Source organism: Ptychodera flava, chromosome 14 (assembly GCF_041260155.1).
Source record: "Ptychodera flava strain L36383 chromosome 14, AS_Pfla_20210202, whole genome shotgun sequence".
Taxonomy (NCBI): Eukaryota; Metazoa; Hemichordata; class Enteropneusta; family Ptychoderidae; genus Ptychodera; species Ptychodera flava.
This window is the reverse complement of record NC_091941.1, coordinates 13771574-13834358: the sequence shown is the minus strand read 5'-3', so window position 1 is coordinate 13834358 and position 62785 is coordinate 13771574. Positions and strand designations below refer to the sequence as shown.

Genomic DNA, 62785 nt, shown 5'->3' with positions numbered 1-62785 from the left:
GTTGATGTGTTATCCTGCAAAGTTTATTTCAAATTGTCTATATTCATGTTTGAATCGAAGAAAGTGATATTATATTGTTCACCTCTAGAAGTTGGCTGTCCCTAGCGCTGAATTCCCTCAACTACGCTATCAAGGGATGTTTATTGGGACAGAGACAATCCAAAACAACATAAAAAGACGTTTCTACACCGACCTACCGGACGACGCGCTCCCAACCGCCTTCTCTTCGCTCCCTCCTCTTCGCACCCTGAGATCTGAGTCCGGCAAACTGCCTAAACGCAACCGAATCATTTAGATGTAGCCGGCCTGCTCAACTGCCAGACCTTTTCAAAGCTGTCTGAACTTGTTTTTGTTTGTTTGTTGATGTTGTTGTTGTTGTTGTTGTTGTTGTTGTTGTTGTTGTTTTGGGTGTTTGCGAACAGCTTTTTGGCTACCCCTGCTCCATGCAAACAAAAATAAGGTCAGTACCAAAACTGAAAACTATACTGAGTTTTTTCATATGCATCTTTACACGTGTCTATTCAGATAAGTCGAATCAGCAGGCCTACGCTTTCTTCACTTTACCTCGCGGCCTCGCTCATGAAAATGACAGCGCGATACTCACGTAGAACGCATAGCCGTAGGATCAGATGTATGAACGGTAGTATAAATATTCTGATCATGAAGTTGAAGTAAATGCCAGCATCTTTCTTGATGTGAGAATTACCATTGCATCTAAACATCCCATGCATTTTGTTGTTTTCAATGATAGCTAGTTTTTTTTACTGTAACTTAAGAGGAAGCGGTCATCTTGAACACAGAATAATTTTCTCGATAAGCTTATGTCGTGACCACGCCTAGTATTACTGACCTAGCCACGCCTCCAAAAATATTTGTGTTCATGCATCAGTCAATCTTGAACATGTAGAGACAGACAGGCTTGCTTTCACATATTTCAGGTTCTTGTTATGACTAATCAAACAGTTAACAAATCAGCAAGTCACTGTGTTCCGAAGCCAAGCCTGTCCTATAGGCTATATCAAACATAACATGCTATTAAGATTGTTTTAACAACTGCAAATCGAAACTACTCAATGATTGTTTTCATTGAAAGTTTTACATCATTGCACAACATCAAAGAAGAGTGCATACAGGGAATAACTCTTCTTTAAAATACTTCATAGCACCTTAGGTTATAAAGTAAATATATCGGGCCTTGCCCTTGACATGTGTTTCGACGATAACAATCAACAGCGGCTCCTTTCTTTCGCTATCCTTTTTGATAAATATGGATACTAAAATACGATAGTAAAATATAAGAATAAAAATTCTATGTAAATGAAAATCTGTGTTAAATGGTGAGTTTATTGCATTTACTTAAAACGAGACATCGTTTCGGGCGATTTTTCTAGGGTTGTGCATATAGGCCTAGGGGATATGATGATGATGTTACAGTACAGGAAGTAGGCCTACAGTCTGTAGCCTACAGTATGGAGTTAAAAGCCATAGCCTAAGTTAGGTTTCGTTTGCTGTGCGAGTTTTTCAATCACGACCCCGGCCCTAGGAACAAATGCGCCAGCGTGGTCGAGCTTGTACATGGGCATTGTTCTTGTTGTTCTGTTGGATTTCTCTGTCCTTGTAATTCATTGTATTTGTAATCCCGTGTCATATAAATGCGAAAGTCGGGACATCCGGGGTCAGGGTAGGATTGTTGCCTAACAGGTTGTTGTTCCCCCAGTCATCCGGCGTAGATATCGTCAATGCAGTTCAAAAGCAGCATGATCTTCGCGGATATTTGCTTTATACACAGTTGGAATATGTGATGTGATTAAACATATTCAGTTAGTCTGAAGTCCGCGACGCTATTGTAATAATAATGTCTTCACCCAAGGTTATTGGGCCTATTGTCAAACATTGGGCGCGGTGCTTTTCGTACCTGATGTGCCAGTTTGCACACATTTATACATCCGCTGAGAGTAAACTATTTGTAGTGCGCCCAGTAAAACTAAGATTCAACCTTCTACGCTTGTAGCAATAATGCTAATATAATTATATAGGCAATTCTTAAAGTTTTGTTTCTCCTTAGTCGCGTTAAAATGTTCAGCTTTTGGTAAAATGCGATTTCATGTTTTAGTGAAAGTTTGTTGTGGCGGATGGATATGTAAACAGTTCAAGCAGTGAATGATCACTTCCACCTTGTCAGAGACGAAGGAGGTAATACAGTGTCGACCTGCCGAAGCTCTGTCTCAATTGTCATACATTTGTGAAAGTGACTTCAACAGAATGGGTCTGAAATTATTCTTTTGTGCAGTTCTTGTCATAGGTGAGTGTGCACGTCGAAAGTAATAACTCAGTCACTATGTTCGAGCGGTGTTGTCGTCAAGTTTTTGAAACCCTCCCTGTATATTGGAGACATGGAGTGTGAATGTCGCAGTCGCAACTTCGCAGACATTATATAAACATGCGCGGAAGGGGAAAGTCAGAGAACATCAGCTAGGACAAATTCAATCTGAATTGGCGTTTACTGTAATTTTGTTTAGCAGGCACCGTAGTGTCTGAAACTTCTTGACAAACTCGAGGGGCGTCTTCTACTTACACGAATGTAAACGCCATAAAAGCATGTACCAACAAACATCATTGTGTACAGAACTTTAATGGCACAGACCTTTCACCCTTAAAATAGGGTCTATACCCACGTAATAGCTGCAGTACTGTAGCTCAAGGTTTTGCCTTTATGAGGGGCGGACGACCCGACCATCCGTGCCATCCACATACCCAGCTTTTTTGTTCTCAGCTGAGTAAAGTTGCAAGATCTCTGCCCAAAAATCTGCATGAGAACTCATTCACTCTCCTAAAAAGTGTTTGGTGATTTTCATGTTGGCCTCCATTATTATTAAAACTAAGTTGTAACTGTTAATGCGACAATTTCTTTCAAAACTATACCATTTTGTATTCAAAATGACAAATTAATCGCTTTAATGCCAATCACTGACACACTTTTTGAGAGAGTCATTTAGGTTGTTCACCTTGCAGACGTTGAGCCCCATGTGAAACTCGAAATCTGGCAACATACCAGTGTTTTGTCAAAATCAGAGAGTCTAAGGTGAATGAAGTGTATGAGTTGTTCTCATTATGTTTTTCTGTTTGTGATTCCAGGGTATTGTGACGCCTCTACCAAGGAATGGCTACCAAATGTGAATTATGATAATCCGGATAACTGGAATGTGAAACGTCTTCCATGCGCAAATGACCGCGTCATGTTAACTGGCCCAGTATGTATCTTTGCTAGGCTTTCACATTGTGGTCACTATATTGGCAGTAGTTTTTTACACTGCAGAGTTCAGGATGTCACATATTCTTTACAGGGGTGTTTGAGAAGCCATCTGGAACAGCTTTATTAGTAAGAGATATGATAATAGTGTGCATGATTTCTGATAACTGTTATTTATGTACAATCATAGTTGATATGGAGTTTTGCTGTGTAAGTTAACACTAATGTATTAATGATTTTGATATTTCTTTAACAGTTTTTGTGCTGTCTGCTTCTTTTCAACAGGAGAATTCTGTCGTTTCTGTGTTTCTTCAAAGCAATTCAACTATGAGAGAAATTATCCTACCTATGGACGGAGTGGTAACCATGCAGAGTGATATGGTTTTGAGTTTTTCTGATGCCAATGAAGACCCCTCTTGTCCAGGAGAAGGTAATTCATGTCAACATCCAGTCAAATAAGCGCTGTGTACACATATTATAACACAAATATAACACAAACACTGTTTGTGTTATATTTACCAAATCAATGTGACATACATTCTTTGATTCTGCCTCAATTAATCAAAACACAAAAAACTCACAAAAAATTTGTTTTAAAGGTAATCACTTTCTCAAATAATTTGCTAAAAGTATGCCCAATTTTTTTATTAAACTTTCTGATTATATTTTCTTCCAAAATAAATTCTGTTGATTTTATGTCATCTCTTCAGTGCCCACCAATATATGCCTTTAATTTTTGTCTTTTTCCAGAGATATCAGAGATGCAAAAGAGACATTCAACAAAATTCAAGTTGGTAAAAATAGGATTAATCAATTCATTATTTTTGTCAATGTGCCTGTCCAAATCATAAAAATAAGAGTATCCTAAAGTCCATTTTCAATATTTTTCTGATCAATAATTTTGTAATATTGACAATCAGGTTTTTTATAATACATTAAATTTATATTTATTGTGACATTGCAAGTCTGTAAGAAGGGTATTCTGTACATATGTATTACAGATGTTGAATTCATCCGTTCAAATGCCAAGGATTGGTTTGATCCTGATAACTGGAAAGATTCTGAGAGTGCACCATTGCTAGAAACTGAACGGGTACCATGTTCATATGACGACGTGGTATTCCCCAGAGACAGTCGTTACTACGTACAGCTTGACATGGATACCTCTGTTACATCAATGATATTTGCAGGCCAGGTATGTGAGTCTTTGTCTTTTCAATATTTTGTGTTCAAGAGCATGTCAGTGTTATAATGATCGCCAGAAGTATAATTATTTTGAAACTGATCGGCTTTTCATATATATGTATGTGCTGTAACTACATAAGCTGGTATGGAAATTCAGCTGTCAACTACACTTTTACTAGATTTTATTTGGATTTACTTGTTATTTTTCAAAAGTTTCAAAACTAATTTGCAGTTTTAAGATGTCAACCATTGTTTAGTCAAATATTTACCTCTACAATTCAAAACTTCTGTTCCAAACTTTGTGACAGTTGTGTTTCGACCATGGTGTTGTTTGTTTAATATTTCAGACCTGCATGTACATCCTGTGAATCAGGTGAAACTGAACACCTGTAATTTTCACCACATCTTGGAAAACACAGCTGGCCAATTTACCTGACAATGCATAATTGGCATATTCTTTCGCTTTGAAAATATATTTTTCTCTATGGTTATGAAAATGTAAAGTTATTTCCTGAAAAACAGAGGAGAGAAGCCCCTCAGAATTCCCTTGCGTGCAACCAAGATTGATCACATGTCTCGTTCGGTAATCTTTACAGTAACATCATGAAGGCATATAGGCTTTGAATATGATGTCAATATGAATGTATTCAAAGAACACAAAGGGCTACCTATGATAAATGAATGAAAAATTATTCAAATTGCTGTGGTATAATTTCTTGCACAGAGTTACTCTACAGATGAGTTCAAGACATTTCTATCAAGCGTTGATGGTCGGCGGCAGTTTACCTTGGATCTCTGGTCGTGCTCCTAGTGTGGCTATCAGAGGATGTCTGGATATTACCGGCTGTCCGTGTGGAAATGATGGACAGGTATGGAAAGTGACATACAGACCAATTCTGTGTTTTTGTTAAAGTTGAGCTTTCGTTCATCATTTATGTGGTAAAACAATCATTAATGTAGAAATGTGCCTTGGGGACAGATATTCAGACTCAAATTTCATTATTCTTTTCTGATCTACCGCTTGTGGGGGCTCTTTTAAAGCTCTTGGCAAAAGAAAGACTTTCACTGTCTTAGTTTTTTTCGAAAATTGAAAATTGAATTTTTCCCCCAAAGAGTTAACTCAGGAATACGTTGGGAAATTTGTTTCCGTAGTTCCAAACTTTGCAAGGTGACCCCCGATTTTATTGATGATCTGGTAAGAGAATGGTTGAAAGTTTCGTTTGGGAAAATTTGAGCAAAAGTTTTAAGTCTTTCACTTTCAAGGTGTATACACTACCTTAAATCTAAATATTGTTCATTTTACCGGCCGTCACAGTGCAAAGAAAGATTAGTTTTCTAGAGTACAAATTTATTGATAGAATTCAATAGGCTCATTAGATTTATTTATTGATTTGTTATTTACTTTGTACTCACTATGGTTCTACTACAGATAAAGAATCGAATCTGTCAGAACACACAGTGTTATGAGCCGATCTGTAAGAGTGCAATCATACCAGTGGATGGCTGCTGCCAAATGTGTGGTAAGGATTTGCAATGATTGATATGTCAAATGAAATCTAGTTGTCACAGTCCTCCATATGTAATTTCACTCAAAGTTGAAATTTCTCCTAAATACCGAGTTTTATTAATCAAGTAAATAATTTTCTGAAAGAAAGAGTGAACTCTATAAAAAATTTTTATTCCGCAAAATAAATGGGAAAATTGTTAGAAAAGCAATCATCATGATTTACCTGGACTGCAAGGAGCCTGTCCTCTTTCTTTGCTTGAGATTACTGTGAGGCATTGAATTTGTAGATACATGTGTGTGCTGCTCAATACTGCAATTGTGCTTATTCTCAAGTGGCCTTTTTTCATTAATTTATGTGTCAATTGGTCTGAGCGGTAAACTAGTGTGGAATTGTTTGCACTTCTTGAGCGTGCCCAGCCACAGTACCAGTACATCATAACTCACAGAGTACCTCAGATGGACCTCAGACATATTTCTGTTTCTTTCCTGTGATGATGGACTATCACTACTCGAACAGTATAGATACATTCTGTTTCATTTTTTGAGGGGCAAAGACTGATGAACATTTTTGCTTGCAGGTTGTGCGCTGACCATGCTCTATGATAAAGATAAATTCAATTTAGAACAGTTCAAGAACACGATCAATGGTAACTATGGTAACAAGGTATGGCAATTACCTATCTTTGATGTGTTATGTAAAAATTGATAATTTGCAATTTGTTCAGTGATGAACATTGGGTAAAGTCCAGCAGAAAGGAATTTCCAGTTTATAGGTGTTGGCAATTGGCAATATTTGCCATTCTTGTACACATAGCATATCCTCACGTATTCTGACTTCATATGTACAATAGTTACATAGATGAGAGTAGAATTATTATCACCAAAGTACTTCTGAAAATCACAGACTGCTTCATGTTTAATGCATAGATTCAGATAAATAACTTTCTATTATTAATCCTTCTGGATGAAGGCTTTCTGCGGAGGAGGGGGGATAAAGAGTAATATTGGTTCCATCAAAAGGGATATATTCACTAACAAGTTTAACCCTTTCCCTGCCAGATAGTATCACTTCCCCATCAACCAACTCAGTGAAAAGCGATATCACGCCAAAACCAAACGTATTTCCACCCATTTGGCTTGGTCTGTTCCAGTAGCTTTTTAGTCCATGAAAATCATGTGTACATGTCAGGATATGATTTCTGGGGCCTCCAAATGTTCAAGTTTTTATTAAAATGCACCAAATGGGACATATTGTGCTTTGCTAGATTCAATGAACTTGACCTGATAGTGGAATATGATGAACTTCGCAGGAAAAGGGTTAACCGTTCTAGATGTGCAAAGATATGAAACTTTTTATTTTTGTGGTGAATCTTCAATATATATTGATATCTTGTTCTGGATCCAAACAACCGGTGTCTACCTTAATTCTTACAATTCACGTCTCCACTTCCTGAACAGGACTCGTACAGGGAAGTCAAGATGTCCACATCAAAGACAAGTGAAGACAAAATTCAGTTTGTGGCTACAGATGATCATGATGGCCAAAAGGCTGGTGAACTGTGCATTGCTCTGCAGAAAGACATTGTGGAAAGTATGTGTTTGTGTGTACAGTATAGTTATATGCTTTCATGATGCCACAGGTGTTTTGAACAGATGAAATAATTTATGTTGACATAAAACCATTCTTACCATATTGCCTTAAGATATCAAAATTCACTTTCAGGCATTACAACGCTAACCTCTTTGATGACAGACTGAATGAAATGGAAAAAGAATATTGCTGAGTCAACACTTTTTCTGACATAGTCGTGGAGAAACTCCAATTGTCACAAAACACATTTAAATTCTGTTTGCTAAACTATGTTTAAAGATTTTGTAGAAAATAGCAATATGCTATGGGTTTCATAATTTTTGTGATCCGTATAAACCATCTGAAAATAACTTGGCAGGTCATCATGAAATAGGTTGTAGTCAGTACAAAGTAGACATGAAAATCTAATCTGCTCATAAATATTCCTTTTAACAACTTGTGAGCTCAGCAATGTCACAGATTTGTATGTAGTTTTCTTCGAAATCATTAGTTTTTGCTTACTACTGGATGACGTTTTGCTTTCACTTTAATGTTGCAGTTAGGCCCAGGTGGCTCAGACAGTTGACTGGAAACACTGCAGTCTGATACATCACAATAATTAATTTCTTCAGCAGTCTCACTTATGGAGGGACTCTGGTTTAGTCTGTTTTGAGGGATCATTCATTTCTGTGACATTTTCCTAAACCTTCACTGTAAATGGTGGTATATATAGGGCTTCCCACATTTCTATTTGTAGTCCAAAATCAACACCTGGTGGTTTGTGAACTCAAAAAGTATGTGAATTTCAAACCCTACATAGTGAAATTTACTGGATACTGATCATGTATATGTTCAGAACTACCATAAATGCACAGTGGACTTTTTCAACAAAACAGTGACGGGGGCTATCATACAATGTTGAGTGGAATGACTTTCATGCTCTATTATATTCATTGTTTTGTATCTTCCAGATATGGCAAGATATGGGATCACCAATGTAACATCGACTGCATCAGGACCTGGCACAGACAAACAAACAGGTAAAAAGAAATATGTCAAAACAAATCAAATCTTGTAGCTCTTGACCAACCTGGAGTCTCATGGATAGTTAGTGTCCCAAGAAATTGGCATGTTGGATAACTATCAAGCAGATATATAGTTTTGACCATAGAATCCAATATCACTTTGCAAGACTTATATTTAGTAATCATGTGACACCATTTCATGCAATTATTACGAAAAGAGGACAGTGTATATATACATTGATGGCTATTCCATCTTGATTTCCAGGTTCCATACCTCTAGAGACAGGAATGATTGCCGGAATTGTGGTTGCTGTGTTAGTTGTTCTTGCTTTGATAATGGTCATTGCACTAATGTATAGGCGTGGGTAAGTTTCTTGTGTGTGTTGAAGTACTGGCTTTCCATTTGAATTTACCTGAAAACATTTGCTGACATCACCACAAAAGTTTCCATAAACTCTTATCATAAAGTGAATTGTACCGCTGTCCTCGTAGCCTGCTAATTTGATTTCAATGTACCTTTACACTACTTCAATGGAAAAATCAGAATGGATATGTTTCACTGGTTTTCTATTATTGGCTGTCATTATCATACAAGACTGACACACATTTATAACCAAAATAGAGTTGATACATTCTATGACCTTGTTGTTACACATGTTACACATGTGATATTCATCCATTCTACCCCTGTTTTTTGGACTTTTCACTATGGATTGATATAATTTTTATTTGTCGTTAGACATTGTGGAAGATGGCCGAAAAATAAACCACTGGGCATGGAAATGGAACTTGGTTCAGCAGAATTCATCAACCATCCAACTGATCCTGCGGCAGTGCTCCGTGGCTTTGATAATCCAATGTACGACACCCCTCCACATGTAAGTAGTACCAGTACGATATGCGGTACTCATTTCTTGCCTTTGGAAAAGTTTATGTTATTTGAATTATACATTTGCATAAACTTTTTACAAGCAGTGTGAGTACATCGTGGTCTTATGACCGATAGCCACATTTCATGCTGAAACAGCTGATTATGAATGATTTCATCTATTGGTGCCAAAGGCATTATGGAATATTTGTTAATGCTGAACCACAAGTTTTCAAAATATTCAAAGACCCCAGTTGGTGCAGTCAGTGTTAGCTGTATGTAGAATCATTGAGTCTTCATTATTTGTAAAACCAACAGCAATCAGTTATTAGAAGAGAAAATCAAACCTCCCCAAATCCACTGCAGATAAACATGGCCAGATATTCAGATATGATCAGAGGCTTTTCCTTAGAATCTTAATTTCTTCCTCTCTGTCATTGGAAAACAGAGTAATGGAGCAGAAATAGCCACCAAGCATAACCCAATCTACTCATCTGCCGGGGTGTTGGATGAAGAGTATGACGGTACTCTGAGGGGGTTTTCAAACCCTGTTGACATAGAGACAGCATTTGCAACTAGTCTTGATGATGACGATATGGACTTGAGACTCAAGAAGCCAATAGATGACAGTACAGCCTGATTCTGTCTCATACAAGAGTGTACCAGATAAAGTACGTATGAATTACATTTTACATCACAGTTCTCTGTTCTTTACACTCCCCATACAACAAAATCTATGACTGTTGTATTATTATTCAGCAAACAGGGTATAAAACTTGTCATACTTTGTGAAATAATTACAAATTAAATTGTCATTGTCATAAATTAATTAGTTCAGTAACGGTTCAATATTAAACAGTCCATTGCATTTTCAATCTTAGTTCCTTGGATGCCTTCTGTTTTTATGATTCAAAATTTCACAAGGATGGAATTTTGTATGATTGCTGAAAGATTTTTAGTAATCTCATATATGTGTTTTGTTTTCTGTATTTCAGTTGGAGAAGAACTGCAGAGGAAAATTTCAAGACAGGACCATTGAATAGAAAGAATATACATTATGATCAGAATATTGCATGTCTGTTAGAAGACCATAGGCATTTCTAGGGCTCAATTGCAAGCTCCCCTCACGACAATACAAATCAAGCTGTTGCTGATTTTTGATTTTACAGTTACTCTGCAATTAAATTTTTTGGCCACTTGCAAAATCGAAGTCTATCATTTTGAAATGAAATCTATCTTTGATTACTTTGCTGAATTTCAGTGTACACAGAGCCTAGCGTTCATGAGTCCAGTTTCATATATTTTCCCCTGAAAGTAACGTGTATTTTGAAAAATACTGCAAACTGAAAAAGTCGTCTTTGAATTCGGTGTTTGTAACATAGTGCCACCATACCACTCTGTAAAGTGGATAGTCTTGATTTGTTGAATAAAGGCCATGGCAATATATGAAATTAATTTCATATCTATATATCCTTATTACAGAAACATTCAAGATGTTGAATTAAATGCAGGATCATTTGTTACAATTATAACCTTCTAAATGCCTGGTGTGAGAACAATGAACTTCAATGTAACACAAAGGAAAATATTGTATAAAAACCTATAAAGTCAGTGTCATCATATTCTCAAGATCATTACTTGAATGAATTTCCTTTGTAATTCATTTCGTAACAGCTGATTACCACTTTAATCCACAGCCCATCACTATTACGCTATTCATGGTATATTGTCTAAACAAAAGATGTCACAAACTAGCGGACAAATTATGCCGTAATCTTAGATGTTTTAATCTGCATGGTACTTAAAACACAAATGACATTTTAAAAATGAAAATAAAGCTCATGTTACAAGCAGTAATTGTCTCATTCAGTCTGTCTTTGTACGTCATTTGGATTAATGTTTTTTATTCTTTTTATAGCCTTGCACTCTTGGCATATCAAATGTGGTGACGGCATTTGCCTGGATTTTTGTCCATTGATAATAAATGTTAAAGTTGTCTACTGCCTGCGAATAGAAACAGGCATAAGTTATAAATAATTTCAGTATGTCTAGTTTGCCTTTCTTAAAGAATGGCGGATTACAGGTCAACTTCTACAGAAAAATTTTTTGAGATTATGACTCGGCATAGAGATACCATGACAGCCCTCTGGCTGTACTGTACCTCCATGACCCTAGGTACATGTTTTTGCACATCTTCATCATCAGTCCACAATTATTCATGTCATGGCAATCTACTTCTCTCTGGGATCATAACCAAAACTGGTCTCAAGCACCAAGTACACTTTGATCATGGCAGTAACTGACTATGATGGATTACCAGTCTCAGCCATTTGTTAGTATATTCATTGCATATCTACAGTGTTTCTGTAAGGGAAGCTGCATCAATCCAGAGGGCAAAGATTCAGATCTCCTTTTTTGGGTGGGCTGAGTCCAGTGAATTTGCAGTTTCACAGTTTCATTGGTCTGGTGACTTGGTGAATACTTATAAACTTGCATGACATAGAATAATACTGGACTTGCAATTCTAGATCGTGAAACCACAGATTGTATCAGGTTACTAGTATCCCAGGGCATCCAAATACTGAATACAATTGTCTACCTATCATAGATGTATCTGTATTCCCCGGGGTTATCTTTATTTATGGTAGTACACGCCTCAAAATTTCTTAAACGAAACTTTCAACCATTCTCTTACCAAATCAACAATAAAAATGCGATGGTGCAAATTTTGATCTTTAGAAACAATTACCCAACATTTTGCGATACTTAAAATTCAAAATGGCAGCCATCCATGTGTTTAACTCTCTGGGAAAAAATGAAATTTTGGATTTTCGAAAACTAAGACGGTGAAAATTTTTCTTTCTCAAAGAGTTTTATAATGAGCACCCATAAGTGCTAGATCAGAAAAGAACTTGAAATTTGAGTCCAAACATCTGTTGCTGAGGCACGTTCTACCTTAAATATATCTGTGCAGCACATATCAGTATTGAATAGACATTTACCCAGGAACAGTACGTAACTTGACTCACTCCAGTTGTCTACAGTCAATGATCACTCTTTGTCAGTGTTCCCCTATAAAAGTAAAGGGTGCTTTGTACTGGCTGCTCAGCTTTATGCAAGTTACTTCCAGTGAGATGGGAGAGTGTTTCACGGCTGTCTACTACTAGCCCATGCGAGACAAAATATTCACACAAATGTAATCCGGCTCATTTGAAAATTAACACTGCTGTGTGCTGCACCTCAAGAAAAAGTTGAGGTGGCAACAAACATGCTTGGAGCATCATACCTTTGGAGCAAACTTGTTTTTGTTACCTGGTAACAAAATAAATGGATGGTACGGTGTTGAGAACAATATCTACTGTCTGAGTTTTACCACAACTCGAGCAACAAGTCTTTGAACAAGAAAGGATTTGAATTTGCTCAACCACTAATGTGTGAAAAGGTACCATTTACCGTAGCATCATTCTTTTTGAGCCAGAGCTACATTTCTGTTCCACAGAGCTTCACAAAATCATACAAATAGAAAGCTACAACTTTTGTTTTGCTGAATACTTACATGACCTCAGAAGGAACCAAAAACTTCAGCTAATCCATAAGAAATGTTAGTTTATTATGGTCATAGTTCTTGCATCACTGAATAAGATTTTTACTGATAAAACAACTTTCTATGACAGTGTAGACAAAAATGCCATATTGAGCAATACTGTAGATCTAGGGAATCACAATAAAAGAATGAATGCTTGATGACACATTACAGGGCCAGTAATGCTAACTTTTGATAATTTGTTAATTGGTTTTTTTGTATACCAAGTGCAGGTCCTTATTATTCTCCCAAAAGAATGTTGAAATACCCACTATTTAGCTTGTTAACACAGCGTGTGTACCGTTATGTGTAAAATGCACTGTTATTATTTACATTTGACTTCTATTCCAGACAAGAATTCACTGGTCAACATTAACAATAAAATTTATAACATGTACAGACTGAGTTGACCAGCTGAATACTGCATATATCAACATGCTTTGGAGAGCAGAACAAGAAATTATGGTTGACATTAAAAACAAAAATAGATAAAAAGATCATCAAATGTTAGCATTACCAGCCCTTCAATAATGAATTATTTCGTAATTGATATCAATGTGTTTTTGGCATCAAACTGTGGAGAGTCTACATGACTGATACAGATTGTTTTATCTTGAGGAAATGCAGAACACTTAACAAGATCAACACCTGAATTTTTATAGTTTTGCAAGGAATTTTTTGGTGTGGTTGTCTGTTGTTTTAATTATAAAAGTCAAAAAATTCAACTTTGTTAGTTCCTGGCAATAAGTTTTACATGAATTCATGCAACAATTACAGTAATTTACCCTCGCTCTAACGACCGCTAGTAGTACGAATTATCGGTCATGACATATGTACAGTGTGTCCCCCGAGAAACTAGTCTGGATTCGAATTCCCTCATTTGAACGTACACCTTAGTTTTATGAACGTTTTCTCTGTCCCCAAGCATGGTCATTAGAGCAAGGGTTTACTATACTACTATTGCCCATGTTTGAAAATACACTAAACACAACGTATCACACTAAAATAAACACAACTTGAAAGACAAAAAAATGCTACTAAAATGCATCACTACTATTGGTGACATTAAAAACCAGATCCTTGAAACAGGAAAAAAAACGCTATCTACAAATGGTAAACAATTGTTATTGACCTGAGAATTTCTACATCAAAGATGGACTTATACCAGGGAAGTTTTTAAATATTGCGTCATTTCACTGAAACAAAAAAGTACCACAACAAGAAATTTCTTACTCAAATGATAAAACCACAAAAGTCCCTCTGTTGCAGGTTTTCTATGAAAAAGAGTAAATTGCATTTAACAAAAAAATTTACATCACTGAGAAAGTACATGCCAGTTAGCAATGCATAATAATAACCGTGTACATCACAATTTAAGAGAATACTATAGCCTGTTTTTGACGTACATCTTAAATACCCTGACATTAACTAACTACTATTACTTACTTGTATATGCTACAAGGTCAATACCTAGAAGACAACTTACAAAATTTGATTGAAATACTATAATTGGAGGATCATTTCTTGTTTTTACATAATTATCTGCTATCACAATCACATCAAATAACTTCATACAATTCACTTTTTTCTCATTTTATTTTACAGACTGAACAGTATCTGTTATAGTAAAATCAATAACTATGATAAAATAATTACGGCTTTTTTCCTAAAACAGAGAGAGCCACACAACTTCATGGAAAGTTTTCCATCGCAATTAGCTACATTTGATGTATATTTTCTCTGTGGGAGTAATCACAGCATGGAAGGTGACTGTATCTTTGACGATAAACTGCGATGGCAGGGACGTACCAAACATCTTGATGTGATGGAAGTTGTAATCTGTCACTGTGAACGCCGTCGTGTGGTGAACTTTCTTGAACATACTTCCATTCCTCTTGCCGTAGAACACGGCCATCAGGCGGACTGATCTCTCTTCCTGTTCTGGTCCCGGATTGGACACTTCCAAGATCGGCTCTCTGTTGCTGACTCCAAGTCTGTCCGTCCTGCCACCCATGGCGACAGACACAAACCAATCCCAGGTGAGTGTCCTAGACGGACCGTTCGAGGAATAGGCAGGAAACACCTTGACGTACCGATTGTTGTCGTGGTGTCTCCTGGAGTAGTTGGGAAGGGTGAACTTACATGAGTAGCCGTGATAGTAATGCCTTGGTGTCACTTTCCGAAGTGACCAGTTGGGGTTGGTGATAGCGGTTGCATGGAATTTGTAACTGCTGTTGATTTCATCCTTCATTTCCGGGTAGCAGGCATTGATGGCTTCGTCCTTCTCGATCGTGTCGAGCTGTTCCCCAGTCATCATGGGATAGCGTATGTGCGGCAGCATGATGCCTAGATTAGACTTGATGTCATCCGATGAACAAGACCTGTCGTACGCAAATGCCCAATCCTTGACACTTTTGAACAGTGTGTACTCGTCTGGTATGTGGACATACGACGACTGCAAGACCTTGACAAACTGGTCGATGTTCATATTGAGAAACTTCTTCGAATCTATGAGCAGGTCAATGTTCTGTTGCATGAAGGTAAAGCACTCCTCCGACAACCTGGTCAGTGTGAACTTGGTCGCATACTTGTCCCAGCCAATGACATTGTCACAGTTCAGTTCGTTGCACATGTAATCTATGCATAACTTTGAAAGCCTCTGCACCATGTACTTGTCCGCCAGTGTTCTCAGTGGGATGACGATGTCATCCGAGATGTAAATGCAATTGGTGTAGAGGAACTTCAAGAAATCTGGAAACACTGGCTCACAGATGTAATCCTCTTCCAATTCTATCTCCTGTGTTGTGCTTTCAGCCCAAGTGCTGCCGGTCAGCATTGTGCGGAATACATCACTACTACTGACAAGGATCAGCTTGTGTGCGTGGTAGCGCTGCTCTCCCACCTTCAGGATGAGGTCACTCAGCTCCGGGTTGTTGCAGTAGTTGCCGATCTGGGCGAGGAAGTCGTTGGGATCCCCGGTGCGAGAGGTACCGTAGGTTTCATCATCATCCACGTCAGTGGTAGGAGGAGCAGATGCGGTGTACGCTGAGTGGTCTGGATGGAAACAAGATGAGCTGGCCATTTTCTGTGTGACAAGTGCAAAGTGAAATGAATGGGTAATCCTGTGTGTGGGGGATTACTTCAAATTCTGATAGACTGAAGACTTGATGAACTACCATGTAATGTTCTGTCTTTTCAAAGGCACAATAATGTTAATCTTCTAATTGCGGGGTTCAAAGCTCATGTCTTCCAGACTGACTGGAAAGGAACCTTGAAAGCCGCACTTTTCAATCCCTGGTTCTCGCATTAGTGGAGTCTCCTCCCAGTCAAACACATGGCCAGTACGATGTTTGATTTCTATAACATTAATTACACAAACTGATTTCAATCTTTTGTCACTTTTTGCTAATCCTGTAAACAGAGCTTATATAACCGTTTGATTGACGGTCGGTTCAAATTGCCAACGGTCATTTATTCCCCACCACCACACTCGAATTTCCTTAAAAAACGTCTTCCAGTCACGTTAGAATATGAATATAACCACTGAGTTCGATCGGCAGCAGTTTCGCGCTGACCGCTTGGCAGTCTGTCAGCGTTTTTGCGGTCGGAAAAAACTAAAAAGTGGAATTTTCTGGAGCATGTGCCCTCATGTTACCTGTTTGGTGTCCACTTACACAATGAACGCCGCCATAGGTTGGCCCCCTTTTAAAGGGAGGCTCCGCCTTTAAAAGAGCCATGCGATTTATAATAAGAATAAAAGATTAGGAGCAGCGTTATCATCATCATTACTTATGAGGCTTACATCATTATGTGGAGTAAAAAAAATTACCAATCAAAAATTTTGTTTAATTTTTTGCATATAACATTTCATATTACCCATCCAATATCAACCAATTTGGAGTGGTTACTGTTAAAGGTTAAGTTCACCAAGGCTGGTTTTTATACATGTGGTAGTTTTGTGGTCACTTATTCCCAAAAAGCAATTTTCGCCATTTATAACTCACACGATTTTTCATACAAATGGATAACAATAGTGGTGGAAGTTGCTGTTTAGGGCTTCATCTACTTAATGTATTTTGAATCATGGGAAAGAGCGCCAAACTTGGTGCTTTCTTTACGTGATATGGCAGGCCACAGGGACCATCTTCCGATGGGTATGGCATTGCCACTCACGTTCACACCAGGCCTTGTGTGTTTGCAGAACTATTGTTTATGTTATACAAATACACAAAGCCTAGCATAAACATCTAAAAGCCTAAAATAAGTAATTATCAGTAGTGTCACTTGGAAAAAATCCCTATGGTCAAAAACTGACGGAGTGGAGTGCAAATTAGCTAAGTCAACTGGCTAGTAAAAGGGACCATTGTGTGTTTTTGGAACCTCCAAAATTCTCCCTGGCTGGCAATCAGGACAACAAGTCCCCCCTCCCCTCACACACAGTCATATGGCCAAAATTTAAAGCCAACAATATTTAACTAATTTAACTACAATTTTGATGTAACAGAAGTTTTTTCAGTACTTTTGCTCTTTGTATCAACTTCAATCTCTTGCTTTTACATCTTTTGTGTTGAAATATTCAGTATTCAGCTTATCAACATCTTTTTTGTGTTCAAATATTCATACAGGTCCATGTCAACAATGAGGGTACAACTACAAGATTAATGTAAAACAGAGCTGCATACACTGCTGTGAGGATATTCATGCTGTACCACAGGTGTGCAACAGGGCCTGGGATGGTACCACTCAATTTTTAAAATACACAACTATATATATAGAATCTCAATGCATGATAGTTGTCCAAAAATTTTGCTTGTCTTGTACCTCTACGCATACTTGTTCCTTGTAATAATTAAGGTCTCTGTGTTGGTTTTCCTATGAAAATTCAAAGGTTCTACTCCACAGTAAAAAGGATGCGCAGTTTTCTACATACTCAGTATGATCACAAGGTCACATGATGGCGGTACACACAAACCAACACATACAAATGTGTATGGAACTATATGTATTTCTGTGTTCGTTTGCGCAAGTGGGTTTGTTTGTACCTTGGTCCATTCAAATTCCAGGTTTAACCTAAAGTGCATTCAAACATTTTAGATGTTTTCAAAAGAAAAGCCTTGAACTGCTATAAAGTGATTCCAGAATTTGTATAACTACTATTAACATTTAGCCATTGGACAACGTAAGAATATTATTCACCTACAAACCTTTGGAATCTGAAAATGTCAGGGAACCAAAATATTTCAGATCCGCCTACACCCAGTGCAAACCTTTCAAAATCTCTACTTCCCCAGAAATTCCAAATCCTCTCTCCCCTGTATTTGTGCATGCAGCTTAAGCTGCACTTTTGTGCTGATCATGGATTAAAGTATGATCTAGCCCTACGAGTATGGCGAGAGTGTCCAGATTTGGCTACGCCGCACACCTTCAAACGCCACTGAACTCAAGTTGGAGTTACGGGGCGGCGTAGAGAAGGCAAAGACACTCTTGCCATACTCGTACTCGTACTCGTAGGGCTAAGTATGATCCAACCATCACCATGGAGGTAAAAATATCACCTCCATGATCTCTACATTGTTTTACACATACTCTAATAAAAATATGTGTGGAAACCAAGTCATGTAATTTGCAACAGAGCCCTACACAAGTACAGATCATGGATGTAAAAAATAGATCCATGTACGGATACACTAGTTGGGCAGCGAAATATAGGGTATCGTATTGTACCTTTCTCACCGTTTTTCTGGGCGTTGAGCGCGTTCCCCTGGCGGAGTACAAAGGTGCATCAATTCTTCCGGAACGCACTAACAAAACAATTGCTCGTCTTCTAGTGGGTAAGAAGTGTGCATTGGAGTGAGAATATTAGCTGGCTTATCCGCTTGGGACAAGGTTTTGACGAGGAGGGCGACTGTGGGTCGTTACACTATCTGGCGCGTAGCGTCGCTTTGGCTTTACTTTCTATATATCGCGATATTCTATATTGAGTGCGCCCTCACTCGATGTTGGTAGAAACTTTGACCTGCACGACTCAATGACCCGTCCTGTGGTTGGACTTTTCAAACTCGTGATCCTTCATTCAGAATCTCAGCGCAAAAGCGTGGAAACACAGTCCCTCCTCCCACCCAAAAGCTATCGCACAGCGATACGGTAAGTAGCCCGAATACTGCAAGGTAAAATCGGAGATCATTCGTTATATGGAAAATAGATCAGAGAATTCGCTGCAACAGAACGAACGGGAAGTGACTGTCGCTTCTGTACAGAGTGGAATTTGGACCACCTCCAAAATGGCATAATAAACATAACAAATACTAGTATAATACGGTTGGAGTGGTCTTTTTATGAAATGCATGTGTTTGCCTTGGAAATTTCTGGCATGCAGAGTACAATCATGCTTTGACCGAATCACAAGAGACGTTACTCTGAATTCGCGATCATGAGTGAAGGTTCGTGTTCAAGTATTAAATAGCAAATTTGAAACTCCCGCTAAAAGGCGCAGCTATGTACCGCACACGTACGTCCCGGGCATGGAATGGACCATTCTCAAGGGGAGGGAGAACTTTGTTTGTGGACCTTATTCTGCTAATACAAATAAGTTCAGTCTTTGTATAACAGGTTTTTTTTGTTTGTTTGTTTTGTTTTTGTTTTATTGTTTTTATGTGGACCGCCTTTCACTGACAACATCTCGCAATGTAAATGGCGTAAAAGAACTTATCCGGTAATCCGGGTTGTTAGTCGCGAGATGTTGAACAGACCGAGGAAGTAGTCCCCATTTTATCTCCATGAACACTGTATATACCACCACTACATAGGACGCACCATAGACTACATTGTCAAGTATTGTTCATACACGTTCTGATTTTATCACATTGCTGAGCAGAAAAGAGGCTCAACCCTGATGCTATTTTAATGATAATATTGATATTTAATATTTCATAATTATGACATTAATAATATATTTCTTAAACTATTTACTCCAAGTTTGCATGGGAATATGTACAGTCTTTCCTACATTGTATGTTGCTGAATGAATATGAACAATTCATCTGTGTAAGGTCTGTTCAGGATATTGATCAGATTTGCTGAAAAAAAATCATCACATTCCCAATTGCAAGAGAATATATTAAAAAACCCAAAGCTTAGTATGGCATTATTCAAGTGCAGCCAGTTGGTTTATTTTTGGTTGTGTGTGTGTGAAAGTCAACTATCAGTAATGTCTGCTCCTTCGGCGTTGATATGCCTGCTATGCAACTGTCATTTTCTCCATCATGTTTATGTTTATGTTTGTGTAAATCTTAATGTTATCCTCCTACTCTTCCATTCCAGATTGAATTGAGAGAGCATTCCCTGCTGGCATTTTCCCATACCTGGATAAAGGAAGTTACCTTTCATGACTCACCTTTCCTGAGTTTTCTCATCATGGAACAGACAGAAGGCCAAGGGACACACACCACATCATCTGTGAAGATGCTGTGGGACACCAAAAGCGTTCTAGCTGAACAAGAAGATATTGACAGATGGGTTGCTGGTAACATTATACAGCTAGCCGATGATGGCTGTACTATACCCTTCATTGCCAGATATCGAAAGGAGAAAACCAACAACATGGATGTGGATAAACTTAGACAGGTGATTCATTCATATGACCAGTTGAAGTAAGTATAGGTACAGTGTTTCAATATGTTGAACTATTGTACAAGACACTGTTTACTTTTCTTTGTGGTGATAACAAAATGAAGGTAGGCCACCAAAATATTTTGAAAACTGCATGTCTTCCCATAAATTATGGCAATAACTAGTATTTGATAAAAAGGGTTAAATCTATACACTGTGTTGCCTATCCTAAAGTCCCTATATTCCATAGACACAAAAATAATACTTTTTGGGCAAAATTAGACAGTTGTACATATAAGTGAATAATGCCAAAACAGTTTTACCCTTTCACTTGAAGCTTTCAGGCCATGCTGTTAGGCTGATGGATGTATAAAAAACTTTGAAGTGACTTATTTTTTGTATGGTGTTTTGTTTTCCCCTTGTATCCCAGGACTGTGCAGACTAAAGCAACGTATGTTATAAAACAGATTGACAAGGCTGGAAAGATGAACAACTTGTTGAATGAAACAATAAGAAGTTCTAAATCGATAGAAGAGCTGGAGCATGTGGTGAGCTGCAGCCTTACTGTCGTGTTCCTTCTTTGAAGGCATTAACCTTGAATGAAGTCTTCAAATATCATAAATTATTGAAATTATTTTTTTCAATGCAATCTGTTCCACTGACAAACCTTTGCATTACTTCCAAACATTGCATAAGTAGAAATAATTTGGACGTATGAAAGAATTTGTCATTGTTGTTTTAATGTTTCCATGTGCCAATTACAGTATGCTCCATACAAGACTGGTAGTAAGTCTACTTTGGCAGAGAGAGCCCGAAAACTTGGACTTGAGGAACCAGCAAAGCTTATTTTGAACAATCCATGCAGACTGCAGATTTCGTCTTATGTACAATATGGGAAAGAAGGTACAGTAATCACAGTGTATAAGTAAAACACAGTACAGATGGTAAAGAGCATGTACACCCTGTACATCTTTAAATAAATTCATTCTGTGACTTTGCAAAGCATCACCAAGGTTTTATAGAGGTGAGAATGTATCATTCATTTCCTGGCAGCCTCTACTATAGTCTCTACTATATCAGTCTCCTTTCTGTCCTGGTCAAACTTTGTCTGACTGTAACTGTATCAGGTAGCCATTATCAGTATTGCATGACCTTTTCAGTCTGTTACAGGTCATCACCATTCATCGTTAGCAGACAAGTAGATCTATCACATTCCACATCACTGAACAATCTGCACCTTGAATTATCTTTGTCATATTGTTTGTGTTTGATACCATCATTTTCTCTTTTTATAAAAAAGTCATGCACAAAATCAAGAACATTACAATGTTCTTGTAATGTTTTTGTGTGAAATGATAATGATTTTTAATGTATTACTAATTAATGTTGTTGTTTCTTCAGGATTGTCAACGTCAGCAGACGTAAACAAAGGGATACAGCACATCGTTGCTGATATCATTTCAAAAGACAAAGATACCAGAGACAAAATGAAAGCAATGTGAGTGACATTGAAAAAAATTAGCATCAGTTGTTGTATAGCAGGCAAATAAAATCTCAAAAGAATCTCACTGACTCATGATTGGCACCTACGATAATCAACAGTAAGAATGTCAGAACCTTCGAGGACCAACAACATAAAGGGGAGGTGATGCTCTGCACATCACAGGATGGTAGTCTGAGATGCTCACAGCTCCTCATTTGGCCTTGTCCTTCAGCTTGTACTAGTGCCCTAAACGTTAGGCAGTGCAGCCCATTCTCATGAGCCAGAGCTTCAACTCCAGATATGTGACAATACTACACAAAAATTAAGACAGTAAAGACTTAAGAGACTTAGTGATATTAAGATAATGGTGCAACAATAGACAGTACTACTGGCTATGGTGTAACCCAGCACAGGAAGCTGTTTCAGACAATGTAATGTCTGCTCAACCAAACTGGGCTCACTAGGCTAGGCTGTCAGTGTTTATGAGCTTGGGGTTAGTAGAATACATCAGAGAATAGGAACACTCAGCAAACAAGGGGCTATTAGAGAATCTAAATGAAACTGACAGGATATTCTGGGATAGTATTCTTAACTGTAAAATCAATACAGTATGACCGTATCATTGATAAAAGAGACACCGATATGATTCCTTGAAATTGAAATGTCCATAAATCACTATCTGCAGTCATTTCAATGAAATGATTTATGCACGTTGACTTGAATTTTTTCCATTGCAGGTGCAATTCAGGAAAGGTGACCATTGAGTCAACACAGAAAACAAGGGGGAAAGTTGACAATACAGATATGGCTTTGAAGTTTGAACAATATTACAATTTCAAAGCTTTTATCAAAACAGTGAAGTCACATCAGGTCAGTTCAAAAGTGGTTTTTGGTTTGCTCAAATCAGCACCTTATTTATCATACATGTAATATGATGTATATCAAACTTGAAGCATGCCATCAATATATGTTTACTCGGCATAGGAAAGATATTTGTGTTTATATTCTCGGCTCATCTGGAATATTTCACTCTTCAATCTAATCTAAGGGGTACCTTTGAAAACTTTCAATGCAACAACCATTACACCTTTACCCTTTGAACCCTGACCCCTACCCCTTGACTTTTTACATCATATGAAGAGTTACTCTGAACAGGGTGAAACAAGTAGATCTGAACAAGCATGTATAAGTATACAGCACCTGCAAGTAGCTTAGCTCAGGAGAAGTTAATGACAGATATGGTAATACGCATGTACTTACATTCTCGAATTAACAAGTGATTTGCTTTCTTTTGCTTCTTTAAGATTCTTGCCATCAACAGAGGGGAAAACCTGAACATCCTTGCTGTCAAGGTAACCATACCAGATGCCATTGTCTTGGCTTTCAAAAGGTGGTGCTCCGGAAAGTGGACACCACGCTCTAGTGACCAGTTTGCTAAGACCACCATCGAGACTTGTATTGAGGATAGCTATGTTAGGCTGATACAGCCACTTATTGTAAGGCAAATCAGGTATGATAATGACACATCCATTCAGCCAACTTTTCAAAATGGAGTTCAGAAATTAGGATATTTGAACATATTTCATAAAAGTGTTGATGTAGCGAGACGTTTGCAAATAACTCAGAATTTGTATGTGCATTAATTCCAAATCTTTTAAATGTTCCCAAAGGAAACAAATCTTTTCGTGGACCTCTTTAGATTTTACTCACTTTCTCAACCGCGCTGTTACATAAATGCATCTCTGTTGATGTGTCATTCCAGATCAGAGCTCACCAAGAAAGCAGAATTGTCAGCCATAGATGTTTTTTCTCACAACTTGAAACGGTTGCTACTGACACCGCCAGTACGTGGCAAAACCGTGCTTGGTATTGATCCAGGGTTTCGAAATGGTTGTAAGCTGGCAATGACCTCAAGCACTGGTGAGTATTTTGCAAATCAAATGTGCGCTATTGAAATTACTCAAACAAAATCAGAAGAAGTGTGTTTTCATTTGCATGTACGGTACTCTCAGCAAAAATGAAACAAGGGTGTTTTTCATTTTTACAACTAAAGATACATGCAATTCTTAACTATTTTGCTGTAGGTGAGATCTTATATTCTGGTACTGTGTATTTACATGGATCTCATAGAAACAACTTTGAAGCTCAAAACATACGAAGACTACTCCTCCAACACAGGTGAGTTTCCTGGGCCATGGACAGTAGGAGGGGGTCCCCCCCACTGTACATATTTTGTGCAGCATGATGACAACATTTCTTCAGGAAACACTCAGCCAGCAGGTTTTTCCCTCTTAAAGCATGGGTGTTCTCATAGTATTTAATGAATTCTTTGTTGTACATCTAAGCTATCAAGGAAATCAAAATAGAAAGTTTTAATCTCATATTTCACTGACGCATTGATTCATCACAAATTATTTGCCATGACAGAAAAAAGACTGACAAACTATGGTTCTGAATTTCTGTTACTACTTGGAAAATGTTACATAGTAATAACATTCTAGCAGTGATGAGGTGAAGAAGCATCAGAAAAGCTTATCCATGGAACTTACCAGCAACTCAAAACAGAAAATCTCACCATAACATAAATTGCATCCTCTGCATTGGTTAGGGTCAGTGATCACCCCAAGTGCGCACGCCAAAACTTTTTCTCTGTATACAACTTGTAAATATGAAACTCCTGGCAATTTGGGAACCAAATGTGTTTACCCCCTTTAATGGTAGACATCTCAACTCTTTCTTACTGTGCAGCTGTGAAACTCTGGCAATTGGCAATGGAACAGCATGCAGGGAAACAGAGGCGTATTTCAGTAACTTGATCAAATCCGGTCACTTTAGACCCTTAAATGTCATGTACTGGTGAGTTCTCTCAGTTATATCTCCAATACAATTTTTAGTGCAGTTATCAGCTTTTTGTTTCTTCGCAAACCATTCATATGATATTGAGAATTGTCCTTTTTACTTTTCTCTTGATGGAAACTATCTATCCTGAACAGTTACTGTTAGTAACTTGGGTCCTACACTAAGTTTTCACTCATTTCCACCCACAGCAAATGAGAAACCAATCATAAAATCGTTTTCATAAATGAGAAAATGCCTTCAAAACTCTCAAATCAATTTGGATAAAAAAATAGTAAACTGCACAGTCACACTAAAATTACACACCCTACCACAATTAGGATTGTAATCATACCCTTGTTGTTGCCTCTAACAGCAAGGCTTTGTTGGTGATTACATGCTAATCTCGGCTCATCACTATCAATTATTCTTTTTTATTTATCCTTTTCATTCTTTCAGGTTTTGATTCAGTCATAAATTTTCTACTTAGTCCTCTATTCACAATGTCTTCTCGGTAAAGAATTGCCAGTTCTTGTACCTATTCCTAAGTATAGTTTACTTTCATGTCATCTTTGCATCTTCACTTTTTTGTTTTCAAACTTTTTCACTTGAAAAGCGGTGCTGACATTAAACATTGCATCAAAAACATCCATCTTATTTGTGAAAATCCCAGGAACAATTCTGTGATTTCATACTTGTCTTTGACAAAAACATTGAGGCTATATTCACAGTCAAGTAAAAACATTCACTCCTCTCTGTAGAGTTTTAACAGTGCATTACCTTTGAACTTGATATTTCCAGCATTGTGGATGAATGTGGAGCTTCTATATACAGTGTGTCAGATGAAGCTAAGGGTGAACTGCCCAACATGGATCCAAATTTAAGAAGTGCAGGTAAGCGGTCATAATAGATTTTGACTTTAACTCAAATCCTATAAAAAATACAAAAAAGGTTTGATCAAAATGCCCACATTGTTATTCAGTTTCTAGTTTTAGTTTAATCTTCTCAAAATTAAGTTAAAAATCAAAATATAGTAATTATATATGATATCATAAGTCTATGTTTTCTCGTTGGTGAGCATTTGCAGTAGACTGAAAGATTCGTCAGTCGAGCGCACTCTCTATGATCCCTTCTTACTGTAGAGAGCGCCCTCAAGCGATGGTTCTTTCAGTCTTCATGTACAGTACAATGTTTAATAAGTGCTACTAAGGCGTAAAATACAGCCAGTCAGAGTCCTTTCATCATCCTTACTTGAGTTGTCTTGCACGTCTCCATTTATTCAGATGATTCATAGTGGTCCTACAGACCATTAATTAATGCCTTTTCAGATTTTTGGGTAAAAACACACTCGTCTAGCATGAGCGATCAGCAGTCAGTATAGACATGAATACATCAAATCAACCATGCTTCCAAAATTTTAGTAATTTTCATTGTAACCCACATCAATGGCGTGATTAAGTGAAGCTAGACCTTTTGAAAGCCAATATACAAGTATTCAAAGTAACAGTGAAGTGAGTTGGTGTGTCAGGGTATTTTTGTTAAATGGTTATCAGACAATCTGATTTCCAAGAACTGTTATTTGTACCTCATGTATGAGCAGTGTCAATTGCAAAGCGGTTACAGGAACCTCTGAATGAACTGGTGAAAATCGAACCTAAACACCTTGGAGTCGGAATGTATCAGGTGAGAAATAAAACAAACATTTCCCATAAACTCAGTGCATTTTGAAAATCAGTTGTTTACACTGATTAGTGCAACTTGAATGGTTTTCTTCACAAAATGTCATGCTGTGCCAGGTCATTTATTTGGTATTGTCGTACAACACTGAGTTCCTCCATCACCATGAGTTCACCTTTAGGAAAACAGCCATGCATTTATCAGTTACTGTAATGGAACTGTCAAATTTATCAATCTGCCAATTTGCTTCAGGGAAAGTCACCCTTTTCCTGGACATGCATTTACCCGCTGGACACCTACTCATAACTTTTGCCCTAATCCTGGCTCAAACTGGGTGTAGGAAACATCCAGAGATCGCTGTCTCGATACCACCAACTTTTCATTTTTGGAACAGAGCATAAGAAAGGAAAATTGATTTGTAAAAAATAATTGAATGCACTGAAAGAGCTCAAACGTCAGGCCAACAAAGGGCCCGTTTGTGTGTGCATAATTACCACTGCTGTATCTATTCTGTATGATATGGCTTACTCACACAAGTCTACAAAGTGTACATCTGATTTTTCCTGATAGCATGATCTGTCCACAATTGATTTGAAAGGAGCACTTGCCAGTGTTGTTGAAGAGTGCGTCAGCTTTGTTGGTGTTGATCTTAATGTGTGTACAGAAAGTCTGCTCAGGTAAGGATGTTACCTAGTTTCTCTGATCATACAGTTGACAACATTAAATAATTGGAGCTGTGGGGAATTTTCATTCATTTCACGTGTTGCCTGTTTCACTTTCTGAACACAGTGAAAATATCATTTTATTTTTCCAACTGTTCTACCATCTAATTGTTTCGGAATTTCAGAGAATCATTTGGCTCTCACAGTGATGAATTGTTTAATGATATTACATGCATAAGAACTGTATCAGACATAAAACAGTGTCTCTCTAACTCTGTCAGGTCTTTGAACATTTGTCCTTGATTGGATGTTTAAAGATGTACCTGTGCACACACACACACACACTCTCACTGTTCCAGCTCTCGAGATTTCTCTTATCTCTGTGAATGTCATAGTCTGATGTTACTGAGAGTAAGATTTACTTCATCCATATGTGTCACTGTATGTCATAATCCTTGTCTCTTCATCATAATTTCAAGATTACATGCATAAAAATCCAACTGATTTTTAATCCAACAGGAGGGTAGCTGGAATCAGTGAGGCCAAAGCTAAAAAGATCATTGAGTGGAGAAACCAAAACGGACCGTTCACCAACAGAGAACAACTGAAAACAGTCAAGGGACTCGGCCCAAAGACGTTTGAACAGTGTGCAGGATTTGTGAGGATTAATCCCAATTCAATAGGAATTACAGGGTAAATATCCAAACAGGAATCTTTTCAAAGAATGCTTGACTGTCCTCAAACTTTATTCAGTTCTTTTTAGCTCCACTGTCAATAAAGCAGAATTTATCAACTAGGTGGATTGTTCATTGTCTATCGACATTGATCATCTTCTCAGAAGCAGTTCCATTGCTTTGAAATTTAGTATGCAAGTTGCTAGGGTGAACAAAAATCACATTAGTTCGTATTGTGGAAAAATTTGCATATAATTTTTCCCATTATAGGTGAAAAAAAATTTGTCTGAAACCACTTGTGAGATTGCTTTAAAATTTGCTACGTTGGTTGCTTGAGGTGACCACAGTCAAGTTTGTTCAAATCATGTTTGTGTTAAATTATAGTGTTAAATTACTGGGTTAAGTTGCAATGCAGTTATGCAAAAACGAAAGTAAGTAAAATCAAATCAACCAATGATAAAATTAATACATTTTTCTGCAGTCTTATGTTCTCAGGACGTTCCTGCTGAAAAGGCTGCAGACTGACATTGAAATATCAGCTAACAACATGAGATTCTGTGACAAGGGTTAGATTGTCTAACTATCAAAGACAGATACACATACTCATAGTGATTAAAATACATTTGCTAATATTGGGACATTCTTTGCTCCTTAAAAGCTACACTTTTTATCATGTGAGTTATTTCAAACGATGGTATCATTTTAGTCAAAACAGATCTGGAGATGAAACGGAAGACAGCGAGGCAAGTACAGGCAGAGGGAAAAAGAGGAAAGCAAGATCAACCAAGGGTGGGAGCAAGTCAAAGAAAGCCAAGGCGTCAACCCCAACTGAGGTCAATCCCCTTGATATGACATGCATACATCCAGAGTCATACCCCATTGCAGAACAGTAAGTTTCCATGAACAAGACTGCTGTACTCTCCTGACAGTCTTTCAATGAAAAAGAATAGTTTACCCAAGGCTCTGCACTATCAAGGTTGACTTATGTAAAAGAAGCCATTATCATAGACCTTTCAGGTAGATTGCACTTTGGGGATAGGTATTCGGACTCTCAAAATTTTACAATTCTTTTTTGATCTACTACTTGTTGGGGCTTATTTTAAAGCTTTGGTGTAAGAAACTTTCCATGATCTTAGTTTTTCGAAAATCAAAAATTTTATTTTCTTCCATAGAGTTTACATAGGGATGGCTGCCATTTTGAATTTCAAATATTGATAAATCTCGGGTAATTTGTTTCTCAGGTACCAAAATTTGCACAGTGACCCCTGGTATTTATTCTTGATTTTGAAAGAATGGTTGAAAAATTCCTTGAGGAAATTTTGAGCAAATGCTTAAGTCTTTCACTTTCGAGGTACATACTACCGGTACCTTAAGAGTGTTATTTTCAACTAGTGATTTACCAGAAACTATTTTCCCACAGCAACAGAAAGTATTTGTAATAGGTGTAGCACACTGTAAAAATTTAAGAGTTCTAATCCAAACAGTATTTGAAAAAAGGCCTGATTCCAAAATATGGAAAGGTTTTACGGTTTTATTACTTAATTGTTGTATTAACAAGTGAAATATTCTATAAAATGTCAAACCCAAAGACCATTTGGACATAAAGAAGAGCGTTCTAAATGCAAAAGGTGTTCCTTTCATAGGAGCGTATTGTACACAGCATCACACTAGCCGGTACTTGACAGAATGTATAACAGTCAACCTGCTTTTTTTGAATAGCCTGGTCTGACTGTACAATACAAGAAGTAATCCTAGTAGCTTGTGACATGCGATAGCAAAAACAAAGTCTAAAATTTGCATTCTCAGGTTTCTTGAAAAGGTGCGTGCTACTGCCGATGAAATTGGCCAAGCAAGGATGAAGAATGCCATAGAGAGAACTCTGCAGCAGATAGGTATGTGAATGTCCAGGAATGCTATCTGACGTCAACTATTACATGCCTCTTGATGGTAAATAATGCACGAATTGAGACCAATCAATAAATCCAATCGATAATGGCTCGTCAATTGATTTGCATATTCTAACAGCATTCATAATTCACTCAATGCTGTGTAATCAATCAAATTATTTCGCAAATACAGCACAAGATTTTGGGGGAAGATCTGTACATTGATTCTTGAAAATTTCCAGTAACTGTCGTCAAGAGGACATTGGTATCGCCATAGTCTCACCCAAGGATGGACAAAATTTTGAACATCAGTGATTTATTAACTGTTTACTAAGCTATGGAATCTTTTGTCCACTGTGTCAGTGTTACTGAAATTATTTCCAGATTTTGTGGAAAGTTCAGTGAAAGGAAAGTCGATTTTTGGTACTCTTGTCAAAGCAATTCAGTTTTTTCAGAATGGACTTTAAAACAGAAGTTAATAATTCTTGTTTATCAAATTATTGAACGGCATTTTCATATCCACGGCATTTATGAAAAATAACTCTTTGCAATCATACAGTATGTACGGACCTGTGAAAAAAAGTGTGTCACATCACAGACAATATTGCAACTTTCCACTCAGATCACACTGCCCTTGCAGAAGAGTTAGAAGTTGGCGTACCAACTTTACAGCTGATCATCGATGGTTTGAAACAGCCGACAGACTATGATATCAGAGCAGGTAATGATTCTAGTGGCTATATACATTATTTAAACAATAAAGCACACCCAGCGATGGTATACCAACAGATTTTGACCAGTTCATGACATATATGCATGAGCGATAGTAAGTGCATATATGAAGTGGACTGGTCAAAACCGAGTGGTTATACCATCACTGGGTGTGATTTATTGCTATTATATCATAACAGTATATTGTAATACTGGCATGGAACATCAAAAAAGGCTTTTTGCTCTTGCCCAGAGCTCGCACCTGTACCAACTGTGCTATATCGCGAATATACCATGGTTTTTTCATGTCTTGACAATCAGATCATTGTATTTGCACCATCAATGTAATGGTATTATATATAATACATCACCTCACAACTCTCCAAAGTCTGAAATACAGTCATTATCGATATAGAGCCATAATTTTGGATTTCCCAGAACAGCAATCTTCCAGCAAAAGACCAGAGTCCTTGATTGAGTTTAGCAAATCACATTGAGACAAGAGTGCTGTATTTGCACTCCCTGAACCTGTTCCAGAGTTGAATCAGTGGTTGCAAAGCCATCAGCATTGTTTTTTTACATTTTACAGAATATGAAAAACCCCTATTCAGGCAGTCGGTGATGTCAGTGGAGGACCTACAAGTTGGAACCCTACTGACGGGTAGGGTCTGCAATCTCACAAACTTTGGTGCCTTTGTGGATGTTGGAGTCGGTAAAAATGGACTTATTCATACCAGTGCAATGCCAACACACAGGTTAAAGAATGGTCAACCGCTTGGCCCTGGAGATAAAGTACGGGTCAGAGTGTCCAACCTGGACATTAATAAAGGCAGAATAGGACTTGAACTTGTGTGTGTGCTTTAACCCTTTCCAGCCTGTTCGACTGTACATCTCCACATGATGTCATAGCTTACTAAGGGGTCAAGGTTCAAGGGATCAAGGTTCAAGGGGTTAAAGCATTCAGCATCATTTGGTTGGACTCGGTATTTTACAATTGGGTTGTATATTTGATTTGTATTCAAAGCACCCTGAAGCACAACACATGAGTTACCTTGCAATGCTGCTATCAAAGTGTAGCTTCAGATTAGTTTTATATTTACATTGATCAAATCAATGATAAAGTACTTTCTGTATCTCAGTTTTTGTGTTAGATAGGAAGGTATTGGGACCAGCCAGTGTATGTTAAGAAATCCAGATTGGAATGGATGTGTAAATGAAAGTTTTTTTTTCCTTTGTTTTAAAAAATGTGTATGCAAAACACTATATCACAGCACACACACACACTATATCACTATATAATATATATATATATATATATATATATATATATAGATATATATATATATATATATATATATATATATATATATATATATATATATATATATATATATATATATATATATACTGGTATATACACACATACATACTGTGTATATGTATATGTATCTCTCATTGTACATCATCGTCAACTCAGAAGAAGCTAGAAGAGCTTTGATTGTAAACGTTCATTGAAAGTACATACCTGTTTATGTGTCAAGTCAATTGCCTGATACAAAATGAACAAAATACACACTGCCAGGGGATATTGAAAATCACAGTTTTGTTTTAAGTGTAGTCTTAAATTTTACAGTTGTTCTTCTTCATTTCTCATTAAAATTCAAAGTTACTAGCTGTTTCTTGAGTCGTTTTCTGTTTCTGAGATAGAGTGTTGCTAGACTAGTCTTGTATTTCAGAAAAAAATATCCCAACATTTCATTACAACACTGTTGTCAAAATGCTCAGAGATACATATGCAGGTAATTCCATGCTATGTTAATCAGTACTAATGGTTACTGTGAGACAAACTTGCATATATACGGTCTGATGATGACAAAAAGACAATGCCTTATTATCATTGGTAGTTTACTGACCCCTTCACTGCTTGAGTGTGGTTCAACCACATTGTTTCAATCCATTTTCGGGGAAATAGTGCTGAGTAGATTGAACAAAGTGAATTACTCAGAAATGGCAGGTCCAATAGTTAAGTCCATCTTTGACAGATAATTTATGTCAGTTCATTTGTTCATCTGCACTGTACAAACAGTTGGGGTCTATGTGCTCCTGTTTAAGTCCTTGAAAGTCCTTGAAATTTAAAGATAAAGATAAGTTTATTAAACAACTGTATATCAGACTAAAGCAACCTGCTGGAAAGTACTAGACTTGGTTCAAGTTGGTGAATTTTTAAAAAATAAAATCATTTGTAATAGTTTCTCTTGTATCTCTCCTATTTCATACAAACCTATTTGAAATTTGGCAGCCCAGGTCAGGCTTTCCTAACGATTGAACGCGTTACCTTTGAGTCTCTGCAGTAGTGAGTTAGTGTCTGTCGGATTCCGGGAGAAACTCACCTGTATAGCGTTCACCCCACTCATTGCGTTTGCCCCACTTACACGTTTCACATGAAAACAACACGAATCATTGTGTTCACCCCACTGAAACATTCGCAAATCACAGACTTGAACCAAGTATAGGAAAATACTTGAAGTCTGTATAAATGAAATTAAGTCCTAGAAAATTTTTAAAGTCACCCAAGATTTTCAAGGAAATGGTTGGCCATAATACTGAAAAAATGATATAAAAATGATCTATCATACAAATGTTACCTGGAAAATACTATCTTGGACCTGAAAAATGAAAAAGTTCTTGAAAGTCCTAGAAATTCAAGTCACCTAGGAAATACATGCAAAGTGATATGAAAATGTGGCATCCATGCATCAACACTATCTAATATATTTTATGTTTCACAGAGGTATTTGTATTATAAGGCAAATCACAGTTTGGTATGTCTTGTATACATGTCTTATTTGTTTTTTGTATGTCTTGTTTTGTATGTCAGGAAAACCTATTGTCACGGGACTTTCAGTATTTGCGTCATCATATTAATGTTTTGAAAATATTTGAAATCCAATAAAAAATGTAAATACATAGCATTTATGAATATGTTATCTCATAGAGAAGAAGATAGATTTTTGTTTGTCGTGAGCTTTCTTTGAATAGAGCTGCATGTGCAGGTATTTCGTATGGCTGATTTTCAGACTGATTTGGATGTATTCCATGCAGGAAGGCTGTAGTTGAATTCTATTCAGAAGTTAAGATTTATAGACTGCTGCTTCAGTGGAGTATACGTAGCAGTCAGATGACATACAACAGCGATTTTCACAGATACCGTTCTGCAGTCGTACGGTAAATATTTATCACGATTTTGAAACGTGTGCCTACAGTGCGGACGGACTGTTTTGGGGTTTGTGAGCAGTGACGTCACAAACCAGCACTAGGTTAGGCGTGGCGCGACGAGCGTTGCCAACGTTAGCGTGTGCTGGTACTATGGAGCTACGCAGCCAGTCGCTCACCCCGCCCGAACATTTCATCCCAGATCCCGTGATGAGAAACGATTACGTACAAGTTGACAAGGAAAAGACCAAATGCGCGTGCGCATGTACTCCGCAAAGGTCACGTAGCATTTCAGCTTGGGATTCCCCCACAACCAGGAAGCTACGTAAGCGCTATAAATAGAAAAAGGCAGCCATTGACGTTCGTTCGTTCGTCGAAATGAAGTAATACATGAATGTGCACCCGCCGCTAGATTCTCTAACAACAGCGTGGCAGTTGGCAGTTCAACCCAGGTAACAAGTTGAAAATGTCGGCCGCAGGCCACGCGCCCTGTGAATACGTGAAGCAAGGTAAGTGGACTCGTGTGATGAAAATGACTGCGCTGCGAATGCAGTGGTAAGGTCTATCCTGTTCACACTGAAAACAAGTCGCCTAGCGTAGCCAAACACTCTCGCCATACTCGTAGGGCTACTCGTGGATTTACGCTACCTTAGGCTCAATGTAGTACAAATGCACGTGTTGCTTTGGTTATAACTCGGCTGTCGCAAATAATATATTGCATGATGTATTCTCCATTTAATTTTGTGTATTCTGCACTTCTCCGAATCCCGAGTCTTTACAATCACGACATCAACGAATTCATATTATCGATAAACCAAATTTAGCACGTGTGCCATGTGTGGCACAGATATAGTCGAATTTCACTCAACCATGGACGTAGCTAGATTTATCATAACCAAGATTGCGGTTTGTCTATCGTCTTTCTACATTTCATAAATACAACTGTCCTAAAATTTGTCCACAGTTGAACTAATCCATGCTGAGGACGAGGATGACATTGATAGACAAGTCAGACCAATTGCACAAAGTATTGAAAAATACTGCAAACTCACATCCAAGGCAGAATTCGCCACACACTTCACATCAGGTAGGTTTATACTGTTTGTATCAAAGAATCAGCTGTTTCTGGTCAAAAGCTGAACGGTGCAGATAATTGATGAACAATGTTTTCCCAGGAGAAATTCCTGTCTCTTTATGAGGGCAGATACTGATTTAAACATGATTGAAAATCGATGGAGAACACAACAGTTGAACATACCATTGGTTATTTACGTGCTCATCATTAAAGAGTGCACTTACTGTTCTACATGTTTGTAAAAGCATTCTTTACGATTCGTTGATTTCAGTGGAATTTTAATCTCTTCAAAAATTTGATTTCAGCTTAATCTAACCAGCGAGTAAAACCAAGCCAATGTAAAGTATAAATATATATAAAAGTTTGAGAAATTAATGCCGAGTAGTTTTCTGACAGCTAATTTTTATTTTCTAAAATTGCTCATCCTATTAAAATGTTTGTCAGCTGAAGCCGGGCCAACCACCTGTTACAGGCATTTCCAGCACACTTAGAACCCTGAAGTTTATCTCATCATCACTCCTGCAAATTGATTTGGAAGTTGTTTCAAAAGTCTTTGCTTTAGTGGCACCCATTACTTAACTGGCAGTAAAACTCAAGGACTCTGGAAACAGCATGACAACTGTTAACAACAAACAGCATTTAGATGATAGCTGTGAAACAGTCAAGTACACAAACAGTATGGAGGATTGTTTCCCCCAATCTGATTATTTTTTAGTCTTTTTCATCATTCTCTCATTTGTCATATTTGTCATATTTCATGCACTAAGCATGAACAACAGATGTAAATGACTGCAATACACATTACCCTGAAAACTTGACAAAGTTTTACTAGCAAATGATAAAAGTGAGCATTCAACCTTTAACTTAGAAATCTATCAGGAAAGATAAACAATGTTTGGGTTTATTCACTCCAATAACATGTGCAACTGGAGCACTAGCTTTTAAAACAGTTTTCCCAAACCAATTACAGCAGTATGATTAAACACTCAGATCAATTTGATTGTGCCAACTGCAGTGAAAATGCATGTGTTTTTACTACTGTAACCTTCAGCCACTAAATTAACCCAATTGCTCTGAAGTTGGGTGTAGACTTGCAGAACTGAAATTGTTATCAGAGCCTCTCAGTTCACAGATATTTGTTATGGAGAGCATACCTTCTACAGATAGTCAATTCTCCCATGACAAGGCTGAGCGCACAGGCCACCATCATCACTCTCAGTGTAGCATGTAATGGGTACAGACTTCCAAGCATAACCTCATAATATCCTGAACAGCCTGACACACATGCTGAACACTATTGCCTACTGGGGTAACTATCATGTTAAATAAATTTGACATCGCAAACCTCATAGTAGAAATGCAGCCCAGTGATTTTAAACAGTCCACTGATCTAAACACACCAGTATTCAAAACAACAGAGTGATTATTCTTCTCATTGAAATTTCAAGATGAAGCTGCTTGCAAGGATGTTGTCCAGAGATTTCAAAAAGTAAAGGCTTCCACAACAGACAAGCAAAATGGTCCAGTACATGCAGTTGTTATGGTCAGTAAAAAATTTCTCAGAGTGATATGCAAAGACAGTGAGACCAAGAAAGCAGTAGAAGGTAGGTTTATGGGATATCAGTAGTTTCATGTTGGCATGGTTTTTGTATCACCAGTATATTAAATATTCAAGTGACAATCAATACTGTGCAAAATTGTATCAGTGACGTCAAAACTTGGATGACCCACAATAAACTTCAGTTGAACGACAACAAAACTGAAGCAATGGTGGTCATATCTCAAAGATCATCTCCAAAATTAACCCCTACCTCTATGCGTGTCGGGAATTCTGATATTCAATTTGTTAGAAATGTGAAAAACCTTGGTGTCACACTTGACTGTCACTTGAATATGTCGCTTCATGTTCAAAATATTTGTAGAGTCGCCTACATCCACCTCCGACATATTAGTTCAATTCGTCACTTACTCACTGTGGAAGCCACCAAAACTTTAATCTGCGCACTTGTACTTTCGCGCCTGGACTATTGTAACTCTCTTTTAGCTGGTTGTCCCAAATATTTACTCCAAAAGTTGCAGAGAGTGCAAATGCTGCTGCACGACTAGTGTATAAGGTCAAGAATCGGACTCCGTCCAACCTCTTTTGTGTTCGCTACATTGGTTACCAATTACATCTCGCATACAATACAAACTTTCAGTAATCTGTTTCAATTCATTTATTGGATCTGGGCCGCAATACCTTACAGACCTTCTTCAACAGTACTGTCCCTCAAGACAGTTGCGTTCTTCCTTTGATACTCGTGTACTCAAAGTACCTCGTGCTGTCACGAAAAGCTTCGGTGAAAGATCATTTTCCTATACTGGTCCTACGACTTGGAATAGTTTACCTGCAAATCTCCGTCATACTCAATCTTTAGCATCATTTCGTTCTACTCTTAAAACACACCTTTTTAAATCTCACACCTGATGAGAGTTCTTTTGTAGCCATGCGCCTAGAGCTCTGCGAGATTAGGCGCACAATAAATATCCTTTATTATTATTATTATTATTATATTAAATATTGTGTAATGAGCTTTTGTATGATATATATTGTGACTTTGTTTTCAGTGTGTTTGGTAAATTTTGAATGACAGTTTACATGGAATGTTCCATACTTGAGAAATCTCAATTCCCATTCATCAAGAGCTAAATCCCTTCTTCATCATTTTTTCCACATTTTCCTGTTGAAATTCCAGCAGGGACCTCTGTCTTGTCTTCTTCCAGGATGAGAATCTGTATCTGGCTTCCTATGTAATCTGCTGATGGAAAAATCTTGGTGTTTGACACAACAAGGAAAAAAAAAATAGGACATTCCTGTGTAAACACTATTTAATATGTCTCTCGTACTCATGTATATGGAGGAAAACATTCTCCATACTCATTTATGCATCAGACGTGTTGTCAGCAAAGTGGTTTCTTCACATTTCTTTTTCATGTACATCTATATTTCCTACAGTACTGTTGAGTACAATTTTGTTTTGACTACAGCTTGTCTACTTGGAGATGCAAATGGCAAAAGCTTTGCTGTTATTTGGACTGATGTCACAGAAAAGGACATTGGAGCATTTTCACAGGAATTGTCCAAGCGTTGGGAAGATAGAGCACACTTTCCAGTTATCCAAACAGCTCACTACAGACAGTACGACCGTGACTTTGCAGCACTAGCAGAAGGTGTCTACAAAGTGTGGAATGGTAGGTTGTCATTTTATTATTGAAATTTTCACCTGTAAAATGACAACTAACCAAAACTTGATGTTTGCAATGATGGTTGTAACAATCAGCATCTTTTCATGTAATTTCTGGGTAAAAACAATGGTTTACATGATTCAGTAATAGGACCATAAAGAAAGAAATATAACATCAGTTTTCAATTTAGATGCTTATTCTCAAAGTTCATCTCAATCTCAAAAGAAATCTACAAGCGCACAGTCAGTGTCCTGAAAGAAACCCAATTTCAAGATTTGATACAAAAAAACTAACGTTATTCATCTATACATGCAGGCTCAGGTACATATGTGGAGAGACCAAATCAGCCTCTGTCACTGAGAGAAGCAAGTAAAACAGGTAAATTATTGACTTCCCATACCATATGCTTTGATACTGTACCTATAGTGTGCCTTCATACATAGAGTGGGGAAAACTTTGAAGACATTTTCTGCAATACTGAGTGATATCATTAAGAATTGTCACTTTTTGTTGTACAGCCTTCATGGAGGATACTATAAGAAGCCTAACAAAGTTAAATGATGGGTTTGAAAAATGGCGGTGATTTTCATTGTACTTAAAAAACTTGTTACAAAAATTAGGGTTTTGAAATGTCATGAATCAATAGAGAGGTAATACCGATATTTGCACTATGTGTTCATGAAGCAAACTGAGAAAACATACATTGTCAGGGAATAAACTCTCTGTTGTGTGTTGTCAAAACTAAACTCTTCTCAGTTTACTGAATGTCAATTGTGCATGGGCATATTTTCTTCACAGTTGATCGTGGCGTATTGCATATTATATATCATACTAGTGTATGGCGCAAAATACTGCGATCTGGTTGGTCGAGACATGAAATTTAACTGCGACAATTTTAATGTTATGATATAATAGCAGCCATCTCAGCAATGGGTATACCCTCAATTTAGACCAGTTCACTCTATATATGCACTCACTATTGCTCGTGCACACATGCTGTGAACTGGCCTAAATCTTGTGGTATACCGCTGGATGTCGTTTATTGCTTAATTGTATTGCTGCAACTATAAGGACAGTAGGTTAAACCAGGAATTCAAATTGACCACAGTACATACAAAAGTATGAGCATTATGCGTACAGAAATATGTGCATTTCTATATATGTGGATTGGCACAAACTCTGTGAGGCAAAAGTTTCAATACATGTACCATTGCAGAAAACAAAAGTGATCAGGTTTGACCAAATGGAAAAGTATGAGATATCATTGCCGTGATGTCTCTCTCAGCACTTGGAAAGACTAGCTGTTTGTTATTGCAATTATTAGACCTGATCCAGTTGTCATGACTGCAATTATTAGACCTGATCCAGTTGTCATGACTGCAGTTATTAGACCTGATCCAGTTGTCATGACTGCAATTATTAGACCTGATCCAGTTGTCATGACTGCAATTATTAGACCTGATCCAGTTGTCATGACTGCAATTATTAGACCTGATCCAGTTGTCATGACTGCAATTATTAGACCTGATCCAGTTGTCATTACCACAATTATTAGACCTGATCCAGTTGTCATGACTGCAATTATTAGACCTGATCCAGTTGTCATGACTGCAATTATTAGACCTTTTCCAGTTGTTATGACTGCAATTATTAGACCTGCTCCAGTTGTCATTACCACAATTATTAGACCTGATCCAGTTGTCATTACCACAATAATTAGACCTGATCCAGTTGTCATTACCGCAATTATTAGACCTGATCCAGTTGTCATTACCACAATTATTAGACCTGATCTAGTTGTCATGACTGCAATTATTAGACCTGATCCAGTTATCTCTACAACATGGTAAATAATTATCTGATCTGTGAGTCCTGTGTTCTCGGTATTTATAAATACACTCTATTTCAGAATGATTTTACCACCAAGTTTTGGATTTGCATACCATCTAAAAGCTTTATGCATTCTCGTCTCGTTCTTGTTCATGACAGTTTCTCTTCTCTTTCCTTTTCTACATTCCAGAAACGATCACCAGGAGGGAGCCTGTGGAATCTCTGGATCCCACAGCTGTAACAGAACCTGGCTACTCGTCAAGTCCAACAGTATGTGCTGATGGCAATGAAGGTTTATTCATGCTGCAAGACAAAATGGGTAAGTGTTTTGTACAAGCTACAGTGTCTCTGCTTGCTCAGCAGCTAACTCCACAGAGTATTGCCAATAATTTCATTTGTGATCCTTGTGAACAACCTGCTCTTTTACAATGGTCCAGTCTGTGTGCATTTAATAGAAGTATGTTTGGTTGCATATGTTGCTCAACAAGTGTAGCTTACAAATGAAGTTGTAGGCCCTACTCTTTAAATTTCATCTCCAAAATGCATCATTCACACACATGGAGCATTAAGATAGTTCGCGCCTTGAAAGTGAAAGACTTGCTCAAACTTTCCTCAAGAAATCTTTAAATCATTGTGTTCAAAATGAAGAATAAATTCGGGGGCAAATTTTGATAGAGAAAAAAATAACTCAAGATTTACGGATGTCTTACACCAAGACCTTTAAAATGAACCCCAACAAGTAGTATATCAGAAAAGAATTGTAAAAGTTCGAGAGTCTGAATATCTGTCCCCAAGGCGCATTCTGTCTGAAGCATTAAGTCAGGGCAGTTGCAATCAACAACAACAAGACATACACAAAACTTTTAATAGTCACCACACAGAATATTGCAACCATTTTGCTTCATGCTGATGTGATATTAATCTTTCACCGATTAGCATCTCAAGAAGACAACAACACAGCTGCAGTCAGTCCAGACACTGGTAATTCCAGAGTGAAACAGGGATCCTCCCATGATAAGGAACCAAAATTGGCCGTGGGAAATGATGGCTGTCAAAGTTTATTTGACAGAGAAGACAGGCAATGTGAGTACTTAGTTGTTTCAGACATGCATGCTCATTTGTGAGTTCAATGTCTTTGTGCTTCTCCATGTCAATATTTTTGAAAGTTGATTCGACTCGGGATGACCTTGTCAAATTCTTTTCCTGCACAGCCTCCGATAGCAACAACCAAGGCCAGAATCTTGCCATTGACAATGGTGCTGGTGTGCAAGTGCCTGAGTCTGGTGAGGGAAACAGTGAGAAAGTGATAGGCGCTGATCCAAATCCCTGTCTAGGTGAGTGAAAAGTCCCCTTAGATGAGTGAATCTCATGGTGGAGGACATTACAGATGATATAAAAAATAATTTATTCATTATACACATCCAAGTATTGAAGTTGATTGTACTTTCACAAAGAGCTTACCACCTACAAAGATTGATGATTAAAGGGATATAGTCGTTGGAACTGCACTCAAAGGTTGTATGGGACCCATACGACCAATGGCAACAATGTATCCAAGGCACAATGGTGATTGATGACAGTTAAAACATGTCTGTCATAATCTATCATTGTATAATTTAAATGTTGCAGCTATGATGATGAGATGCATCTTGATATAGTGCAGGAAATACATTGTTTGTAAACAAGAAACCTGCACAGGCGCAGTTCTGATGACTATATCCCTTTAAATAATGGTATATCAAAATCAAATATTTCTTAATTTGTTGAATCATATTGAGATAGGTGGACACGGATATGAAAAGACAGTTACCCAAATTTTACTTGTTTCATGCATATACAGTCTCACTTCTACAATGTTTATGTGTTAACATTTTTCAACTTACAGACCTGTGTCATAAGGATGAAGATAGTTTGCCTGCACAGAGTGATGGATGTAGTGATATACAGTCAGCCCAACAGGTAATGCTAAAATAATCAACAGCCATGTTTGTACAGACATATTCCGTACATGTGTGTTACAGAAATTAATAAGGCATAAAGTGCACATGTAATATTGATGTACACTTTCATCCACTGTGACAATCTTACTTAACGTCTCGCTCAACTTTAATTTATCGAACTTATATCTTTGAGTAATCTTTAAAAAATATTTTCTGTTGTTTTATTGGCTTGTTTAGAAGAGTTGCATAAGTATTCTCTTGTGATGCACTTTTATAGGCACAGGTCATCACAACTTTGTCATATTTTGTTTCAGAATTCCATCCAAGCTCCAGTGAACCAAGATGACAGACCTACTCAGGCAACACCTGATGCCAGAGAGAGTGATAGCATAGGTGAGTGTCATGGAGGACTCTCATATCCATTAGTATCCATCAGTACAGTTTAATCTATCGACATTATACTTCAATATGATGGTGGCACTTTATTGTTTGCAACTCTGGCCCTCTGTACAATTACGACCTAGTTTTTTGATGACATTTGTGTTCTCAGAAATGTGTTCTATGATTCAGTGTGAAGCAATGATAGTGATTACCAGTATACGTGTTTAAATTTTGGTGTATGTCATTTGGTTGTGAAGATTCGGTCGTCAATATAAACTTTGCTTTCATGTATTGTTATTGTACAGTATGCATCTTCTGCTCATCTGACCATTTAGGTGTGTCAGTTAACAAGTGTTGTTTGTTGACGTGCCCATTCCATGTTTTTTCTGAACACAGAGAGTGACCAGCAAGATTCCAATCAGGACCAATCCAATAAGGTAACACTCAAAATGTGTGCCTGTATTCAGGGCTTTTTGTGGAGAGTTAATTTTGTAAACCTTTATTTTCTCAAGTCAGTGTACTTGGGTTTTCCCCAACATCATTCATAGTCAACAGTAGAAATATCATTGTATGGTGTACCTGTCGCAGCCAAGTGGTAGAAGTGAGTGTCATTGTCACCGTGCACATTCTATCACTTTTCATGTCACTTTTCAGCTGATGAATGCAAACAACACACATAGGGGTTATAAACAGCAGATGGCAGTATTGATCGGTAACAGCTTATATTAGACTTCTCAGATTAGCATGTTTGGGAGAAAATAATAATTTATGCTACTTGTGCTTATTTTACCAAGAGAAAATCTGTATTTACCACCCAATAAGTAAGCTTACCATGTATAGCCTTTAGAATTTTACAAAACATGATAAAAGTTTGATACTGGTTTTGCTTAAAATGCAGTGATGGGAAAGGTATACATCATGCAGGTTCAGGGGCCTGATGTTCTAGAACAATTCGCGTAAGTGAGAGCTGCGCATTTAAAACACTGAACTGTTCACTGATAATGATGATGCTTGCTGTTGCTACATCACTGTATAGCTGCTTAGACAAGCTCTTCATAGTTGTAGGTTCATGGAGCTGGTCAGCAAAACGATCAAAATTGAACTGAGGCTGTGAATTTCATCTCGGAATTCAAACTATTTTGAACTCTCAAAGAAGGCACAAGATCAGGAAGTTAGGAAGGGTGGAAACCAATTTTCAACAGTGTTGTTGTGGGATTGTCTGTTTTGTGCCTCTTTGGATGTCAAACAGTTATTTGTTTGTAATACCTTCTGATTTCCTTTGCTGCATTTTTAGAGTACAGAAGATTCAAAGAGCCACCAAGATAGATGCAGTGATCCAGACTGCCCATCTGGGTCAGATGGTATGTTTATCATCATTTCTTTTTTGTGGTGTCAATTTGGTGAATGTATTGTCTATGGCTTGAGGGTAACTGTACAGTTTCACACATAATTTGTCAATGACATGTCAACTCTAAGAATGTTTGATAATTTCATATTGAAAAATGATAGTGAATATTTGATTTTTGGTATGCCATTTCTTTCACATTTCTTTATTTAAACTTTCTCCTACCTGCAGTCCATTTTTGTGCAAATTTTAAGCAGTGTCAGTCTGCTATTTGACTGTTTTTAAAATTTCACATTTTTTTGGTATCGACAATTTCATTTCAGTTGTTCCGGAAAATCAATTTTACACTTCAAAAGAACCACTGATCAAAGATTTAGATCAGGACCAGAGAGAAGAATTGATGATCCTCCTTGACCCGCCGGCTGCCTGCGTCAAAGATTGGAGACATCTGGCCAGTAGGAAAGGGGTACCCAACAAGAAAATTACGTACTGGGAAAAGAAAACAGATAGTGGTACCATATCATATTTGAAGTTTTTGGAAGCGAAATACCCCAACTATACAGTAAAGCAATTCAAAGCAGATGTGAAAGCTATCCAACGGATGGATGTTTTAGATCTTTTACAAAACTTTGATTTCAAAAGAAATTAAGAGCCTGAACATTTTCACCTATAATTTCAAATACTGTAATTAAGTTTCTTGAGAAGGAGCTGCTTTGACAACCATGTACAGCCACAGGTCAGCTCCGGTGCTTTTGATTCATTCAGACAGTTGCCGTTTTATAATGCAGATATCCCTCATTTCTCTATGGCCACATTTTCGAAAGATTAGCTCTCCTGAGCATGAAAGACCATGCTGTCAATAACTTTGAAGTTAACACTACACACTGAAGATGATGTACACTCTTTATGAATTTGATGCACACGCAAGAATACAGTGATTAATAATGTCATCTGTCAAATTCCACCCGATGAAATGCTGACAAATTTTTATTAATGATATGCCCTTAGTTAGCATTTTTATGAGGGAATAATTCTGTAAATTTACAACTGCTACATACATTTGTACATTTAATCATGTTAGATACTATCTCCAGTGGTTGTATGATCATGTCCTTTTCCTTGTTAGATACTGTCCTCTCCTTAAACATTGATTTTCACAGATGGCCAATTTTTATTAATACATTGCTTCATATCAGTGATTTCTTTTGTATTTCAGCAGAATATTGACAAAATTGGCTATATTAAGTACATTAAATGAAGAACATTTAATAACAAATGAAAAGTGTTATGTTTTGTGATGTCTGCTTGGAACGGTGTTTGTTGCTAAAATTTTCAAGCAGTGAATCCAAAAATTGGAAAAAAGTTTACATTCATACTTGACCTGACTTTGGTGTAAACTTTGTGCCACCATAACATCGCAGTGATCATAAGACCTATAGTGCAACTATATGACGTCAACAAGGATATTTGAAGTCTAATAATAGCTGTGATGGGTGAAACTTTACTTATGAACATTTTTTGGTTATACTGCTCTACTCTTTGCATTGTGCATGAAAATGTGAATTAAATACACAAACGTGTATGTAATAGCTATGGGTGAAACTTTAGATATGAACATTCTTTGGTTATACTGCTCTGCTCTTTTGCATTGTGCATGAAAATATGAATTAAATACACAAACGTGTATGTACATATGGAGAGAGATTGAGAAACAAAAGGATTAACTATATTCAAACATTTCACTGGTGTCATACATAATAAATAATGACTTGCATATGTGTTTGTTATCTTAGAGCATTTGATAGAATCCCATGTCAACTCCTTTACTTTAGGCACAGCATCTCAAAAGTTTTATCCTCTTTTGTCATAAGTTTTGTTTCCATTTCAAGTTGAACACATCCATATTATTGAAAATTTTGCTCAAAAAGATTTAGGGTGTGAAAGAGAATATGGGCATGCTGTTTGGACAACCTATGCTTTTACAACAGGTACTGGTATAGGGTGTCATGTTCCCTGTCATGAGTCGAGTGGCCATTATTTCAACACCCCAATGTGTACAGCATCAGTACACAGTACACAGTCTTCAAAATTATACATGTACTTCTCTTTCTATTTAGTATAGGAGTATGTTAGATAGACAAGTAAGGATTATGTCCACAGATATGAAATATAGAAGATCACTTTATTTTCATCATTTCTGCACTCATTAACACAACTGGCCAAGAAATGCCCTTTATCACTGTATTATATCATCTGTTTATGTCTCAAAACACAAACACAAAACGAATGGTCCATCTTGAAATAAATGTGACTTGATGCACTGATGGCAGAAAACATACTTTTTTTCAGGAATTCAGAGAAAAACAGCAAAATATTCATGAATTGCGTATCAGCAGTTTACTTTCGTAATGGCTACTTCCCCCACAAAACACAAAGTTTAGACTCATAATTGTCATTTTATACATAAAACAATGTACACAAATGCCAGATATATTCCTGTGTTGCATCCCTTTGAAAAGGGAAGTGTACAACACCCATTTTGCATTTCAAACATTGGTAAATTTTAGGTAACTTGTTCCTCTTATCCCAAACTTTGCTCTGTGATCCCTGATTATTATTCTTGATCATAAAAAAGGTTAAAGTTTTCATGTAGAAGTTCTAGTAAAAATTAAACTCTCAAAACTCTTAAAGGCAAATATTACCGTAAAACTGCTTGGTATAAATTTTATATTGGCAAGGTTTGCCAGACAAGATCACACATTAAAACACAGAATGCAAAAATAACCATCTTCAAGAGAGATGTACAACATATGCACATAGAAAGGAAAATACGGTAAAAAGTTGAATGATATTGACCAGTGACTAATGCAAGGAATATCAAGGTATAGATAAATTGTTCAAGTCCCTGATACAGCAGTTCTTGAAATATGATTCACAGGAAAGGTGTATTTACTGTCCATGTTATATGGCAGTTTTAAATATTTGATTTATCAATCACAAAAGTTTGTGTGAATGGTTCTACTCCGGAACAAAAAGGACTAGATGTGTTCTAGACTCAGTAGGCTCTAGAGATGTGATGAGGGTACAAACAAACGCATGTGTGTATAAACGCAAATGGAAATACAAGTACTTCTATGCACGTTTGCACAAGTGGGTTTGTTTGTATCGTGGTCCTTTCAAATTCCAGGTTTGACCTATTGCTGAAGCATTGCACATCTTTCTTGCTGACATTGTTCAGGAGATTTCCCTTCACAGCATATTACTGACAATATATTGAAGTCTACCATTGACCATAGAAAAAAAGACCATCACAGCTCCTAGTACTTACTCATTTCATTTAACACACAATTCCCAGGGAATTTAAAAGGGTTATACAATAAAAAAAGAAAATACAGTGCAAACATATACATGTCAGCATCTTCTAAAATCTGGTTGAAACTAATAATTATCATCCATTTACAATGTACTGTAAGCAGTTGGCTTCTTCAAATTTTATACTGTAATTCATAGAAACTCACAGCCAAACTGAATCATCAATTTTATCATAATTATTCTGTTACATCATGTAGCAAGGCATTACAGCCTTCAAATTCTGAATGTTCTTCCTGTGGATCATTGATCTGACCAGGAAACTCTTGATCCAACATACTGAGAATGCCCACAAACTTGTTAACCATGCCATGCTTTTCACTAACAAAAAGAAATAACTTTCATTTGTTTTACACAGTTGCATATTAACAGCTTTGAATTCGCTATGGTGTACCATCGGCGAGACTTCACAATATCACATCTTATCATTGCAGCATAAAAAAGTAGTGTAAATATAAACTTTTTCTCACAAAACAGAAATGCGATTTTACAGGCATTCATAATAAAACCTGCAAAAATATGCTACCTTGTACTGGAAAATTGAAGTTTCACCGGACACATGAACTGATCCCTATGAGCCAAAGTTGCACAATGAATGCTGATGACATAAGCTGCCTTTCATACCTGTGTTGTCTCTTTAAGCAAGGGGAAGCATGATTCGCTAAAGTGTCTGCTTGCAACGCATTGTTGAATAATCGGTCCTTTTCCCAAACAACTGTTTGCTCACAATCATAAAACACTCATTAATTGCCACATATAAACACATCTACTTTGGACATAACCCTAACAAGGTCATACATGCAAATAGCTTTCGGTATCATTATGTCATTAATTTTCGTCGCATATTTTCTCTACCAGTCCACAATAGAATTCCAGATTATAATCGTTTTACACATAGAGCTGCAACTTCTGTGATCACTGACTAAATTTTTGCCAATTTTTTGACACTTATATCGAATATGTGGTTGTGACAAAATAAAGTGTATACAGACAAGAAAGTTAAATAACCACACGCGATAGCAAATGCTGTATACTCCTGTATATTAGATACACCCTGAAGTTTGTTGGTTTGTTAAAGGCCACTGCAATTTTTGTGCCTTACAGTCAATATTCATGTAAAATTGGTACTGCCTTGAAATTAATGTTAAAAGAATTAAAGACACGTGGTCCTCTTTTCAGTGATTCAACATATTGTCAGTTGCACAGAGAGATATTTGACTGCAAAGAATTCCTTGAATGGATCCGAATTTTAGAAATTATTCTTGTATGCCGTACTGCAGCAAAACTGAAGCTATACAAGTTTCTGAACAGCAACTTCTCACATTGCTACCTCTCAAAGCCACAATGTTGTATTATTCATGCCATTACAGTCTGCCTCTCCACAAGTTTACGGAATATTCCATTTGGCAGAGCTATCAGCTGATCATAGCTACCCAACTCTGCGATGGAGCCGTTCTGCAGCACAGCTATGGTGTTGGCATTCTTGATAGTTGACAGTCTGTGAGCTATGGTGATCACAGTCCGTCCAACCATCACTCTTTCCAGAGCCTCCTGTACAAGGTACTCACTCTCTGCATCCAAGGCACTGATGAAAGATGGAAAAGTGGCTTGTGAATACATTGCTTTTCCTTGGCTCCCACAGGTTAGCTGTATGTTGATGTGTGAACATCTCTGCTGATTTCTCTGCTGTAACTATTATGTCTCATGCTTTGAATGCTTGAGTACACAGCTGGCCATGAACCTTACCACATTGTGCTTCAAATAATGTGATGTAATCCTCATGATCAAAATGAATTTTGTGTCTTTTGTCAGAATAATTTGTGACCAGCGATTCTAAGTCTACTCTTTGTTTTCTGTCTGGTGAAAGAAAAGATGGTGACCCCAAGAGACTACAACAGGTATTACAATGCATGGATAAATCAGAATGTCTGAGCACACAGTGAATTAAAGTTTATATGTAGACAAACGACCACTGCGTATTGGTTACCAATAGGAATGATTATTTTCTCAATTTAATGAGCAGTTACACAGACGATTTCTTACCTTGTTGCTTCATCCAGTAGTAATATTTTTGGGTTCTTCAGAATAGCCCTGGCTATTGCAATCCTCTGTCTCTGCCCTCCTATGAAAAGTAATCAAATCATCCTACGTAATTAGTGGTCACATAAGAAAACCATAGCTATGGATGCTCTGATGCCATTCATATAGATGTCTAAAAATTACAAGCACAGTGACTACATAGAATCTATGGTTTGTGCTGTTTATTCAACCTCTACGCTCTTCACATGCAAAGAAGCAGGCCTGAGACAATGTGAGATACACATCCCTTACCAGAAAGCATCACTCCTCTTTCACCGACTAATGTATCAAAGCCACTGGGGAATGCCTGGACAAATTGATATGCATTGGCCTTTCTTGCAGCTTCATGGATTTCTTCCGCTGTGATCTGATTCATGTTAGGTGCACCGTAGGCAATATTGTCTGCTATGGAGCTGGAAAACAGAACAGGGTCCTAAAATGGCAAAGAACAAAACCTTTTGATATCTAGGACATATACATCTGACATCATGGATAACTTACATGTGACAGGTGGTTGATGTAGCTTTGTGTTCTTCATTCTATAGCAAGTATGCATTTAGATTTGATAACAGGAACTTCATTGTAATTACACTCAGCAAAGGTATGTCACACCTATCAGCATTCTCTTTAGTTTAACATGACAGACATGCTAATGACACGATTCCGTATGTCATATTTTTATAGACCAAAATCTGGTAGATAACAGATTATCTAGTGACTCTCCACCCTGACCATGACACATGAATTCCCTTGAATCATCTCAACAAGAATGCATATTCAACACTTTTGAGGTGCGACTTTGGAGCATTTTGAACCTGATTAAAGTGACACCTTCAATAGAGAGTGTACAAAAGAATTTGTGATTAGCAAAGTATTTAAGTCGTAAACTGGTATGTTTTCATAATGCCCAGGGTTGCATTGCTAATGACTGAAAACGAGGTCAATAGAGGGGCCATCTGATGAAAAATTTTCTGGTTGAGGGTTACCACTGTACCTGCACAGACTTACCTGACTAACAACTCCTATCTGATTTCTTAACCAGTCTGGACTCAGAGATCTTATATCCATGTTATCTACTGTAATACGGCCTACAAATAGAATACAAATAGAGTGTCAAGTCAGAGAGTATGCATTCAGTTAGCATAACTTAGGAACTCACTTTGGGAATACCAGGCACCACATAATCATCTCCACATAATCCTTATGGTAGCACTCTATGCTTGTCAGAGGGCGCCCTTCATGATGAAACATGCCCCGAGGATAATGTTGAATTATATCACAGTTTAGCCCAGCCCTATTAGTCTTGCCAAAATGAGATGATAGTAGTAGTAACATTTTTTGGCAAGTTGGTGGCAGCTCTCAGCTATGATATTATTAAACTGTTGTTGATTCTTCATCAGGACAATTTTGTAAAGCATTAGACAATAGTTATTACACCTTTGTACTGTTACAGATAGTTCTTTCTTTGCTGGGCATTACGTAAAGTAGGTCTGAATGTGTTTGGTCATATCTAGAAAAATAGGACTTGAAGCAAAGACATGATAAATGACAATGACCAATCACAACACCTCTGACAATTCTAAACAACTTGATACTAATTCCTACACAGACCTTCAATAGTTTGGATCCCATGAGTGAAACAATCTGTGATCTTGGAATGCTGAAACGTTACAATTTTGTTTGACTTGTTTTGTTTTCATCACCAGTTTGGTTAACGAGTGAAATTTCATCAATGAACATCCAAAGTGAAGTCTTTCGAGCATGATCTTAAAACGAAAAGAAATCATCTTCTTTACCCTGATCAGGATCATAAAATCTCATGAGTAATGATGCTAGCGTAGATTTCCCTGAGCCACTGGATCCAACCACGGCAGTCACTGACCCAGCGGGTACCTGTAGGTTTAAATTCTGTAAGATTGGCATATCAGTACGGCTTGGGTACACGAAGCTGACGTTGTTGAAGCATATTGCACCTTCAAGTTCAGAAAGACTTGGTTGCAGTCCATCTACGAAGAGAGAAGATATGCAAGAAAATCTCTGAATTATCTTTCAAAGTAAATGTGATTTATAACATGCATCTTTGAATTGAAGTTGTAAGCCATTGGGGTTGATGACCTCTCTCGGATACGTCTTGTACTTGGATATTTGTGATGATATCATACTATAATACATGAAGGTACTACTACTACTACTACTACTACTACTACTACTACTACATTTTAAATGCAATCCCTAATGTTTTCAATACGTTTTAAGTTACATCACGTCTGAAGTGATTGCTAAATATTACACGCATAGCCAACATTACCAACTTTACCATGTTAACAAACTGAGAGATTTGAAACGAGTATACTATCCCAAAATATCAATCACACTAATCAACCAAACACTATTCATTGAGACTTACCAGTAAGTGGTATAGATGGTTTTCTGTCCATCAGTTCCCAGAGCCTGGTACTGCCTCCAAGGGCTTTCATTAATTCTGAGTAAAACGAACTTAATCCTATGATAAAAGAAACAGAGATTCTATATTGGACAACTAACTTCCTCTAGACAGCAATTTTCCTAATGCACATTTTGTGTCTGTTGTATTTGAATACATGTTTTTCCCTTTGAGTTTTGCCAGTCAGGAATTTAGAACAAACCCCAATCACATGGAATCACCATTGATTTAGTAATTGCACGGTATGTATGGACTCATGTAGTTTGCAACTACAGAGAAATTTAAAAGTTACAAGAATGATTTCTTTCTGGATCATTCAAGGCCTCTCTGCATAAACAAATCTATGTCCAGCTACATACTGTGTTTTGCCTGCCATGTACATACCTCCTATGGAAGCTCCCACAAATCCAGCATAGAGCAGAAATGCCGAGAGATCACCAATTGTCAACTGCGCTGAATTCATCATCATACCACCACTGTATAACACTGACAGCATGATAAAATTACCTGACAAACCCATCTGCAATGAAAATGTCAAATTTTTCTCTCTGAACCAAAGTTAATGTGACATTCAACCTTGACACATAAACTTGAAAGTCACGTGTGACCTCATGACATATACTAAACATATAGGAATGTAATACTTGCAAAGTACTGTACTGAGTTTACTTTTATAATCATTGTGGCTCTCACTAACCCTGCTCACTGAAGGTTTGCCATATTATCATTCATTTCTCCAAACCAAAAGCGATGATCACTAGAAAATTTCAGCCCCCTTAAAATGTTGACTTTGTATCATAGGCACTAATCAGCCAAGGCCTTGAGAGAAAGAGTTCAGTAAATGCATGCATGTATCTGTTTTCTGTTCTGACAGCTTTCTGTCACTTTTTCAAACTATTCTACATTTGGAAGTCACATACATACACAAAGCTGTGTAGTTTCTTTTATGTACTATATTAAAATGGTGTGATATTCTCGCAAAAATTTTCTATACAGCTCATTTTGATGCAGATAGTCCAAATTTGACCCTGTTTGAGAGGATCATGTAAAATTGATGAAAAGAGGGGTGGTTTTACCACATGACCCACGGAATCAGATGTTTCATGACTGTCTCCGATTTTGAGAATCAGAATAAAATTTTCAGAATTCAGAGTATGTTTCATAATACTCCTGTGCCATGCCATATGGTTGATTTGTGTAGAAAATGTTCTTACTCCCTAGCTACGGTTACAAAAGTGTTAACAAAACACATTCACATCGTTTAAATTTAATTTCAGAGTGTAATTAACATGCAAATTTCTCTCAGAATGTCATTAGTTTTCTGTTGATGTCATGAGATCAGTGCATTATTGCACAGTCAAATAGTGACTGACTATTACCGTTAGTGTTAAAATACAACATGTTTGAATGGTGTTACAAAAAGAAAATGTCACTGTATTGTCAGAGCTAAAAAGTCTTTCATTGAAACAATCATAGTGAATTTGGATACCATATATCTAACAGCTGACTCGACCCATTAGCAGTTATTGTTACACACTTCTCAGTTAGTTCTACACACCGTGCATTATCGCACCACATTTTGAGAATACAGAACAGAATGGACTTGTTTTGCCAGGTTATTTTTGTGAGCATATGGACTGAAGGGAAAAAGAAATAAGGCCTAAGAGTGTTTTCAATAGAAAAATCCAAAATTAAATTGACTGTACCAGATAAGTGTTCATTCAGATTATATTGCAGAACCAATATATGTCACAACATAACATGAGATGAAGACAACGTGCAAGGAAAGGATTGAAAAAGCTCTTCTATTTATAAACAGTTAACTAAATACCACATTGCAACGACTCAGAAATATTGATGCTACAGTGGTACAATTGTTATCTGTACTGCATATGTTTTTTGAAAGATTAAGGTAACACGTATGATAAAATTTCACACTTTCTAAAGAATTTTAAAATTATATAATCATTGCTATTTTGTCATGACAGGGCTACTTACCATACCAAAGAATCCCGCCCTAGCAAGTGCTTCCGTGTAGACTAATTTTAGTACTTTTTCAAGTTGTGTGGAATAGGTGTGATTTTCTCTGGATTCCTGGGCAAATGCTCTCACCGTACGGATGTTACTAATCCTCTCATCGGCCACCTGTTATTTCAAGCAACAAAATTCAAAATACAAAAAAACAACATTTAATCTCCTGTAATGGAAAAATTGAAACCATGCTATCAAACAAAATCTTGACAATATGGATATTGGTGCTGGCCACTTGTAAAATATTAGCCAAAAAGTACAAGAACATCACATCTGGAAAATATTTATCCTTTCACTTTGATGATGGCCAAAGGTAAAATTCTTCACCCAGATTGCCAATATTATGTTTCCAATCATTATATACCGGTATTTACAATAATTGATAATTGAACGCTTGGTTCCTTTTCTGATGAAATTTCATGTAAACTGCTTCAGAGGTAAAATTGCATTCAGGTATTTACTGTTTATCCTTGAATTTCGACTGTTCATAAAATTTGGATACAATCAAACAGCTAGAGTTGATAGCACCTACTACTGATACCTGGATACATGGTCATGCAATCCTGACATCTACATGGGAATATATTATGATACTTTGGTTTAAGTTTTATACATTTATGTCATTTGATACCTCTCTATCTAAAGCTTTATTTTCATTTATAATTGCTGACTGCAAATTGTAAAGTTGTAATGATTACACAGCATCATACCAACTTGAGTATGCCATGCAAGTTACCAGTCAGTAACACGATGGATATGAAAAGAAAAAAGAGGTCCATGGTAAGACTCACCTCTGTAGCTGTAGCTAAAGAGTCTTGTACCCCCTTGGTAATTTTTCTCATGTATCTGCCATAGATGACTGCACAGGCAGCAACAGGAGGTACGATGGCCAGGACCACACTGGCAAGCTGTGGTGATGTATAAAACTGGCAACATAAACAAACACTATGAAGTCAGTTAGATAGTTCCTTTCTACCTAAAAACTGTGCCAAAGTCAGACCATTTGCTGACTTGCCATCTCTTGTGAGATCTCAATAATTTTCAACCATGCATGTTTGTAAAATTGAGTCAGTGTACAAAATACTGATGATTTTAACCCTCTGAGTGCTGTAAATTTTTCCCACCAAAATTTTAGTACAACAGTTTAGCAATTCTTAAGAATTTTTCTGTAATTTTTCTAATTATTTTGGACCAAATGTACATCATGTTTAGTTAGGTACAGTTTTTTATCAAAATTTTGGCAAAAATCTGAAAAAAAATGGACTTGAGTATATTTTATAACGGCTACAATAATTGACTTGTGAGTTCAAAGGGTTAAGAAGGCATGTAATCAGAATGTTGGTCAAGTCATTGCTTCGATTTACCTTTTATATTTCTAGACACTATTGCGCACAAATTTCAAGATGGATTTTAACAAATGCAATCATTTCTGTTAAAAAAAAATCTGCATACATTTAAAAAAATTTTGTGATAAACCATGAATTTCAACTATGAATTTTTAGCTTCTATTATCAATTGGTCATCTTAGTTATCTAAAAATTGTACAAAGACAAGCCTGTATGGGGAGACATATCACATCCATATTATAGTATATGTCAAGTCATTATCACATCAATTCTAACTGCACAGAGGAAATGTTTACAAAGTTTATAGAAAAGAGAATTTTACAATGACTACAACAAAAAAAGTTAGTTTATGGTCACTTTCTCATTTACTGCACTGCAAGGCGTGGCATATCAATACTACAGGAATAATATGCAAGATAAATCAAGGATTCAGTGTAAAAGGACCATGAGCGGAGACTCTAATGCAGCTTACCATCATGCCAACACCTCCAATGACTTGTGCAGTTGCCCTGAGTCCGTCAGACACGTTGCTAGTAACCGACTGGCCTACCAGTTGAGCGTCAGCCGACAAACGGTTGATCAGTTCACCGGTCTTGGTCTTGTCAAAAAATGCGATATCTTGCCTGAGTATTGATACAAAGACCGATTCCCGTAACCTTTTAATGATCCTCTGCCCTGAAAATTGTGAACAAAGCACAATATTGGTTTTTAAACCATTAATGAGACATTCCGACATTGACAACCTTGAACCTGTTCATATGTGTGTGACTTTAATCAGAAGTCAAGTTTGTCAGTACAACAGTGAGTGCTTTGATCTTTTGGATTTTAACAGTGAATAGATATAATCTTTATGAAGATTAATGCAACAGGAGGAGATACTTTGAGATCTGATTACTAAACTTTTTATTTTTTACTTTCATCAATATATCACAACCTACACTCATTACTCTATCTTCTTATCTGTTATTATTAGAACTGAAGATATATAAATAAGCTGAACGGATAAACATATAACAATTGTGCCAACCACACATCATCAATACTAATTACCTGAAGTCTGCATCAAGTAGACTCGTCCAAAGTTAGCACTCGCCCCGAACAGAAAAACACAGATAAGAATCTTGGCTATTGTCCTCAACGTCTTTATCATTTCATCATTATCTGACGATAAGTTAATAATATCTATAATTTTGCCCATGCAAAACGGCACAGACATGGTCACCCCACTGGAAATAATGAGTAATAAAATTGCACCTGGAAAGGGGAAAAAAAATAAAAGTTACCGACAAATAGTGCGGGTGTTAAGACAGGTAGAAATTCTTACCTACATTGCAGTGTGGTACGACAAGTAGTAAAGTTGTGACATCTCTAATAGATAATTTATACTGAAACAAAATCATAGATTATTCTAAAACTAACAAAGATCTTTACTTTCCGATTTCAAAGTAAATTTTGAAGAGCAATCTATTTTATCATAATGGCAATTTCAGATACTCAGTGGTCATTTCATCACACAGTGATAAGAATGAAAATAATCACACTATAAGTCAAACCAGTGCTACTTAAGTCAGATCTGAATGTCGTGTTACTGTAATATCGACAGACTTCGGTATTAACGTATCACATCGTACTATGACGTAGGTGTACCTGCAAGTCTTGATTTTTCTGGTTTGGCGAGAGACAGTAATCTTGCCACTTCTGAGCTGTTCGGGATGAAAGACTTTTTCTCGGCGGGTTTTCTGACGTTTACTCGTTGTTCCGCTTTTGAGCAGAACGTTCTTCTGACGACGGTTTGTCCCGAGTGTGAGGAGCGACATGTTCGCCTCGTAGGTACTGTCGAAAACCGGCGAGTGTTGGTCGCATGCCCGCAATGTCGACCTGTTATCCCTGCGTGCCTGACGCCTAGCGTATAAAAGTCATGATCACGTCCGATAAGTCGAAACGTTCTACCGATTCCATTCTTATAATATGATTTTAAACAGCTAACGAATGACCGTATCGTTTCACCGTTCCTAAAAGCAATTAAATTGGCGACCACACATTTCATTATACCTCCGTTGGCAGCAAGGCTGCACGTTTTGAAACAAGTTTGCTGAGGTAGTGCAGACGACACCGACGGATGCCAGGGATGGGTCAGATGAGATCGCAGACGACCAGTACAGATATATCTTACTGTTGTTGCACTATAATTGGTAAATATGGGAAGTCTTCCTGAAAACATTGTCCCTGATTATGACTTTCAGTAGAGTACTCCCATTCTAACTCTCCAAATCAGGCACACGACCAGCAAACATAAAATCACGAGGAGCAGGTGACTGGTCTGTGCTGTGCAAGCACCACAGCAATGCGTTTGCATTCAGTTGACCTTTTACGTCACTTCCTGTCGCTGTGTACACGGAAGAGGCTGTGCGAAAACCCTGTGATGCAACATGAGGTCAAGTTATATCACGGGGGCCGGGCTTTCGCAAAGTGAATCAAATGTCTGTGGTTTCTGCACATGCAAAGATATAACCATCTCTTTTTAACGTCCACCATGTATACCCGGCTTCCATTTGGAGGGGCGTTAGCAAGGCCGCGTACGGTATCCGCGGTATGGCTTCATAGTCGTCCGCGATTCAGCGCTGTTGAACTCAGCTATATTGACCCTTGATCACGAGAGCTCACATGATGGGCAGGCAGGTGCAAGTCCCTAACAATAACATCAGAAAGGTTTACTTTATCGACTATAATCATCTATTCTGGTTTTATGTTATCCATAGGCATCGCCGAAGTTGACAGCAATTTTAGTGTAAAAAGAAGATAATGAAATAATGAGCTCAGAACTTAATCTCACAAAGAATTTAAAATTAGGTTTTTAGAAAATTACTTACTGGATATCAAGAACTTAAGCTGCAGAAAATTGGTCACTTCTGATCATTTCTCATCACTATTTACATATAGAGTTGGGCAGAAGGTCAAAACCAAGAATTCCGCCTGAATCCAGATTTGTAAGTTTTATATTAAAGTCTTCCTTCGAGGATGAATTTCACTATAGGCCTAAGTAGTGATAGTAAAGTTCTTTCTTCTTCAATGAAGTTGTATGATAGCCAATATTTGATAGTTTAAATGAAAGAGATGTTTTTGTACATTTTTAGTTCAGATGATAAGCTGTCACTCATGACGAAATTGACCAGAGTTCTTGATTTCATCGAAGGAGATAAGGAGAGATATAGCGCAAAGGGCATGTTTTTTACGCAATAGACTCTGCTCAGTAACTGTTGTAAACCTATATTATCAAAATCATTTTGAGATTCCATGAGCATTTGCAGGTGACGACTGAAGTTTTATGAACAGATCACCGTGTAGACCTTAACAGTTTTTATCAAGAATATCAACATTTCTTAAACTTTCCAATTATGCGCAACAAAAAGTTTTCGACTAATTGTCTGATATGTGCAGTTGGCCGGACGATCACATCGACATTGTCGCCAAGGTTACACACATTCCAAGCTGGTTAGTTGTAGCTCTTCAGTATTTCATACGATATTAGTATGGACAAATCTAAGCACTTTTAAAGTTTTCATTAATGCGAACATACCATGTGAGATCAATGACGAGAAGAACACAATGGTGAAGTTGAAATAAAAAATGAAAACGCATCATGATGGTTTGTAATCAGTTGGTATTCCTGATGGAGTTACGCACAAATTTAAATGAATGGTTGAATGAGGTCAAACTGAAAATTGTGCCATACATCAACGTATGTTTCCGATGGATTGGCATAAATTATAAAAGCAATTAAGATTAAGACATTACAGGGCTCGAAATAAACTTTTTTCCCCGGTAGTCCACTTGGGCTACCATTTTCCGAAGTTGGTAGCCCAGTGACAATGGCTGGTAGCCCGTGCATATTTTAGTTTAGGGATGTTTTTTCATTAACAAGAGAAGAAAAAGCCATTTTTCAAGATTCTGCCCGTGAAGTGAGTTTGTTAGTCATTTGATGTGAATACTTGCACACCTTTATTACCCAAAGAAAACTGCTATAATTGACTGACTGAATTTCATGTCCCAGGCTTTGGTAGTCCATGTGGGCTACCATTTCATGGACTTTGGTAGCCCCAGGGAAAAGTTGGTAATCTGTGGACGCGGGACTACAGCTAATTTCGAGCCCTGCATTATTAATATGGGCTGTAACACGCCAGGGCAGGGTCACTGGTTTTTTGCGCTTGAAAATTGGGGATGGTCAGTGAACTTGTTTTTCTTGCGAACACTTTTTGAAAGGTCACTGTTTTCACGCAGGGCCGGGTCATAACGAAAAACACCGGCAGCACATAAGGATCATCTGAGGAAGACTATTGTTGTGTGAGCTAAGATTGAAGAAGTATTCAAAATATTCAGTACTCTTCTATATTTTCGTTCATACTTTTTCAAGGCTATACTAGCTCAGTAATTGCACTCTGTTGACAGCTATATAGGAAGCCACTTCTGTCGCAGAGGGCGCTTCACTTAAAATATCTGCTTTATTTCATGAGTGACAGCTTATCATCTGAACTAAAAATGTATATTCATAAGTTTCAGATCATGCACATTATAGATGGTTGTCAACTATGTCACTCCATGCAAATTCCGAGATAATGACCAATTGAAATTGAGGCATTGATATATCTCGGATCTTAAAGCGTATAAATGTACAGCAGTTTTCCGTCATGTTCACTTCACACCACTTACTTAATGTAGCGTGTAATGACGCAAGATGTTCCTTTGTTTTCAAGAGTGTTACGTCCTCGGGTTACGTCTTCGAACTCAAAAATTTTAAGTCGATTTGTTTACCTAGAGACAAAGAAAGCCCTATGAGTTTCACTATCTCATCCCCTTGGTGTTATACTGTGTAGCTAATATGACGGCTTGAGTTCAGCTTTCCTCAATTATCGTTTATACCAGATGGGGAAAATGCCGCCCTCTGTGTCCAATGGATTCCAATGTACATGTGACGGTTTCAACCTGTGGCACTGGATTAAAGTGCAGAAGGTAATATAAAAACGATTGGAACAAATTTTGGAGAATAAGATATTTTAATAATGCTGCAAATTTCAGTTCATCTCCTTTTCTTTCTTTCTTTATTAAAATTCGCTTGTTTTTATTGGTAATTTGTAATATTTCTACTTTCAGCTATAGGGCATCTAACACTTTTGACAAATTTGAACAAATAAAAGATCATATTCTCCAAAGTTAGTTCCACTCGCGCTTATAATGAGTTCTTTATTTAATTTCAAGTCACCATGATAATAACTCGGCCAAACCTATTTATTATGAATCGCTTTATAAAAATACTTCTGAGTTAGAAATTTAGTTTCGAGAGATATCACAAAGAATTTTAAAAATCTCCATGGCGCGTTGGCCGCGGAATAAAACACACTACTGGGCGTGTTTCGCCGAAGTTTACTAGGGTGTGGACTTATTAACCCACTCACAGAACTTTACTCAAAATTATACATCCGTAACTCGAAATGAGGTAACGGTATCCATTTCCATCGTTTAACGTTGGTTCATCCCATTTGTAGCGGGTTTGGCATGACGTCTGATGTGCTGTGGTATCGTTCGTCATATTCCAAAAAGCACACCTCTTATCTGATAAATCATGATACGGATTTTAAAGTTCGTCGATTGACAAATTATCAGGGAGCCTCGGTTCGTTTTCTGGTAATTTCACCCTTTTCAACAATAACCAACATATGAATAACCCTTGATGTTCCTTCTCACGTAGACCCTGGCTGATTCGGCTGTACAGGGTGTTATTCTTGGAATCGCCTTGGCATTCCCTCTTCTTGTCATAGCAACCATGAATATCGTTCTCGGTGGCATGACGACAATTTCTATCGGGCTGACGACAGGTTGCGTTATTGGTGTGATTCCTCTCGCCGGTTGGAAATTAGGGGTAAGCGTCTGACTTATAAAGTGAAATAAAGAACCATACCAAACATGTGCCCTGTTGTGGCGCTCTGCGATGTTTATTTGCTCCTATAAAGAGCTTTTTTGTACAATACTTAATAGGTTGTTCTAGTCCGGACTAGACGAGCATCGGGAAAAGCTCGACTCTCGTTTTGTACTTTAATGGTTCGAATTCTATGCAACATTTCGGCTTACATTTACAGTTTTTCATTGTATTTCAGCGTATACGTAGCTTTCTGTTGGCCACAGTTGGTGTTATCTAGCGCAAGACCAAAGATACTGTAATGTTTCCAAACTTCTATCGTACAATAGTTCGAATCTTGTCTTGTTTTTCTTCACTTCACAGCTGTTGGAATCGTTGAATCTGTCGCTAATCGTGGGTTTAGCCGTTGACTACGTCGTGCATCTCGCCGAGGGTTACCACCTATCACCTAAGGAGGATCGCCTCGGAAGATTACACGACATGCTTGAGCACGTGGGAGTCTCGGTGGTCTCCGGGGCAACTACGACTCTGGGCGCGTCCATGTTCATGCTGTTTGCGAAAATCAAATTTTTCATGCAATTCGGAATATTCATGCTTTGTACCATCGGCTTTTCACTCGTTTTCTCTCTTGGTTTGTTCACGACGATGCTCGGCATCATGGGACCGCAGGGAAGAACTGGCTCCCTCGTCGTCATTTACCACTGGTTAATCGGTAGGAATAAAGTGGATGTCGACTGCGATCGATGCGAGAGCAAGGGTTTTCACAGTCCGAAACACGCGCGAATGTGTTCGAAAGCAGTCGGTCCTTCACATGGCGGCTATGAAAACGAAGGGGAAACGACTTTCGACACCGAAACACGGTATCCGTCATACCTACCGCCCGCAGACTACCCATGAAGCATTGTTGACAGTTACGTATTTCGATAAAATACCCTGATTCTTTCGTGTCTCGTGTCTGTTTTCCCCGCTCTTAGCAGTTTTACTTGTATTTCGTTTCTCAGAAAAAAAAGGAACTGAAGTGCCAAGTTTCATAATTTAGACATACAATTAACAATTTAGACATACAATTTGGGGCCAAGCTTCTCAAAAAACCCCAAACAAAGAAAACTCTGAGTGAACTGAAAATAAAAACTCATATCATTAGTGTGTATGCTTTCTAGTTTGCGAAATAAATTACAACTGGTTGCTCGGTTAGGTGGCGATATTGGTTGAGGCGGAAAACCTACAAGAACCGTGAGATAATATTTCAGATTTCTAATTCCCCAGAACCAAAAGACCATTTGGGCTCAAATTTTGCAAGTAGGATCATAAGTTCAAGTTCCTTCAGGTTTGCAAAAGTAATTCCAATATGTGTTTCTGTAGCTATATTGCCATTTATAGAAAAAAACGTAAGATAAGCATAGAATAATATTTTAGAAATCGACTTCGTCAGAATCAGACCATTTCAGCTGAAATGAACATGTGCGGTACCAAAATTGTTGTCAAATTTTGAGATGACCCTGAATGACCAGTTGATTGTGCTGATGATCTTGGAAAGTGTTCTTTGTAGACTATTTTTCACTCGAGTGTGACATAGAGTTTGAACATTGAGGCACTACCTATCGCTCTCAGAGTATTATTACATATTTACTCTGTCCATGATATGTCAACCTCTTATACATTACTTGCACTTACTACACGTGTACGCACAGTCCATACCAAATTGACAGATATTTTTCTCAGACATCAAGTACCATGTAACCCACATTTGCTTTTGCCTTGCATTTCTTTTCTGTAGATGTTGTTCATATTTTAGACAATTTAATCAATAAAATTCGTATTGATCATCGTTGAGAAGAACACAGCTATTGCGTTATAAGCTTATATTGCTATATACTTTGTAATCAGCGATTCTTTGATCTTGAATGTGAAGTAAAAGATACTGTAACTATAGGTATTACTCTAAAATACGTTTGTCTTGTTTAAAGTACCTTTGAAATTTCATTTACTTTTTCTTTGTCATCAGCGATTCTTTGATCTTTTAAAACATTCGTTGAAAAAATACTGCTGCCAGGCCTCTTTCACACAAATAGC

General features: G+C 37.4%; 6 protein-coding genes across 6 annotated transcripts; 4 read left to right on the top strand and 2 right to left on the bottom strand.

Annotated features, from left to right (window-relative positions):
* The first annotated feature begins 2143 nt into the window (after positions 1 to 2143).
* LOC139150597 (protein amnionless-like) lies at positions 2144 to 11258 on the top strand. The gene is made up of 13 exons (XM_070723032.1): positions 2144 to 2302; positions 3136 to 3251; positions 3536 to 3680; positions 4252 to 4445; positions 5173 to 5304; positions 5865 to 5955; positions 6521 to 6606; positions 7401 to 7533; positions 8484 to 8552; positions 8803 to 8902; positions 9277 to 9415; positions 9854 to 10076; positions 10401 to 11258. The coding sequence occupies exons 1-12, from the start codon at positions 2161 to 2163 to the stop codon at positions 10043 to 10045; spliced, it is 1539 nt and encodes a 512-aa protein (XP_070579133.1). The 5' UTR covers positions 2144 to 2160; the 3' UTR covers positions 10046 to 10076; positions 10401 to 11258.
* A 1733-nt stretch (positions 11259 to 12991) lies between these two features.
* On the bottom strand, positions 12992 to 18959 carry LOC139149444 (BTB/POZ domain-containing protein 17-like). Its single transcript, XM_070721215.1, has 2 exons — positions 18713 to 18959; positions 12992 to 16073 (listed from the first exon to the last, which is right to left on the bottom strand). The coding sequence occupies exon 2, from the start codon at positions 16068 to 16070 to the stop codon at positions 14703 to 14705; it is 1368 nt and encodes a 455-aa protein (XP_070577316.1). The 5' UTR covers positions 16071 to 16073; positions 18713 to 18959; the 3' UTR covers positions 12992 to 14702.
* A 22-nt stretch (positions 18960 to 18981) lies between these two features.
* Positions 18982 to 31815, top strand: LOC139149442 (S1 RNA-binding domain-containing protein 1-like). The gene is made up of 18 exons (XM_070721214.1): positions 18982 to 19132; positions 20309 to 20637; positions 21027 to 21144; positions 21361 to 21499; positions 21998 to 22094; positions 22817 to 22949; positions 23384 to 23589; positions 23842 to 23999; positions 24164 to 24257; positions 24828 to 24935; positions 25716 to 25807; positions 26515 to 26597; positions 27162 to 27268; positions 27773 to 27946; positions 28634 to 28816; positions 29734 to 29819; positions 30436 to 30534; positions 31114 to 31815. The coding sequence occupies exons 2-18, from the start codon at positions 20402 to 20404 to the stop codon at positions 31386 to 31388; spliced, it is 2388 nt and encodes a 795-aa protein (XP_070577315.1). The 5' UTR covers positions 18982 to 19132; positions 20309 to 20401; the 3' UTR covers positions 31389 to 31815.
* A 2053-nt stretch (positions 31816 to 33868) lies between these two features.
* On the top strand, positions 33869 to 44815 carry LOC139149441 (uncharacterized). Its single transcript, XM_070721213.1, has 13 exons — positions 33869 to 34246; positions 34702 to 34824; positions 36261 to 36416; positions 37840 to 38043; positions 38353 to 38415; positions 40058 to 40186; positions 40804 to 40950; positions 41079 to 41201; positions 41753 to 41826; positions 42122 to 42200; positions 42585 to 42625; positions 43483 to 43549; positions 43857 to 44815. The coding sequence occupies exons 1-13, from the start codon at positions 34204 to 34206 to the stop codon at positions 44180 to 44182; spliced, it is 1575 nt and encodes a 524-aa protein (XP_070577314.1). The 5' UTR covers positions 33869 to 34203; the 3' UTR covers positions 44183 to 44815.
* Positions 44816 to 47007: 2192 nt separating this feature from the next.
* On the bottom strand, positions 47008 to 57171 carry LOC139149440 (ATP-binding cassette sub-family B member 10, mitochondrial-like). Its single transcript, XM_070721212.1, has 12 exons — positions 56449 to 57171; positions 55852 to 56055; positions 55274 to 55476; positions 54247 to 54381; positions 53423 to 53569; positions 51809 to 51944; positions 51389 to 51484; positions 50778 to 50987; positions 49990 to 50069; positions 49234 to 49414; positions 48946 to 49024; positions 47008 to 48487 (listed from the first exon to the last, which is right to left on the bottom strand). The coding sequence occupies exons 1-12, from the start codon at positions 57020 to 57022 to the stop codon at positions 48259 to 48261; spliced, it is 2274 nt and encodes a 757-aa protein (XP_070577313.1). The 5' UTR covers positions 57023 to 57171; the 3' UTR covers positions 47008 to 48258.
* A 2220-nt stretch (positions 57172 to 59391) lies between these two features.
* LOC139149439 (protein dispatched homolog 1-like) lies at positions 59392 to 62541 on the top strand. The gene is made up of 3 exons (XM_070721211.1): positions 59392 to 59808; positions 60545 to 60715; positions 61076 to 62541. Exons 1-3 carry the CDS (start codon positions 59722 to 59724, stop codon positions 61607 to 61609), a joined length of 792 nt encoding a protein of 263 aa, XP_070577312.1. The 5' UTR covers positions 59392 to 59721; the 3' UTR covers positions 61610 to 62541.
* Positions 62542 to 62785: the final 244 nt, after the last annotated feature.

Bases quoted from the DNA above. Each gene is read 5' to 3' on its own strand.
- LOC139149440 (XM_070721212.1), bottom strand. From the start codon at position 57,022: ATGTTTTCAGGAAGACTTCCCATATTTACCAATTATAGTGCAACAACA. The intron at 54,382-55,273 runs GTAAGCTGCATT...TTATGTTGCCAG, and splicing joins TTGGAGGTGTTGGCATGATG to TTTTATACATCACCACAGCT. The intron at 51,485-51,808 runs GTATGTACATGG...CTTTTATCATAG, and splicing joins TGTGGGAGCTTCCATAGGAG to GATTAAGTTCGTTTTACTCA.
- LOC139149439 (XM_070721211.1), top strand. From the start codon at position 59,722: ATGGGGAAAATGCCGCCCTCTGTGTCCAATGGATTCCAATGTACATGT. The intron at 59,809-60,544 runs GTAATATAAAAA...CTTCTCACGTAG, and splicing joins ACTGGATTAAAGTGCAGAAG to ACCCTGGCTGATTCGGCTGT. The intron at 60,716-61,075 runs GTAAGCGTCTGA...TTCACTTCACAG, and splicing joins TCGCCGGTTGGAAATTAGGG to CTGTTGGAATCGTTGAATCT.
- LOC139150597 (XM_070723032.1), top strand. From the start codon at position 2,161: ATGATCACTTCCACCTTGTCAGAGACGAAGGAGGTAATACAGTGTCGA. The intron at 5,956-6,520 runs GTAAGGATTTGC...TTTTGCTTGCAG, and splicing joins TGGCTGCTGCCAAATGTGTG to GTTGTGCGCTGACCATGCTC. The intron at 6,607-7,400 runs GTATGGCAATTA...CTTCCTGAACAG, and splicing joins ATGGTAACTATGGTAACAAG to GACTCGTACAGGGAAGTCAA.
- LOC139149444 (XM_070721215.1), bottom strand. From the start codon at position 16,070: ATGGCCAGCTCATCTTGTTTCCATCCAGACCACTCAGCGTACACCGCA.
- LOC139149441 (XM_070721213.1), top strand. From the start codon at position 34,204: ATGTCGGCCGCAGGCCACGCGCCCTGTGAATACGTGAAGCAAG. The intron at 36,417-37,839 runs GTAGGTTTATGG...TTTTGACTACAG, and splicing joins GACCAAGAAAGCAGTAGAAG to CTTGTCTACTTGGAGATGCA. The intron at 42,201-42,584 runs GTGAGTGTCATG...TTCTGAACACAG, and splicing joins CAGAGAGAGTGATAGCATAG to AGAGTGACCAGCAAGATTCC.
- LOC139149442 (XM_070721214.1), top strand. From the start codon at position 20,402: ATGGAACAGACAGAAGGCCAAGGGACACACACCACATCATCTGTGAAG. The intron at 20,638-21,026 runs GTAAGTATAGGT...CTTGTATCCCAG, and splicing joins CATTCATATGACCAGTTGAA to GACTGTGCAGACTAAAGCAA. The intron at 30,535-31,113 runs GTAATGATTCTA...TACATTTTACAG, and splicing joins AGACTATGATATCAGAGCAG to AATATGAAAAACCCCTATTC.